Genomic DNA, 72,089 nt, shown 5'->3' on the forward strand with positions numbered 1-72,089 from the left:
GTAGTTAAGAAAGAAGTAGTGAAACTTTTGGATGCCAGAATCATCTACCCAATCTCCGATAGCAAATGGGTGAGTCCTACACAAGTAGTTCCCAAAAAGTCGGGAATTACCGTGGTTGAAAATGCTAAAGGTGAGGAAATCTCTAAGCGCACCGCCAACTCATGGCGTGTGTGCATTGATTACCGAAAATTAAATGCCGCCACTAGAAAGGATCATTTCCCTTTACCCTTCATTGATCAAATCTTAGAGTGATTGGCGGGGCAACAATACTATTGCTTTCTAGATGGATATTCCGGTTACAACCAAGTGGCCCTTGACCCATTAGACCAAGAGAAAACCACCTTTACATGTCCATTTGGCACATTTACTTATAGACGGATGCCTTTTGGTTTGTACAATGCTCCTGCTACATTCCAAAGGTGTATGATGTCCATCTTTTCGGATATGGTGGAAGAGTATCTTGAGGTCTTCATGGATGATTTTTCTGTTTTTGGGTCTTCCTTTGATGCTTACCTCAAAAATTTGGACTTAGTGCTTAAAAGATGCCGTGAAACAAACCTTGTTCTTAGTTGGGAAAAGAGCCATTTCATGGTTCAAGAGGGAATTGTTTTGGGTCACGTCATATCTAGAAGAGGAATTGAGGTAGATAGGGCGAAAGTTGAACTCATCTCTGAACTACCCCCACCTTCAACGGTGAGGGAAGTTCGCTCTTTTCTAGGTCATGCCGGCTTCTATCGCCGCTTCATCAAGGACTTTAGCAAAATCGCTAGACCTTTGTGCAATATTCTTGCCAAGGATACTCCTTTCGTCTTTGATCAAGCATGCCTAGACGCCTTTCATAAATTGCGCACTTCATTGTCATCTGCTCCTATCATGCAACCTCCTAATTGGTCTTTGCCCTTTGAAATTATGTGTGATGCTTCTGACTATGCCATGGGGGCAGTTTTGGGCCAACGAGTAGGTAAGCTCCCTTGTGCCATATACTATGCAAGCAAAACCTTCTCAGGAGCTCAATTGAATTACTCCACTACCGAGAAGGAATTACTTGCTACAGTATATGCTCTTGATAAGTTCCGCTCTTATTTGCTAGGATCTAAGGTTGTTGTTTACTCTGATCATGCTGCATTGAGACATCTTTTAACAAAGAGGGAAACAAAACCTAGATTGATTAGATGGATTTTACTCCTCTAGGAATTCGATTTTGAAATCAAGGACAAAAAGGGCACCGAAAATGTGGTTGCTGATCATCTTTCCAGATTACAAATAGAGCCTTTCCCTAGTCCTCCAATTCATGATTCCTTCCCGGATGAACAACTTTTTCAAGTCTCAAATGGAATAATGCCTTGGTTCGCTGATATTGTGAATTATTTGGCAATAGGCAAGCTTCCAACCTCTTGGTCAAAGAACGACAAAAATCGTTTCTTTGCCAACATCCGGAATTACTATTGGGAAGACCCTGTTTTATACCGTTATTGTCCCGATCAAATTGTGAGAAGATGCATTCCGGAGAGTGAAATCCCAAGTGTCCTAGTGTTTTGCCACACACTTGCATGTGGTGGGCATTTTAGTGCAAAGAAGACCGCCCTAAAGGTTCTTCAAAGTGGGCTCTTTTGGCCCACTATTCATAGAGATGCCTACAACTTTTGCAAGTCGTGTGAGAGGTGTCAAAAGATGGGAACAATGTCTAAAAGAGATATGATGCCATTAACCAATATATTGGTTGTTGAAATTTTTGATATTTGGGGCATTGATTTCATGGGTCCATTTCCTATGTCATATGGTTATCAATACATTCTTCTTGCCGTTGATTATGTTTCTAAGTGGGTTGAGGCTTGTGCTACCAAAACAAATGATCACTCCGTGGTCATTCAATTCATTAAATCCAATATCTTTGCTCGTTTTGGTATGCCAAGGGCTATGATAAGTGATGGAGGAAAACATTTTTGCAATCATTTCTTGAGGCAATTATTTCTTAAGTACTCCGTTACTCACAAAGTAGCCACTCCCTACCATCCTTAAACAAGTGGACAAGTTGAAGTGTCTAACCGGGAAATTAAGCATATCCTTGAGAAAACGGTTAACCCCACCCGGAAAGATTGGTCAAGAAAGCTAAATGATGCTTTGTGGGCTTATCGTACGGCATATAAGACTCCCATTGGCATGTCCCCTTATAGAATTGTTTATGGGAAGCCTTGCCATCTTCCAGTTGAGCTAGAACACAAAGCCTTTTAGGCAGTTAAAAAGCTCAATTTTGACCTAGCCAAAGCCGGAGAGAATAGGTTACTTCAATTGAGTGAATTGGAAGAGCTAAGGCACAATGCTTATGATAATGCCAAGCTCTACAAAGAAAGAACCAAAGCCTTCCATGATAAGCATATTGTGAAGAAGTCCTTAGAACCCGGTCAAAAAGCTTGGCTATTCAACTCTAGGTTAAAACTCTTTCCCGGCAAATTGAGAACCAAGTGGGAAGGTCCCTATGAAATTATCTCGGTTGCACCGCATGGAGCGGTAGAGATACAAGACTTCAAGAAGGGGAACATCTTCAAGGTGAATGGGCAAAGATTGAAACCATACATAGAGGGTCAAGTCTTTCAAAGACATTTAGAGGCTGCAAATCTTATTGACCCGGTGTATGAACATATTGATGAAGATTTTGATAAGAATTTAAAAACATCTTTTAAGTTAAATCCAACAAGTTCTTCCAAGAACCATTTATTGGGTGGAACTCAAAACATCTCTCATCCCAAAAAGGAGGGGATGCATTGCAAGATCTTTGATCCGGGTTAAAAGAGCCCTAGGTCTTGCTAGAGACGTTAAAGACTAGCACCGAAATTCGTAGGATGTCAAAACCCTATTCCTCCCTCATTTCTATCTTGCATTTTGATTCTTGCGAAGTCTAGATACTGTTTTTGTGGTTCATATATATTGGAAGGAATTGAGTAAGGGATTGCATGAGCATTCAAGTCATTTTGAGCATTTAGACATAATTTCGATCGATCCAAGTCTTGGTTCGATCGATCGAACTTTGGTTCGATCGATCCAACTATGGACTCGATCGATCCAGCTCTCATTTTGCACCCAACACTTAGAAAAATTTTGGACCTGCATCCAAACTCCAAAATGCATGCTCTCGGGATCTCCAAATTTTCAAAAGTTCGATCGATCGTAAACCAATTCGATCGATCGAACTACCTTTCGATCGATCCAACATGTGGTTCGATCGATCATGAGTCCCAACACTTAGAAAAATTTTGGACCTGCATCCAAACTCCAAAATGCATGCTCTCGGGACTTTTCAAAATTTTTCATGTTCGATTGATCGAATTCCAAGTTCGATCGATCCAAGGTTCCAGCACATATCAACTCTTGAACCCTTAAACTTGTACATTCTTTATCCTCTTCGATCGATCGAAATCTTCCTTCGATCGATCAAAATTTGCATCTCATTCAAAAAAAAAAAAAATTCATTAAGAGTGGAGACCTAAGTTCGATCGATCGAACTCCATCTTCGATCGATCGAACTCACAGCCGGCACCTCCAGCCACTGCAGATCTTCACGATCAGGCCTCCTGAGACTCCACTTCCAGTTGTTCTATGCTTTCATTTCTTTTATTCTGGATCTGTATTATACTGTCACTGTTACTGTATTATATTTTGCGGCCGGTCTGTCGGCTTTATTATATTATTGATGTACCTGCACTTTATATTCTCTATATATTGCTTCTTGATTATGGATGTCTCTTAGTATCTCATATTTGTATGTTTGACTCCATCAGGTACACCACAGTGACTTCAGTGAGAGAGTGCTGCTTAATTTTTCAGGACCACTCTAACACCTTTCTCTCTATTATCTATTTATCCCATCTTACACTTGCATGTCCACTGTGCACTGATTATCCTATCTTGTTATCTAATGAGTTTATCCGAGTGCAAACTTTTCAGGACCACAGTTTATCCCAAGTTTGGGGGGGGCCATGCCACCCACTTTGGATACTTCTATCCCGATCATTCATGTCTAAAGCACTGGTATACTCTTTCCTTTGTTCTCTTCACACATTGAGGACAATGTGTAGTTTAAGTTTGGGGGAATTGGTGTATATTTCAGTGTTACTTTAAAATTCAAATTTTGAGCATGTCTTGTGTATTTGAGGGATATTTCTATACTTGGTCCATTTTTAGCTATGATTTTGATCTTTTGAGGACTATATTGCTTAAAATTTAAAAATTGCTTGACTTGAGAGTCCAATACTCCTTGTATGCCTTAAGGATGCCATTTAGGAGTAAATTTTTCAAAAGATTGATATCTTGCTTGCATTTGTGGTCCACATCATCCTGATTTTGTGATTGTTTTGAGATTCATTCTAGGATTCTACACTAGCACCGGCGCACGCTAGCATTCAATTGTGGGGTACATGCTTTGTTGATTATTGAATTGGTTATATCCCAATTGGGCTAGTAGTGCATTGAAAGGTTTCATTCTTGATAAAGGTGGATAACAACCCCTTTTCATTGAGTAGCCGGGATTCTTGCCTCATTAAGCAGTGAACTTCTCGCGCCGAAAGGTGGAGGGCCCAAACTCTAGGTTAATAATTGAATTGAAAAAAAAAAAAAAAAGAAAAAAAAAAAGAAGAAAAAGAAGAAGTTGCAAAAAGCAATAAAAGTGAGGACTTCTCCCAAAAGGTGAGAAGTGGGAAATGATTAGATGGTTGTTGTCTTGATTTGTAGCCTAGTTAATTTGAGTTTGTAAGTCCGTAGGGGTGTCTTAACACCTAATGCCCTAAAGCCATCTGGTTTGGGAGTCATTGACCTAAAGCTCGCTACATGAATCTTCTAGAAAGCTTAAGAGATCAACACATTGCACAATACTTCCATCTTTGATCCTCAATAAAAAAAAAAAAAGAAATAGAGTGAAAAGAATAAGCGCACCTAGAACAATAAAGCTTTAATAAAAGGTCCACTCTCTTATCTTGATGATCGGTACTAGATTTGTGTGCTAGTTTGAGGGTAAGGATGTGATTACTTCTCTAGTTAGCTAAAATAGCAACACACTTGATGCCGGACCTCTCACATGGATTCTAGACTTGTTTTGATTTTCATGATCATTTTCTTGATGTGTGGAGGACCATACTTGCTTGCTTGATGTTGAGATTTTGGGAGATTGCTTGGAAATGGTTGAAAAATTGCATACTTGAGGTAGTTTTCTCCCAATGCTTGTTTGCAATATTGGTGCCTCTTTTGAAAGAATGAGCTTAATGTTTGTGGGTACCATTTCTGGAAACCCTCACGGGACTTTACTCGTCCACTAGGGGTAACCTAGGGGTTTAAAAGGCTTGTTGCATATGCTAAATGCAATCGTGTTCCCTACGAAAGTGGCGCTATCATTTTACTTGCTTTCCAGTTTATACTTGTTTAGTTGTTCATTTCATTCCTTTACTTCTTAGTTCATTGCTAGGGACTAGCAATATTTAAGTTTGGGGGTGTGATGAGCACTGAAAAGTGCGCATTTAAACCCGTTAAGCTTAACCATTCTAGTACCTTTATCTATCTTACTTTACCGTTTTAGACTTATTACGTGTTATTTATATTTTCAGGCACTAATCCCAAAATTGAGCTAACTCAGCCAAATAAGAGCTTAATTGAAGCAATCCTGAGATAAACCAAAGGAGGGAGCAAAGTGGAGAAAGCAAGGAGCAAAAAGGAATCAAAGTTGTGCAGCTGAAAAGTTCGATCGATCCAACTTAGAGTTCGATCGATCGAACATCTATAATCGATCACAGTACTTCTCGATAGATCCAACCTTGGCCTTTGCTGAAATTCCAAGTTCGATCGATCGAACATCACCTTCGATCGATCGAACCCTATTTTGTCCTATTCAAATGATTGATCTTATCCACAGCTGTACGCCTACCAACCACTTTTGTCCTTTTCCCCATAAATATCTTCGAAATATCTCAGCCTTGTTTTTATCCGGAGGAGTCAGACCACTTCGATCGATCCAAGATGCAGTTCGATCGATCGAACCCATCTTCGATCAATCCAAGTTAAGGTTCGATCGATCGAACTTCCTCCAGCGAGAAAAAATTAAAGCCCAGCTCATTTATTCCGTCCTTCACCTAATCATTGGAGAATATGCCTTGCACGACTACAACTCATCATAGGGTGTATTTGACCTACCTATATAAGGAATATGATACACTTTTTGGAGAGGAGTCTAGAGTCTCTTGTCACACATTGAAAATCATCTTGGAGGCTATTCTTGGAGAGGAAGAAGGGAGGAAGCTAGAGCAACCATTGGAGGAGGTCTTTATCTACAAGGAGCATCCATGGAGTTAGCCCTTGAGGGTTGGATCATCACTACCATGAGTGGCTAGACATCTTCTTGGGGCTAGAGTTTGCCCCAAACATGCTTTCTTTACCTAATCTTGTGTAATTTTGAGGGATTTGTGTTGTAATGCATATTTTGATTCTTGAACTTATGAAGATCTTGATTATTCATTGAGTTCTATGGATTAATGCTTCTAATTGATCATTTTCTCTATCTATATGTCTATGTATGCTAGAGTAGATGCTCACCTCTAGATTTAATGTTATTGATGCATGTCTATGTGTATTAATGCCTTTAATCTTGAGATTGCCAAAATATGAAGTTCTTAATGTAATGCTTTTGTTATGTCTCTAGATGGTTCATACTTATTCCTTGATGGATTGTGTTTCTCTTTTAAGTAGTGTAGTGTTAATTGGGGAAACAATTCATGCTTGTTCTTTGATGTTCCATACTTTTGAATGCAAGAAGCATATGCTCTAATTTTGTGGTGTAAAGGAATTTTGAGCTTAATGAATGATTAATGATTAGTTATGATATGTTGTATCTTTCACATGTGTTTAGACAATTTATTCCTCTCCCAATAGATATTTTGTACCTCTCACATGATGATTAGATAATGCATGTTTAACTAAGTCATCCTTATGGATTGCTTGGACTATGAGCTTAATGAAAGGTTCAATGACTTGAATTGTTGTTTTGTTATCTTCACATGATGTTTAGACAATATATTCCTCTACCAATAGATGTATTGTGGCCTCACACATGTTGATTGAGACAATTTGCACTTGTTGAGTCACCCTTACCAATTGAATGTCTTTTACACACACAACATTGTTGCAACACATTCATTTCCCTCATTAGTCACTTGATTATGGTTTGGAATAGTATTGTTTGGTGGTGATCTCTACACCCCAAGACCGTCCCTTCTTACTTACTCTTTATCTTATTGCATTGCTTTATTATAGTTTAGCTCATTTAGTATAATCAACCAACCAACCAATTGTGTGATCACCCGACCTACTAACCCTAATTACCATAGTTCACAATTCGATACACCATCAAATCCCTTGGGACGATCCCTGCTCGCCCTATCTATATTTTATATAGAGAAAGGTAGTAGTGGCTTTTTATAAATGTAAAACTTGGCCACCTCCTAAACACACACAACTCTTCAAGCTTGACTTGGTATCGCGACCCTTGTAAAAGAGGATCGGTCACATACAAGGAGTATTGGACTCTCAAGTCAAACAATTTTTAAATTTTAAGCAATATAGTCCTCAAAAGATCAAAATCATAGCTATATATGGACCAATCATAGAAATATCCTTCAAATACACAAGTCATGCTCAAAATTTTGAATTTTAAAACTAACACTGTAAAGCACCATTCCCCCCAAACTTAAATGGCACAATGTCCTCAATGTGCAAAGAGAACAAAGGAAAGAGTATACCAGTGCAATTAAGGCATAGAATGATCGGGACTGAAGTATCCGAAGTGGCTGGCATGGCCCCCCCAAACTTGGGATGAACTGTGGTCCTGAAAATTGGCACTTGGATAAACTCATCAGATAACAAAATGGGATAATTAGTGCACAGTGGACATGCAAGTGTAAATGGGATAAACAGATAAATAGATGATAGAGGTATAAGGGTGATCCTGAAAATCGGGAAGCACTCTCTCACTGAAGTCACTGTGATGCACTTGATGGAGTCAAACATACAGATATGAGAATATAATCATATGACATCCATAGCAAAAATAGATATATAAAATAGATAAAGTGCAGGTACAACAAAAATATCAAAGCCGACAGACCGGCTATAAAAATAATAGTACTGTACAGTGACAAAAATAAAGTATCAATAGTAGAGAGGGATCATGAGATAGAAGGAACTGAGAACTCAGGAGGATGAGATTGGACGGACAGGTCGGGCTCCGCGGATATCTCTGGATAGATCTCGGAATATAGTCGCGACATCCGTGCGGAAGGCAGCAAAATCAGCTCTGTGGGCTGTAAGATCAGCTCGTATGGCAACAATAGCATCCTCAAGAGTCTGCAGGCGTACTCCAAAGTCGGGGGTCAGATCTGGAGCCTCAGGCATAAAAGAGTCAGGAGAAAACTCCTGAGTCTGCTCCTGTTCGTGAATGGGTGACCTAGCTGGAGAGTACTGCTCTGTGTCATCTGCAGGGCACTCTAAGTCAATATCTATATGCTCAGTAGCTGGATCGACTGGTGTGTCATCCGCTGCTGGATCTGCTGCTGCCTGTGCCTCCTCCTTCTCTAGCTCCTCTGCAGCCACTACTGTGTGGTCCTGCAGTCTAGTGATAATGGCGTTGTAGCTCTTGGTCCAGTCCTTCTTTAGAAAGTGACAGGAACTTCTCTCGGGGTGCTCCCGAGGATGAATAGGGTAGCGTTGGTCTATAAGAATCTGGGTGATGAGGTGGCTGAATGGGAGAGACTTAGCCCTTCCGGGCGTCTCCTTGCTAATGTACTCGTCATATAGCTTCCTCATCACGTTCCAGATGAGCGCAGGAATGGACACCCAGTGCCCGGTGTAGAAGGCGTAGAGGGTTATCAAATAATCCCCCCTCCGCTGAATCTTATGCCCTTCCATATTTATAAAGTGTGTGTGTGAGATCTGTGAAGTTTGATCGATCAGAAAAAGAAGTGAGATCGATCACAAAAGTTGGATCGATCGAAAATAAGTGAGATCAATTACAAAAGTTGGATTGATCGAAAAAAAGTGAGATCAATCTCATAACTTTGATCGATCTGAGACATGAGTTCGATCGATCTCTCAAGATCGATCTGAGATACAAGTTCGATCAATCGAACTGTGCGACGAATGTAAACAGTCACAGATCTATGACTTTGGAAGCATGGGGCCCACACGAACATGTTCGTGGGCCCATCAACACGACAAATCAATCAATTCCATCACTTTGCGAAGCGCAAACTCCCAATTTAAATCGGAATACACAAATACATAAAAAGCATATATATATATAAATATGTACACAGTGTTTTAAAGCTTCAAAAATGGTGGTTTCATCATCTCAATATCATGGATCCAACAAGTGAAGCATGGATGCAACATCTAAGTCATGTATACATGAGGTTGAAGCTTCAATCATAGAAGATGGATTCGAATCTTACCCAAATTGATGAGAGAAGTGGAGATATGAACGAGTGAAGATGAATCCGAGAAAGGAGAGAGAGATTGGCACTTAGATCTTGCCGGAGAATTCGCCGGAGATGAGGGAGATGAGATTGTACAGTGGCGACGAAGATGGGTTAGGCTTTGGAAGGTTGGATCGATCTAAATGATCGATCTTGAGACCCTCCAGATCTATTTTAAAAACATTCCCGCCAGAGTTTGATCGATCGAACTTCAACTGAGATCGATCAAACTTTGATGAACTCTCTTCAAAGTATTTTTGGATTTTTGAAATTTTTTTTTGAAAAATGCAAAATTAAAATTAAAAATTGTAAAATAAAATAAAATAAAATAGAATAAAATATTTTTGGGTTTTTTTTTTTTTTTTTTAAAAAATTTTTTAATTGAATAATCAATAATAATTAAAAACTAAATAAATTAAAATATTTTTTTGAATTTTGGAAAACTTTTTTAAAAATAAAATAAAATGAAATGAAAATTAAACAAAATAAAAGAAAAATGAAAATATTTTGGAGTTTTTTTTAAAAAAATTCGAAAAGTCAAAACAAAGTCAAAATAATGAAATGAAGAACTGAGATCGATCAGAACAAGAGTTCGATCGATCAGAGAGAGAGCAAAAATATACAGGTTTTTGGCTCAATCGAACTTGGAAGTTGGATCGATCGAAGAACTTCCGATCGATCTTGGAATGTTTCGATCGATGAGACAGAGAGGTGAAATATGCAGGTTTATGCAGGCTCAAAATTTTTCTAAGTGTTGAATCATGAGATCGATCAAACTTTGAAGTTGGATCGATCGAAGGTCTCCTGATCGATTTAAGAATAAGTTCGAACGATGGGACAGAGAGGTGATTTGGATGCAGGTTGATGCAGGTCGAAAAATTTTCTAAGTGTTGGATGCAGAATAGAGTTTGATAGATCGAACTCAGGTTTGAGATCGATCGAACTATGCAGAATGCTCAATAATGACATGAAAACTCATGCAATCCTCACCAAAGTTCCTTTCAATGCATATGAGAACCAAAAACAAATATCTAGACTTCGCAAGAAATGAAATGAAAGATAGAAATGAGGGAGGAATAGGGTTTTGACACCCTACGAAATGTTTTTGCTAGTCTTTAACATCTTTAGCAAGACATTGGGCTCTTTTAGCCCGGATCAAAGATCTTGTAATGCATCCACTCCTTGTTGGGGTGAAAGATGCTTTGAACTCCATCCAACAAATGGTTCTTTGAAGAACTTATTGGATTAAGCTCAAAAGAAACTTTTTATTCTTTGTCTATGCAATCACAACTTTTGGGCTTCCATGCCCTTTCAAAGGAAGAATTTGAAACAACACTTTGAGAATGTAAGGTTGAAGATGATCCCTTTGAAGATTTAGTCTTAAACAAAAGCTCACTTCCTTGACATTGAAGATCATGACATTTATCTACAACATTAACCTCTCATTCATATTTGTCAAATGAATTGGGTGTGGGATTAAAGATATTCAACTTCACCTTTATATGGCCAAATGAGATCTTCATTATCCCCGTCCTACAATTGATGTTGGCATTAGCGGTTGCCAAGAAGGGACGGCCAAGGATAACGGGAATTTGACTCTTAGGGTTGGGGACTGGTTCCGTGTCTATGACAACGAAATCAACGGGAAAGAAGAATTTGTCAATCTTAATCAAAACATCCTCAATTATACCCCTAGGCTTCTTAATGGATCGATCGGCAAGTTACAAAACTACCGACATCGGTTTCAATTCACCTAGGCCTAATTTGACATAAACCGAGTATGGGAGAAGGTTAACACTTGCTCCTAAATCAAGAAGCGCCCGATTAATAATATGATCACCAATAATGCATGATGTAGTGGGTGAACCGGGGTCCTTAAACTTTGGAAGAGTGTTATGTTGCAAAATTGAGCTCACTTGCTCGGTCAAAACCACTTTTCTTGGTGTTTGGCTCTTGTTCTTCCGCTTTTGGGTGCACAAGTCTTTCAAGAATTTGGCATAAACCGAAATTTGCTTGATTGCATCCAATAGTGGAAGATTGACTTTCACTTGCCTAAACATTTCCATGATTTCATTGGTTTTTGCCTTTTGCTTATCTTTTGAAATGGATCATTTTAAGGCATCCGAAAATGGAACTTTTGGTTCAAACACTTTTTCAGAATTTTCTTTTGAACTTTCTTCAACACAAGAAGTTTTTAAATCATTTTGTTTCAAATCATTTTTCAACAAAACTTTTTCAACATTATTTTTCAAAACTTATTTTTCAAACACATTTTTCAAGACTTTCTCATTCACAAGATTATGTATATGCAATGAAGGAGGAATGGGATGTGAAACGGGACGGGTGACAACTTGAGGTTGCATCGGTTCACTCTCTTCATTGGACATTTCAACTTGATTGTCCATAATCCTACCACTCCGCAACATAGTCACCGCATTAACATGTTCAATGGTGTGGCCTTCCGATGAGGAATGGGTTTCCACAACACATTGTTGCTTGGGTGGGGCATTAATAGGCATCTTTCCCTTTTCTTTTGCATTGAGAGTGCTTGCTATTTGCCCTACTTGGGTTTCTAGCTTTGCAATAGATTGAGAGTGAGAATGAAGCAATTGAGTGTTAGCCTCTAAAGTGCCCAAAGCATTTAAAACTTTTTCTTCAAAGGCGGGACTTCTAGTATTTCCTTGGGAAATAAGATTGGTTGGGAAAATGAGAATTAACAAATTGATTCCATTGTGATTGATAAATCTATAACCTTGGGATCCTTGGTTTTGCAGTGGAGGTGGAATGTACTTCCCTTAAAAACCGCCTTGGGAAAGATTTGAGCCCTCTCCTTAGTTTTTTCAAGAGAAATTTGGATGATTCCTCCAACTTGGATTATAATCAGTATCATAAGGATTTTTCCTTTGGTTCACGAAAGCTGCATTGATGTGATACCCCCCGAATTTCCGAATGCGGGTTGACCAGGCCCACGCCCGAATACCCGAGGATATCAAAACAAATTGATAATAAACGAACACAGAGTACAAAAGAATAAAGAAGAATAAATAAAATGCTGACAAGAAACTAAAATGATAATCTAATAATAAACTTCAGAATATATTTTCATTAAATAATAAACTCTTCTGATACAACTGATCCTCCAAAATACAACTCGGGAATCCATACTGTGTGGACCCCTAGAAAATCCAAACTAAACAAATGACAGCAATAACTGTCTAAATCAGGAAACTGAATCATAAAGGAACTCCTATGTAGCATCGGAAGAATGAAGTACACTGATCCCTGCTCAGCACGAACAACCTCTACTCCTGACGAACACCTGAAAAATAATGGTGGGTCAGACCCACAAACAAGTTCTACTCTACTACAGTCCAAGCAGAGATCCGATACACGTATACATCCTAGTCAATCCAACAGTAACTAGTAGTCCGTATATATATATATATATATATATATACACACACTAAAGGAACCTCACTAGACGTTCCATCATTCCACAGATATGAAATACACATAATTTAAACATGTAAAAATTCACACTGGAAATCAAATCAAAATCATGAATTTATCAATTCATAATACAAGAACAGATATGAACCAAATTCATAAAACATATGTTCTAATCCATTTAAACATGCATAATTATTTAATTTTATGTGTTTAATAAATCCTGAAATTTCCTAGGCATGTATAGAAACACGAATCAAAGGGAAAGAAATAGAAGAAGAACTTGCCTTAAACTTTCGGACTGAAAGTTAAACATCTTCTTCCTTGATCTTCTCTCTAAAGGGTTTTCTCCTCATTCCTTCCTCTTTCTCCTTCACTCTCTAACTCTCTCTTTCTAGAATATATTACGTGATATATTGTCACTCCTTTTTCAACTTATAGTTGTGTATTTATAGGCTAAATAATAACCCTATTCCTTTTTCCAATCAAAGTCAACTTAATAAAGAAAAATAAAAAAAAAAAATAAAAATATTAAAAAGGTAACTTAAAATATGTTACGTATATAATTTATGTATATCCTTATTAATTAAATAAAATATATACATTAGATTATTTATTAATGCTAAAGTTATCATAATATTAAAAGGTAACTTAAAACATGTTACGTATATAATCTATCTATATTCTCATTAAATAAATAAAATATATACATCAGATTATTTATTTATACTAAAGTTACCATAATATGAAAAAAGTAACTTAAAATATGTTACGTATATAATCTATCTGTATCCTCATTAAATAAATAAAATATATACATCAGATTATTTATTTATACTAAAGTTACCATAATATTAAAAAGGTAACTTAAAACATATTACGTATAAAATATATGTATATCCTTATTATATAAATATATAAAATATATACATCAGATTATTTATTAATACTAAAGTTACTATAAAATTAATAAATTACTTTCCTTTTTATATATATGTATATACATATATATCTATATATATACATATACAACTATCCATGGGTAATTATCCATACCCATCCAACTTCCTATCCAAGTAGTTCATGGGACCCAATTAGTTAGCCCATTACCACTAACCATAACCATAAAATAAAATAAAATAAAACATTTAATCATTTAATTTACAATTAATTACAATTAATCAAATACATCATTTAAGCACACAATCTAATTAAACAAATAATATAAATAACACCTAGACAAAATACAAATAACACATAGATAAGTAGCCAATTAATCAAGTAACACTTAATTCAATTAAACACATAAACAATTAGTCAAATAATCAATTAAACAATTAAAAAAAATACAATAAAAATAAATAAATAAATACCGAGACTATCCTTTTAAAATTAGGGGTATTACAATTGACTTGTTCATTAGGTTCATTTTGCACTTGTCCGTAAGGACAATGAGAAGTATAATGAAGAACACTAGCACAAGTCATATATGTTTCATTTGATGCACGATGAGAATGGTTAGGGAAGGAAGATACTTGGTTCGCCGAGTTCTGGTTAATCAAAAATTGATCAAACCTTTGAGATAAGGACTTCATTTCGGCGGCTATTTCATTTGAATGGTCGACTTGGTCTGCCGCACTACCGTCAAGCTTAAGAGAGTGTGTGCATTTTAAGGCGAAGGCCAAGAGTTTTACATTTATAGAAGCCACTACTACCTTTCGCTATAAATATAGTTAGGGCGAGAAGGGATCGTCCCAAGGGATTATGAGGATCGAACAAGGTCGTGGAATCGCTATTAGGGCTAGTTGGTTGGTTGATTAGAGAGCAACTAAATTAAACTAAGTGATCGCAAAAGAAAGCAGCTAAGAGTAAATAAGAGAGAGAGAAGAGTCGTGGGGTTTAGAGATTACCACCAAGCAATGCATTTCTATACCATTGACAAGTGACTAATGAAGGCAAATGGTGTGTTGCAATATTGGTGTGTGTGTGTGTGTTTGGTTGATTCAACAAGTAAGGATGACTAGTTAAACATGTATGGTCTAAATATCATGTGAAAGATACAATATATCTAAGCAATGAAGCATATATTGTCTAAACAACATGTGAAAGGTACAATAGATCAAAACAAGTCATTAATCCTTTCATTAAGCTCACAATCCGAATATAACACAAGGTTAGAGACATATGTTACTTGCATTCAAAAGCTTGGATCATCAAACAACAAGCATGGATTGTCCTCCCATTTAACACTACACTACAACTACACTACTAGCATGAAAATAAACTAGGGGAGAGGCACAATCCATCAAGGAATAAGTATGAACCATCAAGAGAATCACAAGAGCATTCCATTAAGCACTATGTTTTGACAATCTCTAAATCTATAGCATCAATACACATAGATATGCATCAATAACACAAAATCTAGAGACAAGCACATGAATATCTATTCTAGCATACATAGACATATGGATAGAATGAAATGATCAATTGAAAGCATTTAACCACATAAATCATTGAACAATCAAGATCTATATATATCGAAGTATCAAAATATTAATTACAACACTAATCCCTCAATAATACACAAGATTAAGATATAGAAAGCATGCTTAGGGCTAACTCTAGCCCCAAGAGGATGTCTAGCCACTCATGGTTATGTTGCTCCAACCCTCAAGGGCTAACTCCATGGAAGAAAACTGCTCCTTGTTGATGAAGAACTCCAATGGTGTCTCTAGCCTCCTCCTCCTCTAAGCTTGCTCTCCAAGAGATGATATGAAAAATGATATTAGCTCCCCTTGTAAAAAGCAATCCTTATCCTTATATAGGTAGGTCAAATGATACCCAAAATGAGCTGGGGTCGTGCACACAATATTCCCTAAAGATTGGATAAAAGTCAACTTTCAATGAGATGGAAATTTAACTTTTTCGCACTAGAGGAAGTTCGATCGATCAAACCTTGGACTTGGATCGATCGAACTGGCTGAGATCCATCGAACTTAAGTTGAATCGATCTAACTGGTTGAGTTTTTTGGGAAAAGACAAATCCGAGATATTTTGGGAGATATTTTTGGGAAAAGGACAAAAGTGGTTAGTAGGTGGTACAGCTGTGGATAGGATCAATCATTTGAATAAGGACAAAAGTGTTCGATCGATCGAAGGGTGGTGTTCGATCGATCGAAGGGTGGTGTTGGATCGATCGAATTTTGGACTTTTTGTTTTTGGGCCAAGGCTTGGATCTATCTTGAAGTGCTGAGATCGATCAGTGTTTGATCGATCGAACCTTGAAATTGGATCGATCGAACTTTACTACTTTCCACCTTTGGCTTCATTTGCTTCCTTCTTTCTCCACTTTGCTCCTTTCTTTGTTTAATCCCATAATTGCTTCAATTAAGCTCTTATTTGGCTGAGTTAGCTTATTTTAGGGATAAGTGCCTGAAAATGGAAATAATACAAAATTAATCTAAAACGGTAAAGTAAGATAGATAAAGGTACTAGAATGTCTAAGTTTAAGGGGTTTAAATACGCACTTTTCAGCGCTCATCAATATACACGATGATATGTACGTTGATGCACAATTTGCTGATTTTGGAAACTTGGGATGTCGTCTGTTTCGAATATGATTAGAGTATAGCTCAAGGGTGGGAGATTAGCTCTCCCCACACGTGCGCACTAGGGTAGTTCTAAGCGGGCTAGTAACCCGAATGAAATTGTTATTGTTCGGTTAAAATCCGACGTGATGTCTAAGTTTTCCACTATTAGATTTCGCATTTTAAATTCCAAATTGATAACTTTGTGAGTTTAAATCTTATTGCGTTGTGTTGGAAGTTCCAATGCCAGCTAAATATTATGGATATTGTGATTTGTGTTTTATTGTTCTAATGTAGCCTAAGATGATCCCTTAGACTCATTTGGAACATAGATGTTAGGTGGCATGTACCACATAGATTGATTTATATTAATTTGCAAAGTTTGTAAAACTTTAGGTTATACGCATATCCACTTTTTACGAGTAACTCGTTTACTCACCCTAGTGATTTAGGTTGTTTTTCAGGTAAAGAAACGTTGTTTTGGGATGCATCACATCCCTGGATCATTTTGAATGCTTGGAATATTTTGTAGTACTTTGTTCATGCCCTTGTTAGTATGAAATGCCTTACTTTTGGTTTTATATGTCAAAACATGTATACTTTGTTTTAAATATGTAATGTGTACATAAGTTCACCTTTTGAGATGTATTTGACATGTTTGTAATAAGGCCAAGGGTTTGAGTACTTTGGATTCCATGTATAACTAAGTAAAATAGAGAAGTTAGACGCTTTAGGATGATACTCCCTCTATCCTAAAAGAGATGTCTTGTTTGGGGAACCGTGACTCACAAATTAGTTCCCCAAACAGGACATCTAATTTGGGATGAAGGTAGTATCTTTTATTTGGGATGTGTAAAGTGTGCAATAGCACACCCTTAGGGTCTCTTTATATATGTATGAAGTGTGGCCAAGTGTCAAACTGTCTTTTGAAAGCATCCATGGGTTTTGGTTTCAAACTTTTGTTTTAAAAGTCAATTTAGGCAAATTTGAGGTTTAATAGGTCATTTTATGCTTGGGGAATATTTGGGGGCCGTAGACCATTCCCGCACGTCTCAAAACACTTATTGCGTTTGCGTGCACAAATTTTTTAGCACACAGTATCATATTTGTCGAAATGAATACTTGAAGCAAAATTGCATTTTTTTTTTTTTTTTTTTTGACATAGTCAGCTAGAAAACTTGATTTTAAGGGAGGTTTCTTCTTTGTATTTTTTCAAAAAAATCCATTTAAGGGTCCAAAATAGTACACTATTTGCAAAAACACTATTCAGTGCTGTTCAGTCCTTGCCGTGCATGGGGGGCTGCCTTGGTGCCCCTTGGCCGCGTCAACGTCCTTTTTTTGTTCTGCTATTTCTCTTCCATCTAGACTCCAAATCAAGTGATTTTTGAGTTTAATTCGTTAATTTTTCGTTGTCTATCCAATGGTATGCACGGTTGCACCTCGATCTTTTTTAAAATGACTATTTTGCCCCTAGGACTAAACTTGTCCTTTTTAAAACGTCACTCCATACTTTGTCTTTTTGAGTTCTGTGACTTCATGTGAAGTCATGCTTTTGTCTTAGGGATGACGTACATCTCTCGAGACTTTATTTCCGTATGAAAAGACCATTTTGCCCTTGGGGGGTATACTTGGTCTATTTTTGAGTTTTTTCTTCCGAGTCTGTTCTCGTTGAGTTCCGTGGCCTCATGGAAGGTCACTTTTTGTGTTTTAGAGATGTATTGTATCTCTAGAAGCTTAGTTTCTATTTTCGCTTTCGCATTCGGGATCCGTTATCGAGTCAAACTTTCATTCATCGCAGGACGCGCTGGTTTGAAAAACCAGGGCCATCATAGGTGTTGTAGCAAAATTGATTTCATTCAAGGCATATTAGCATGAAATACTCCTATTCGATCTAGGGGTGCAACTTGGGTGGGCCAATCAAGCTCAGCCCAATTTTTTTGGAACTTGGGCTTTTAAATTAATAAATCAGGACTAAATCCAGTTGGAATTTTTCAAAGCGCAAACGTCTTCGGGTTGGGCTCGGGCTCGACCCGAACCCAACCCAAAACCCAAAATTTTAAAAAATTTCCGGGTTTTTTTTTTTTTTTTTTTTTGGGCATCCAAATCTTTGATATATATGTATCTATTTATGTGAAGTGTCTGTATCATTTACTGAAAACCCTAATTGGTCATTGATATATATTTGTGATTGGAGAGGGAGATAACCCAAATGCAAACAGGTATCAAGCAATCGCCAACTCGAATAATTTTAAAATAAAAATTTATTTAATAACAAATAAAAAGAATATTTTATTTTATTTTTATATTTAAAATAAAATAAGGTAAGTTTTATTTTTTTGTATTAATAAAAATAAAATTAGAGTTGAAAAAATACAAAAATTAATAATTGAATACTTCAGTCACAATACTAATAGTCTGATCAGATTAAAAGAAATTATTAATGAATTAAAATTTTGTGAAAAAATTGATGTTTCAAACAGGGAAAATAAAGAAATGTAATTTGCATATTTATTGGTAAGGGGAAAAAAATAAAAAAAGAAAAAAAAAAGTGGGTTTAATGGGTCAGCCCGTCCAAAGCCCAACATTATAGTGTATTTTGGCCCTGCCAACTGTTCAGTGGATATAGAATCCTCCATCCTACTCTAGATAACTGCAGAAGACTCCATAAATTTATCTCATCATGAAGCGTCCTACTCAGTACTTACGTGTTGCTTGCGTGGCATAAGCTCCATCGGCGGGGCGTGATAATAAGCTACCAAAATCATAAGTTACCAAACTGGAAAGTAAGCTAGCAATCTGGTTGCTCAAAAATTATGCGAGAATTTATGAAATACACTATATGTTTATGCCAAGCTTATAACACAGGCTAAAAAATCTAACCACCATCACATGTCTCAGCCTTCAATTTGTTTGTTATTTCAAACGAGTGTCAAACAAGCACCATCTGATGGGGCTACTCTATAAGAATTGTCACTGCACTACCAGGGCCTGAGTTGACCATATTTGAAACAACAGCAGACAAGGAAAGCTAAAAAAATAACAAAACAGAAGTATATATATATATATGTGTGTGTGTGTGTAAGAAATAACAAATTCATCATATAATCATTCAAGCAATGCTGAAAGAACATGACACTTCCATTTCTTTAAAAACTGAAACATGCATATTCTGAATTGTATTTGAGAAAATAAAATCTATTTACATAAAAAAAAAAAATAGATATCTAATTCTTTTTTATACACCTCTGACTGGCATCATATATGGCATCCTCCCTCATTCTCAAGAGTTCACGAAGGCGTTGGTAGTATTCCATCTCAATACCATTAAGCTTCAGCTTCAACCGATCATCGTCTGCTTCAGATGGTGAAAAGAGACTTAACAAACTCATCTCCTTAGACAGTGCACTGGATGAAGCAGCAGAGGGTATCTCTGAATCCTTCATTGGTTGACTCGATATGACATTCCCCCGAACACTACCTTTTTTGTGTTGATCAGTATTTTCATCATCGGATCTCAAAACAGACAAACTTTGTGAGTTTTGATCATGTTGAAGTACAGCAGAATTCCCGTATGAATCTGTTAATCCATTTCCTGATGAATTTTTCCAGTTGGGTACAAGTTTGTCAATCAACCTGTCCATTAACTTCACTAATGATGGCTTATCATCCTTCGACAAAAAATTGAGTTGTTCAACCATCTCACCAGCTATTGAGGGTACAGTATCAGTATCAAGATCAAACTTAAACTCAATTGTGTTCACCTGACCACACAAGTTAGCAACACGCAAGGTCAATGAAACAGAGATATCATCAACTTTCTCACCTCTTATCCGAACCACTGAAACTCTGGAGCTGAAAGGTTTGTTGCTAGTGTCTATGTCCGTCGGAATAGAACCGGACTTTGGCACCTTTATTGGTACAAGAGGATCACAAATAAGCCCCTTTCAATTTGGAGACGATAGGAAGGGATCTTTCAACAGCTCTGCCGCGGACAAACCCAGTGATGTTGGAACCAAACACTTTTCTATAAACAGCCTCACTTGGGGATCATTCACCCTCTCAAGAGCAGTTGGCTTCATCAATCCAGACATAACCTTATATATTTGTGCTTGACTTTTGCATTCACCATATAGGTTTTCACAAGAAACCAACTCTAGCATGCACATTCCAAAGGAATGTATATCAAACAGTTGGTAAACCAATTCAGGAGTGCCAACACCACTACTTGGAGAATGCATAACAGAAGCCAACGCAAGACCCCCAATTTTTAACTCTGCACTATTGCCATTCACAAAAAAATTCTCACACTCGAGATCTTCATGAATAATGGTGTGACTGTGGAGATAGTGTAGACCTCGGAGATCAGACCTTGCATCGTGTTCAACAAGATTTCTATTGGCCAAATATGCGCGAATTTCTTGTGAGGAGATGCCTTTCGGCCTCACAAATGCCCCATCAACATTTCAGAGCCTCATGAACGAGGTCTTTCGTCCGTTCCGACAATGTTTTCATGTTTCAATGACTGAAGAAGGTGAGCCTTGCTGCTCTGCATAATGTTGCCTCACTTGGCTCCAAGCAACTTCTACTCCATTAATTGATTAATTGAATGCTCCTCTCCAACAACTCAGTCAAACCTTCCTTGGAGTTAAATAATCAATCCCAAATCACAAAACAACAATTTCGATACAAACCCACAAAAGGAAAATCTATTCAGAAAAGGCCTCAGAAACAACCAAATAAGAATCAATAGCCGATTCAAACAAAACCGGACGACACCTAATAAAAATCACACTAATCCCTTCAAAAACCATCGGTTATATCCATATACCGGGTGTGCATATATATATATAAAGATAGATTTTAAACAGGAAGAAAATAAAATCTGGAAAAAAGATGTATAGAAAGAGAAAATACAAAACCCTAGAAGTCTTCTTCTTCTTCTTCTTTGGATGCAAAGAGAGGCAGTGATCAAACAGATTGAAAACTATGAACCCTAATTTTTGATGTAGTAATATAAAAAAACGCGTGTATATATATGTATAGCAAAAGAAGAGATCAAATAGGTGTTTAAGTTGTGTAGTTGATAACTACAACTCCTATTGTGGAACTATCTGGAAAATACAGAGTATTAGTTGATAACTAGAACTCCTATTGTGGTCCCGCCACTACTATCTGGTAATTGGTTGTGGCAATGGGTCGGGTTGGTTGAATCATATGAGCTCAAACTCGATCCAATACCGACCAATTAGAATAACATGGGCCCTATATTTAATTTATTTACCGAACCCGTGGAAATGGTATCATGGTATCAACCGGAACCCAACCAACTCGTTTGTTTAGTTTTTTTCGTATTTTTGGAATTTTTTTTTTAAACCATTTATAATGATTTAATTAACATGTTACAACACTATTAAGTATTAATGTAAAACAATGAGTAAGGAAAATATTAGAAATATATTACAAATTTACAATTTATTAAAATTGGAGGAAAAATAGCTCTCATCAATTATTAAACACTCAAAGGTTGTATCTAGGGGTGACAAAATGGGTCAGGAACTATTAACCCGTCCATATTCGCCCGCTTTTTAATGGTTATGGATGAACTATATTTAATTGAGGGTCAAGATGGGTTGGGTAATTTTTAACCATTTAATTTGAGGGTCAAAATGGGTTGAATATGGTTAACCACATTCAACCCATATTTCACCCATCACATAATAAACACACAACACACATCTATTCCATATTCTACTCAACTCATTTCTCTCTCTAAAATTCTCTCACCCACAATCCCCTTTCTCTAAATTTGTCTCTCTAAAAATTTCTTCTAAAAAAATAAATAATTAAAAATAATTTTAAAAAATTAAATAATAATTTTAAATAATTAAAAAACTAATAAATTTAAAAATAAAAAAATTTAAAACCTTCCAAAAAAATAATTTAAAAATAAAAATAATTAATTTTTTTTTAAAATTATAAAAATTTTAAAAAATTAAAAAAATTTAAAAAATAATAAAAATTTAAAATAAATAAAAAAATTTAAAAATAAATTTAAAAAATTAAATAATTTTTTTAATTTACTTGGCTCCTGAGCGTGACCGTGATCCCAATTAAGTAGGACTAATAATTTCAGACAGATTAAAAATTAGTCCCATAGTTCACAGTAATTAGGGCTCTGCATATATAAAAATGACATTTGTTCATTACAGGAACATATATATATATATATATGTATGTATGTATGTATGTATGACTCTGCATACATATATCATACAATATACAGTAATAGTTTATGGAATAGAAAAACATAAAAGGAGTTTATTCGTATAGGGCGGAGGGAGTGGTGACAAACGCCGTTGTGTCTTTGTGACATTGATTGGGGCGACCAAGAGTGAGAAAATGAACGAAAATTTCTAAAATATTCTTTTCATTTTAAATTTCTAAAAATATTCTTCACTTTCCTTTTTTCTTTTTTTTAATCCTCTTTTAATATTTTCACTTGATTTAGTTATAATTTTCTTAACAAAATTATTAAATTTGGGCGTGTTTAGTAAAACTGGTACTATTATTTCTGTCAAAACTAAAACATGCTTGGTAATTTTAAATGTGAAAATAAAGCTAAAACAATTATTTGGATATGGAAGGCTCAAGTATTTTCCTTCTGACTTAACTTCTTTCTCTTTTTTTTTTTTTATTTTAAATAAGGTTACGTCTAATAATTTAGTAATGGTCATATTCTGTTTTTTCAGGAAAAAAATTTCACAAATTGCAAAATATGACTGTTAAATAATACCTTCCTTTCTTTCTCCGCTATTCTCTCTCCAGACACATTTTTCACTCCAACTCCCTGTGCCTCACAAATTACAACCAAAGTGGGTTCAGTCAAATATATATATAGCTATATAACTCAATGGGAGATAGATATATAATATTTGCACTTGAAAAAAAACAACTCTCAACCACAGATTTATTTTGTTAGATCCGTTTGTATAAATTAAAATTTTTTAAAAAATAATAAATAATAAAAAAATTTAAAAATAATTAAAAATTTAAAAATTTAAAAAATATAAAATAATTAAAAATAATAATTAATGGATCCACATGTCATAATGGGTTGACTCGCCTATTTTTAACCCTTTTTAAACGGGTTGAATATGGATCTTGACCCATATTGACCCGTCCAAATTCAACCCAATCCAAATTCAACCCAACTCGTTCATTTTTAACCCAACCCAAATCCAACCCAACCCGTCCATTTGCCACCCTAGTTGTATCCCATAAAAATTCGTGTGTCTGTTTTAGTTTAATAAAAATAAAGTTAAAAATTAGTAAGAAAAAAATTCATTGTCTTCCATTTCTCAAATAAAGGTAGTTCAAAACATTCTAGAAATTCGACACTACAATTTGTCAACACCAAAATTAAGTGGCATGAATCATTGACCTAACATCCATCAACACCATTCTTCCGATCTTCCACCTAGCAAGGAAAATTACTAACAGTATAAACTTTTTGGAAATAAAATCATTCAAACACGGACAATTAATTCTGTTGCTAGAACAAAGAACAGAACCAAAAAGTAGAATAGTTAAGACAATAGCTATTATCCTTCCACAACATGTAGATATTATTCGCTTTGCATACTTTTTTTTCACTATTTTACTTGAAACGCATCTATATAGTTAGGATGTCCACGCACACACAAATATCAATCACTTTTTCTCCAGATCTTGGACGCCACAATAAATTGCATTAACAAATAGTATCAATTTGGTGCAAACTTACAGTCCAAACACTTGGCCAAATTTCCAACTCCTGCTAGTTTGAACACTTCAAAATAATATTAGCTTTAGAAGCAAAGAGTCCTCACACCACTCCATGTATTCCTGTACCTAGAGTGTGCATTCTCCACTATCAAAGCTTTAAATTTCTGCATTTGAACCACAAAATCATGAACTTTGAAGCTTTTCAAACACATCACAAGGACTCAAAAACAAAGATTACAACTCAATTATATTTTGAACACCAAATATTCCAACACAGTATAGTTTTTAACCATATATTTTCTAAATACAGTAGGAAAAAAAGAGAAGATAGCAGACACAGGCAAAGTCTGCTCCAACATTTCACCAACAGTCTCCCATCCAAATGATTGGTGCATTTTCAACAAAAAGTGGGGAATCAATCTTTGACCTGGCATCCATCAACACCATTCTTTCAATAAGCACACCATCTCCTTGTGGGATAGAGCATATACAGGCAAGTTGAATGAATCACTTGTGCTTCACTGACTAATTTCTTCAACTCACATCATTTACGCATCAAAACAAGAAATAGTTTGGCTTTAATAGTGTTTGTCGACTCCAGCACACAAGATAACTCTGCAGTTTTTTTAAAAGCCTGCTCAAACATTTTATCAACTATATCATGTCCAAAGTGTTTGGTGAAAATCCCTTCCATGCTAGCTCGTAGGTGCAGTATCAATGTCTGCCCATCAACTGGGGCATTAATCTTGGAACTGTGCTCCATCAACTCCATTCTCTGAATACTGAAACGCCCATCTTTTTCAACCAGCTGCGCCATCTCCTTGGGGGTGGGAAAATACATTGGCAAGTTGAATGAATCCACTTGATCATCACACACTAATCCCTGTAATAAAGGTTTGCGTTATCGGGTTACACAGAAGATCTGACACAAGGTTCAAATGTAACAGACTCATCAAAGTTGACAAGATAAAGGATGATATGTGTAATAGTAATGATAGGGAGTCCAACAGTTGAGCAAATCCTACTAATTTTATGAGTATGTGCTGATGTCATCATGACGTCAAGAATATTAATGACATCAGCCCCCACTCCCATAAATCAGCCGGAGTTGTCTGACTATTGGACTCCAAATCATTATCCTAAACGGAATACAAACTGCAGCTAAATTAATGCAGCTAGTATAGTTCGAACAAGTTTTTCTGGTCATAAAATTGAATTTAAATGTGATTGTATCGCCTGATAGTTTTCAACTAGTAAGTTTCATTGCTTTTCTGGCACTAATTTGAATAGCTGAACATTGACTTACCTCATTGACCATATACATGAGGCAGGATCCAAGAAAATCAAGTGTGAGACCTGATAAGAGCTGAGAATGATGGATATCATTCGGGAGACCTGGCATGATAAGTACCATCATCCCTCCAATTACAGTCTCTTTAGCTCTAGCATTCAGAAAGATCTCCATGTCTTTTGCAAATTGAGCTCCATAGCTCTTGGCAACTTCTTCAGAGGCCCTTGTGTAGTGAATGTTACCCTTGTTCCACGCAGGAGAGTTTTTGTCCAGCAATTCTTCAGGAACCTTAGAGAGCCAGTGGAGCGCATAACAGGAAAACAAAAAATGGAGAGAGGAGTCGGGGAATAACCGGCCATAGAAAGAACCTGGCACTCCTGCAGCAAAGTATTGCCTATCAAATGGGAGAGAAGCGAAAAGGGTATTGAAATCATTGGAAGCGTGATCATTGAAGAACACTTGGAATTCGAGCATTTTAGGTGCGAGGCCTTGGGAATGGTACTTCTTTTCCATGGCTTGCAGTACGTTTTGCATAGCAAAGAAGGTATTTGGCCCGACTGAACATCCCAAATCTGCTACGCGCAATGTGCTTGAAGTAGAAGTGAGGCTTTTTATGTCAAGCTTCTCTGATATTGCTTCATTGATCAATTCCTTCGTAGAATCTGAACCTTCTCTTTGTAAAATAGGCCAGTCATTGCTATCATAGCACTGATATCAACAATAACAAGTCCTGTCTGTGCTTGTCATAGTAAAAAACTCGATTCAACTTAGAAAGAGTGTCAAATAGAGTTATATTCATGACTAGATCTGTCATAGTGAATAGTTTTAGTACTATAGCCCAAATATAATACAAGTGAACTAACACAAACAAGGTGAGGTAAACATGTGATGAATGGGGTTCTAAGCTAATGATGGACGAACTAATAGAATATTGAGCTCTCTTTGTACTCTAGTTTTTGAAATATGCAATTCATATTAAGAAATGTGGTTCTGGCAAAATTACTACCATAGAGCACATTCAGAGAAAAACAGAGCACCAATGATACCTCCCATTTGAAAAAAATTGAATAAGCTAAAAAATTTTGCTCTCATAAAAGCATGAAATACCTGTGCAAAACACAAAACAACCGACTATGTTCAACATATTTAATTGGGTGCTTACCTAGCAAGAATATTTTCATAATTTAAGTTTATGGTATGATTATACATAAAACTCTTATTTTTTTTCTCTCACATTATGGTATGTACTTAGATTTTTGTATTTAGGGTTACACTATAAAGTTTGTGTTATAGGGTTACACTAAGGATTTGATGCAACTGTGGTTCAAATTAATGCAACCCACCCCGTGCAGATATTGTCCATTTTTCCCTGGTAGAGGAGAAGTTGTCTTTAGTTATGTGTGGATGCCTTTTAAATATGTAGACGTGTTTTAAAAACCGTGAATACGAAGAATGTGCAAAACGGACAAAATCTACATAGCGTGAGGTAGGTCATCACATTTTGGGATGTAAGTATTTTGGTGCATTTGTGCAACAAGCAAGATTGAATAGTAACCAATGGTTATTACTCTAAAGGAGAGGTTGAATATTTGAGTTTGCCAGAGGCAATATTGTGAGTATGCTTGTGTGCGTGTACTTGAACTTTCGGAAAGAATATATATATATATATATATAGAGTATAGTATATAAGAAATTTTTTGGGCGCCTTTAACTTGAATAAGAATAGTTGGTTTCCTTTTTGGCTTTAATTTGTATAGCTGATTGTGGGGACTCACCATATTGACCAAATCCATGAGGCAGGAACTGAGAAAATCATATGGCTCACCAAGGAAGAGCTTAGAATGATGGATGTCATCTGGGAAACCCATAATGATGACTACCATCATAGCTCCAACAATCATCTCTTTAGCTCTGGCACCCAGAAAGATCTCCATGTCCTTTGCATATTAATCTTGCATCTTCTTAATTTGTAAATTCTAATTTATTAAATATTTGTGTAAATTAATTTCTGAAAAAATATTTATGTCAATTTAAATTTTCTCTAACTAATTATTTAATAATTTTACATAGTTTAGTACCATCCTGTCAAAATTAATTATAATCGTTACCACCATTGGTTTTAAAGTAGGTACTTGACATCCATCAATATAAGCAGCTACTCAGATCAAAACTTTCGTATTATTTAAACATTAGTCAAAACTATTAATCTAAATTTAATGTATGCTTCTTAAATCTTAAGTCGATATAAATCTCCTTCAATCTAAAGGAAGCCTAAAACTTAATCAGAGAGTTGAATACCTATTCAGGCAAAATAGCAACATGTTGTCTATAGATATAATACAGGGTAAAGTACATTAAACCCCCTCAACTATACCTCAAATGCAACTAACCCCTCAACTACCAAAAAACTCTCTCAACCCTGAAGTTGGTTAAGTTTTAGGACAGAGGAGGTTTTTGCGATCCATTGCTGTTGATGGAAAAGTTAAATGACTCTTTTGCCCCTTTAATAAAACTACCTCGTTTTATATGCTATCTAATGAGAGTTGTTCACGTGGCTAACATAATCTCCATTCCTAATAAATAATTGACAACTCATCCTATCACTCCATTTCACACGTTAATAACCAATAAATTAAAAGGTAAATATAATCATGAAAATAGTTTTCAAGGTGGACTCTGTTTTCTTCTTGCTGTTGTAATTGACCTTTGGTGATAAGCTTCAATGTTGATAAAATTATGATTGTTTTCCTCTACCAAACACCGTCAAACCCAATTGAAACCACAAACCCACACACCACAAACCATCAAACCCAATTGAAACCAACCCACTGCCACAACCACCGTTATCGTCGATCTCAGATGCAGTTTGATAAGAGTATTGATCTGTGGGGTTGACATCGTTTTATTTTTCCCATTTGCAGTTTGAATAGAGATGCTATACACTCTTATATTGAAGGAACACCACCACAGATCGATGAAGGAGGAAGGGCAATGAGTGAATTAGGGGAACTTATGCGTTAGGGCTTTTTTGGTTAGTAACAGTCTTTCAATGGCACATTTGATTAGGGTTGTATAGTCATTTAGATGAATATGGGCTCTCACGTGCAAGGCAGGTGTTAAAAACTGATTGACCGATCGTCGGATTAGGTAAACTGCAACCAAACAACATAGTTTGGGGAGGTTTTCTGTTACTTTAGAAATTCAGGGAGGTTTTGTGCTCATTGGATATAGTTGAGGTAGGGTTTATTGCACTTTATCCTATAATATATATCTATACACACACATATTAAACATGTAATTTACTTACTTGATAAATGGAGTTATTGGAGTAGCTGTAAGTGCCATCACCACTAGTCATCGGATATGATTCCGGCCTGGCTGCAGTTTTGGTGTTGCTCATCTCTCTCTCTCTCTCTCTCTCTCTCTCCTCTGAAGCTGAAATGAGAATTCAGAGCCCTTAACTTAATATAGACAAATTTATTTTATTTTATTGCCCTTAACTTAATATAGACAATTTTCTTTTATTTTTATTTTTATTTTTATTTTTTTGGTAAAATATTTACACATTGTTTATTTGCATTATTAGACGGGAAGGTGAGTAGGTTTTGATTAGTCTCATTTGGATGCTGCTTTTCATTTTGTCCAAATATTCGCTTCTGTGAATATTTTTTCTTATTATTATTGACTTATTGCTTTCCCAGAAGACAAAAAGCTAAAGACAAATGCGTCCATTTAGAATGGAAAGATTGACTAGAATTTTTATTATTTATTATTTTTTATTTTTAGCACTGATACTACAACAGAATACTTTTAGTGAATTACATAATTGAATGTTCTAATTAAAAGGGTAGATTTAATAATTCACTACAATTATTCTAGGTCTATAAATTAATATTTATTTTTTATTTTTTTGAGCATTCTATTCAAAATAACTATTTATTAGGATTTTTTTTTTTTTTTTAAATTGTTAGCAATGACTTTGAATATCCTATGCACTTCGTTTGGTCACTCACTGTAGCGGTATCAGACCTTACTTTTCAAAGAGATGTGAGATTTCAAGTCTCAACGAAGATGTGTGTGTGTAAATACCAACTAAAAAAAAGAGATAAAAAACAATTGGAGTCAATTCCAACTATGGGGTTTGCATTAATTAATTGTTTCAGTTTGACACCTTCCATTTGAAAAAAAATTAAATAAGCTAAAAAAATTTGCTCTCATGAGCGCATGAAATACCTGTGCAAAACACAAAACAACCGACTATGTTCAACATATTTAATTGGGTGCTTACCTAGCAAGAATATTTTTCATAATTCAAGTTTATGGTATGATTATACATAAAACTCTTATTTTTTTCTCTCACATTATGGTATGTTCTTCGATTTTTGTATTTAGATGCACATACATGTCCTACCCGATTTCATATAACATAGGCTTTAACATAACATAGGGCCAACAAATTGCCCTTTATTTAACTTCATATTGAGTGAACTAAAAACATGGGGAAGTTATTATGGTTTAATAAGTTAATACACGGATTGCCCTAATAGTCCCATTTCGATATTTTAAAATTACTAAGCTTTCTTTTCAATCTCGAATACATATATTATCAAGTTAGAAATTTTAAAAACTTAATTTACCGAAAAAAAAAAAATACATTTATCTTATTTGACTTTTTAAATGAGACAAGTATTTTGAAATAACACAAAGAACTAAATTGATACAGAGGAGTAACAATTATGATATTAGAGGTCACAGAGAACAAAGAAGTCACATACTCCAGGATTTTTATTTTTTTATTTTTTTTTGTGAATATCTAACTTTTTATGGAGCATACTAGGGGTGCATATGGTCCGGTTTGGACCGGATTGGGAGTATTTTGGGACCAAACCATTTATAACGGTTCCACTATTTTTGAAATTAGATCAAACCATAATGTCCATGGAACCAAACCAAACCAAACCGTGAAAAACCGGTTTGGTTTAATTAGGTTTGTCGTTTCAATTGATTTTATTTTTATTTTATTTTAATTTAGAGGGGCCAAAGTTTTAAAAAAAAAAAAAAATTTAAGAAGAAATAAATGAAAGAAAATTGACATATATTTGAAAGGAAAAAAAATTGAAATATATTTGAAAAGGGAAATTTGACTTTTTTTTTTTAAAAGAAATTTAAGAAATTTAAAGAACAAAAGAAAGAAAGGGAGCACGTGAGAACTTTACTTGATTTATATATATATATATATATATATATATATAACATAGTAACAATTCGGTCCGGTCCAGCACGACCCTAAACTAGGACCGGACTGAAAAATTACGATTCCATAAATTTGGGCTCTGGACCGGACCAAACCACTATACAACTAGCTTAAATCGCCTAATTCAGTATGATCCGGTCCGATTTTTTAATTTACCGGATTTTTTTAACACCCCTAGAGCATACTGGCAGGGGCATAACCATATATATTATGTCAAAGGGGGGAACTAAAAACTTTCAAAATTCTTATTTATGGCTCCCAAAAAATAGTGAATGTAATAAACCTAACTTATGGTCCACCAAAACATAGAAAATTATAATTGCCCCCCTAAAATTTTTCAAAACACTTATTAAATGGCTCCACAAACACCGAGTTTAGAAATTAAAAAAACTTGTATCCACTAAAACGTAATAGAAAATTTCAATTTGGATCTTTGTAGCCTTAATTTTAAAAGCCAGATCTTGTATTAAAAAAAATACATAAGTTCATTATTATTGTATTCCTTATGGCAACATGTCAATACTTCATTTATAATTACATCCATACATATATAAGAGCATCTCCAATAGTACGTTAAAAAACTATTATGTGTAAAATATACACTGTCATATATGATTTGTAATTTTTTTTCATCTCCAGCAATCTGTTAAGATATACTGCCACATCACCAATGTGTAAAAAGATTGTGTATTTTACACCGCCCTTTTACACAGCCACGTAAGCATATTTTCTCTTTCCTCCCCCTTTTCCACTTGCGGTTCTCTTTCTTCTCTCTCAATCCTTTACGCCTCTTTGTTTCCCACTTTTCTAGAGCACTATAGAGAAGAATCTACAACTTGCAACAAAGTAAGAACTACTCGACCATCTTTTATTTTATTTTTATTTTTTTTAATAAACATAGTTTGATTTATCACTTTCGTTTGATCTTATCTTCTGCAATTATCGCCGTAGATTCTAAGGTTTTTTTTAGATTTTTTTATCATTTTACATTTTATTCTAATAAGATAAATATGTACTAGCTAGCCAAAAATGAGATATATATTTTAACCATGTTTTTATATAATTGTTAATATAAAACCTTTGATTATGTAGTTTCTACATACTTGAATCTTATTTTATTATTTGTTATTAAGTTAAAATTCTAGTGGCGGCATGAAAGGTTTTCTATTAGCGAGATGAGAGAGTGAAATATAGGGGGAAATTATTAAGATTGGGACGTGAGATTTAATCGCAAAAAAGGTAGAATGAATCAAGTAAGTTGGTAAAAGTTATGTAGGGCCTTGGGTATGACATGCGATTAGTTATTATTGAGGAAATTTTTTTTTTTTTTTTTTTTAACAAAAGGTATAAAATAACCGCTGGAGATAAAAATAGGTACTACAAATTTTTTATGTAAACACAAATCAGATTTACACAAAAGAGATGCTCTAATATTCGTATATATGAATTCAAGAAGGGAAAAAAAAAAAAAAAAGAGGGTAAATTACACTATTGTCCCATCGCAAGAGAAGGCGTACCTTAGAAGTATAACCGTCGCGGGTTTGAATCAAGTACGTAGTAAATAACTAATGAATCAGCCTACACTCATCTACTTTCATCTTTATGTTAATATTTGCGACTATATATAGGATTTGTTCAGTTATAAGGGTAAATAGTTGCATTAATATTCCATCAAGGATGCTTCTTTCCTAAATGTGGAATCATACTCAAAGATCCAGAAATTAAAGTTTCAAATATGGAAAGAATTTCTAAGGAAAATTAATTCTTATCAATGCTTCAAATCTACCGCTTCTCTTTTGACATGTAACCCTATGTTTTTTTTTCCTTCTCATATTTATTCTGTGGGTTTGTTTGGTTAGAGTCAAGTAACCAGAAAGGAAAAGAAAACGAAAATATTTTAATTTTTAAGAAGTTTGGTTAGAGGGAGAGGGAAAGTGAAAGTTTTGGGGAAAATACGATTCTGGCATCTGAAAATTTTTCCCAAAAATTTTTCGTGCATAAAACACAATAAAATTAACTTTCTCGCAAAAGTTGTGTACTTTACCTATTACTTTCCTATTATACCAATGTCAGTTGTCTCTCTTCATTCTTCTTCTCTGAATATCATTGAAAATATGAGTTTCATTCTTATATTATTTGTTTATACAATCATGTATTACTAATTTAATTATTTGATTTAATTATTTGTATTTTTATGTCATCCAAATTTAATTTATTTTTTCCTTTCGTTATTAATTTAATTTTTTTTTTTCCGCCCGAAATGATTAAGAGTTGTTATATACGGAGTATATACATGTTGGGATTTATATGCCCTGGCATAGCAAATTCCTGTTTGGATTAAAGTGACATATGTTCCTGACGTTTATGAAATATTTATGTTTTATACAATTGGTGAATTCAATGTATTATATTTCAATTCATTATAGAATTGATAGTGTCCATTTGATTACAAGAGATATTTATATATATGTTTGTAATGGCAATCAATGCATGATATATAAATAGTAATCATAAATGGTTCATAGTCGGTAAGTATGGATGGACTCATAATTAATTAAGATTTGAACTTGATCCGCGTTAGGTTGAGATATATTGTGAGAGCCGTCGTATGCAATTACTCCCTATCACTGTCATGGCATTTGACTCTTAAGTATGAGAAAATTATAGACTCTTTTATTAATTAATAATTACTTTGATTTGTTCGGCGGATTCTTCGGAATCCCTAGACCGACACTTTGGGTAGTTATGTAATTAATAGTTAGAGGGTTATATTTTCAATATTTGCATCATTATTACTTGTATTTATTTTGTATTGATTATGGTTGATCACAAAGTAAATTCGAAGGCCTTCGTGTATTTTTAGACAAAATGATTTATTATATATTTATTTATTTAAATTATTATTTTTGTTAAACAAATATTTTACTATGATCAAGCCAGAAATAATCAGAGGTATCAAAATAAATATATTAATTAAGTAGTCGGATTGATGGCTTAATTTATCCGATAACTAATTATGCATAGAGGGGTCAAAGTACAATATTGACTTAGAGGTTATTTATTATTTAATTGGAGTTCAATTAATTTCTTTTAGTGGAGTAGAAATTAATTTATGAATTAATTGAATTGGGTCCATGGACCGGGCCAATTATTAATTCATTGTAGCCAATAAAATAATAGGCCCAATGGATTCTCACTCATAGCCCAACTTGATATTGGAATCATATTAGATTTGAGACATGTGAATTAGAGATTGAGAAGGATTAGTTGTTTCCTTTTCTTTACCTTTATGTTGCCTATAAATATACATGGTCTATGTATATTTTAGGTGTGATTTTTAGTAGAAGGAAAAAGGAATATATTTTCTCTCTCTAGAAAATTAGGGTTTATGTTCTCATCTAATGGAGGCTCCCACAAGCCTAATTTTCCAAGGTCATTCATGGAGGCATATGAGTGATTCCTAAAGGCAAAACAATTACCAAGAAGATGGAGATCCAAGGAGAATGCATCTTGCTAAGGGATCTATAATAAGTGAGAACATTCACTTTAGAGGAGAGATCTAAGGCTTACTCAAACCTTGATGTAAGTATTTAATCTTTTAATTGAATGATACATCATGTTTTATTTTTGCATAAAACTTGTCTCTATGTAATGAATCAAGATCTATGAATTTAAATCCCTCGAAAAGTTTTTAAAACTAGCACGTTTCCCAACAGTGGTATCAGAGCATGGTTTGATTCATTACTAGAGATCATGATTTTATGAAAATCATCATTCATGGATCCAAAATTATATTCATATATATTTTTATTGATGTATGTTGATGTATGATTTAATATGTTGATATATATTGATACATGATGATGTATGAATAATTGTGAATGAATGATGATATATGGTTGGGCCATGGATGAAGCTTATAGGTTAAATTAATGTAATTTTATCTTTGGATGAATGTAATTAAGGCTTTGATTTAGCCGTTTGAAAGTTCAATGATGTAATTTAATTTTTTCCATTGTATTTCAAATTGTAAATATTTTTAAAGCCATGTAATCTTCTGGAATTTTCTGGGATTTTTTAGAAATTTTCCGGAATTTTTCTAGAATTTTTTAAGGCCTAATTTAATTTCTGAAATTTTTTCGTCGATTTTCCGGCGACCAGAGAGTTGTTGGCGGCAACGTTTTGGCCGGAGATCAAGTGGGATTGATGGGAAATAATCCCATGTGACGCGGCTAATGATAGACCCTCACGCATTACTTAGAGCATATAAATGTTAAAAAGCTGAATCCATTGGCCATTTAAATTGCTTCTGTCTGTTATTTATTTATTTATTTAACTGATACATGAAATAATTAATTGTTTATTATTATTATTCATGCATTGGATCCATGATATTTAATTAAATGACTTGATTTATATTAATTAAATTATGAAAATTAATTGGATTTGATTACTAATTAATTTGAGAGCATTTATTGGGAAACGAAAAAATTATTTTTGTAAATTATTTAAAAAAGTGTGCCTCAAATTAAATATTAGTGAATCATTTAAAATCCAAATATTTTCTAAATTTAATTGGATTAAAATCAATACGTTTTGCATGCATTATATCATGTAAATGAATAAAATGAAAACCCTAATTATGAATGATTAAAAATTGAGTGGGAGCGGGGATTTTTATACATTGCCCCATGGCCTTCGTTATTAACACCATTGTAATTAGGTCTTCAAAAATAAGGCCCCACGCATGATTTGAAGAGTCTTAATATTACAAGAATGGTTATCTCATGAAAATAATAATATTAAATGTTCATTATAATTAGATATTTAAAAATAAGGCCCTACGCATGATTTAAAGAGTCTAGATTATAATGACAAGATATTTAATATTTTATTTTTCATTAGAGCTTTAATAACGTTATACACTCAATCTAAAATCAATAGTGTTAGCTCCCCAACGGAGTGGTCTATACTAGGTGATTTTAGAAAGGCTAAACATAATCGGGAATCATTTCATATAGATAGACAAGGCATTGTCTTAAGAGATATGGAAATGATGGGATTTGCCTGCCAATAGCAATAATGAACTTCGCCAACCGAATAAGTTATTGGCGTATTGGTTATTCGATTGTTCATGCAGTGGTTAAGGGACCCACATACTATTTTAATGGAAGTGCTCGCTTAATAGTAAATGAATCTCAACAATAGTAATAATGAACTCCTCCAACATGATAAGTTATTGACATATTGATTGGTTGATTTATTATGCTACAGAGTTGAGGGACCCGCATTAATTAAAAGGGATTGTTCACCAATAATGATAATGATCTCTTGTTCGATTGAGATTTATTGTATTATGTGGTTAACAAGCTCATTTTAATTTTAAATATGCATGACAGTATTAATAATTCACCTTGCATATTGTATTAATGCATTTATATTCAGATTAATTATGTCTAATCCAGTTTATCTGCTTGCTTACATATTCAATGTAACTGGATCTCATTAATATTGACTGAGAAAGGAACTTAGATATTTTATTCACAATGTAAGGGTATAAATGTATTTACTACTCCTAAACCTAATCATTTTACTTTAAGATACCCAAGAGAACATTAATGCTTTGAATAAGTGAAATAAGGCAAATGAGATGATTTGGTGCAATATTCTAGAGTTTACCTCGAATACGCTCCAAAGCTAACATTTACATTATTTTATTTTCTTCAAGCATCATGTTAAAATTTAATAAGATGTTTTGGTGAGATTAGATAGAGAGTATGCCAAAGTACTATGTCAGACTTGAATAGCATCAAGATAGCCTAAGGAACTCCAGTATGAAATCGAATTTTGAAAAATGATTGTTTATTATTTAAAAATTAGCTGGAGATCAATAGGGCTGACTTGGGTGGTAAGTTTCAAGTTGACATGATTATTGCCTTGTTACCAAACTCGTTCGACTCTGTTAGAGTGAACTAAATAAGGAATCAGTTTGAGTTCACACTCGCTGATATTCTTATAGAATTGGTAACAGATGAAGGGATAATCAAGAGTATGGGCGTTCCTATCAATCTAACCTAGTCTATACCATCTTCTTCTAGGCCCAAGTGGACGGGCAAAACAAAGAAGAAGGATGATAATAGGACTAGGCTAGCACAAAACATAGGTATCTAAAAGGTTAAAGGGAATAAGGCAGTGTATGTTGAGGGCGAATGAAACTGTTTATTTTGCTGTTAACTAAAACACTATAGGACGAACTGTCTAAGCAATGACGTGGCATAGGAAAATATATATTTAATCATTGAGCCATGTTATGTGGTTGCATCTATTAATTCCCGATGGATAGATTCTGGAGCCACTAAACATGTTTGCAATTCATTGTAAGGATTTCAGGAATCCAGAAGCCTTGATGATATGGATATATATTTATCTTTTGACCTGATGCCAAGGTTGTAGTTAGGTCAGTGGGAGTATTACATCTGAAATTAGAGAGTATGAGGATATTAGTATTAGAGAACTATCTTTATGCACAGAAGTTAGACGCAATCTAATTTTTGTTTCACTTGTGGTTTATAAAAACTGTGTTGTTATTTTGTAAAACTGGTTTTATAAAATTGAATAGATATGCTATTACTTCTGATGCATTGAAAGATGGTTAATGTACTATAATAAAAAACTCTTAAGATTTGCAGGATGTAAAAACTAATGTTGCATCTTCTAGATTGAATGTTAAGAGAAAAATTGTTATTCCTGACTCATTGTATTTTTAGTGTCAATTTTTGGATTGTAATCAATCAAAATGAGATTCAAAGATTGGTCAAAGAAGGTTTATTACCTAGTGAGGCAGATGAGCCTAAACCAAACTTGTGAATCCTGTTTTGAATGATAGATAACTCTAAGGGCTTAATCAGCCAGATGAAATAGACATAAAGGACAATTGGAGTCGGTACAGATTGACACGTGTGGTCTTATGAACATCCAAGCAAGATTACTCACGTTTTGGATAAGTTTATCTGATGCAACACAAGTCTTAAACTCTTGGTATATTCTGAGAAGGTTAAGACTGATGTGGAGCACATATTAGGTAAACTTATCAAGACACTTCGATCTGATCGAGGATATGAGTATTTCTTAGGATAGTGCAAAGACTATATGGTCAATGAGGGTATTATGTACCAGTTTTCCGCAATTGACGCTAAATGCATTTAGGTGTCAAATAGGAATAACAGAATTCCACTTAACATGGTTAGATCTATAATCAGTTATGCCACATTATCTCTTTCATTTAAGAGTTTAGCGTTAATGACATCGATACGCATTATGAACTGCATTCCATTTTAATCTGTCTCAAGGATACCGTTGAGCTGTGTTTTAGACTAAATCTTAGTTTGAATCACATGCACGTATGGGGTAGTCTTGCACATGTGCGTTTGATATGGACAAGTAAGTTGGAAGCAGATCATAGGCATGCTAGATTTGATAGCTACTCTTAAGTCACTAGAATGGATTATTTTATGATCTCAAAGATAAAAATTGATTGTTTACACTCATTGTTTATCTATAGGAGAATCATATTATGAATCACATACCTAGTAGCATAATGTTAGAGAATATGGTATGAATACCAGATGTACCACATGTGAACACACTTATTATAGAGATTGAGAATAATATATGAATTCCATATTGATGCGTCAGCATCATCTAGTACACAGATTCCTGCATCGGTACATTAATGTAGTGGGAGGATTATCATCCAACCGACAGAATCATGTTTTTAGGTGAGACAATTATGGATATCCCTGTTAAACATGAGTTGGACCCAGTAAGCTACACGGAAGCGTGAACCGATATGGATACAGATCGTTTTGGCGAGTTACTATGAAATCAGAGTTGGAATCTATGTATTCTAATAAATTCTGGGATCTTGTAGAACTTTCTAGTAGGGTGATTCCTATGGAAGGCAAGTTAATCTACAAAAAGGTACCAGAAGATTTCTTAGTGAATAAATTATGAGTGTACAAGGGAATGTCATTATTTTTCTGATTTTATATATATTGATGACATCCTACTCATATAGAATGATATGGAAGGTTTATCATCAATAAAGATGTAGTTGTTCAATTACTTTTAAATGAAGGTTTTTTCAAGATGTAAGCTATATTTCTAGGATCAAGCTTTTGCAAGATCAGGTTAAAAGGAAAATAGGCTTATCTTAATAATCCTACATTGATAAAGTTTTGACCAGGTTTGGTATGCATAACTCAAAGAATGAGTTCTTGCTTTATTGATATGGATTGCTCTCTCTAGTAAGTAGTTTTTCAAGACTATCAAAGGAGATTGAGCAAATGAGACTGGAACAATATACTTCGGCATATGAGAGTCTCATATATGCCATGGTCTATACCAAACAGGACATCCGCTACATAGTAGGGATAGTCAGTAAAAATCAGTCCAATACTGGACTTGACAATTAGTCTGTTGTGAAAAATATCATTAAGTACCTAACGAGAATCAATGATATCATACTTATTTATGGATGTGATGATATGGTCCTAGTCAGGTATGCTAGTTTTGATTTTCAATCAGAAGTAGATACTATGAGGTTCATGACTTAGTGTATGTTCACTTAATGGAAGGGAAATCAGTTGGTAGATTGTTAAGCAGATTTCAACTGCTGACTCAAACCTGCAGGTGGAATATATTGCAGCCATAAAGGCGGCAAAAGAAGCCTATTGGTTTGATCTCAATGATTTAGAGGTTGTGGAGCATACTAGCCTGCCTATTGAGCTATATTGCGACAATAGTGCAGAAGTAGTCCAAACCAATGACCCAAGGTTCCATAGATGAACAAAATACACTGATAGGAAGTATCATGTTCTACATGATATTGTCCGGCAAGAAAATGTACTTGTGGCTAGAACATTGCATTGGAACACAACTTTGTTGATCCATTAACAAAGGTGTCGTCGATCAATAGTTTTGATCAACACCTGGATAACATTGGAGTTAGATGCAATTTGAATTGGCTATGAGGAAAATGTACTTGTGGCTAGAACATTGCATTAGAACACAACTTTGTTGATCCATTATCAAAGTTGTTATTGATCAATAATTTTGATCATCATCTGGATAACATTGGAATTAGGTGCAATTTGAATTGGCTATGAGGGCAAGTGGGAGCTGTTGGGATTTATATGCCCTGGCATAGCAAATTCCTGTTTGGATTAAAGTGACATATGTTCCTGACGTTTATGAAATATTTATATTTTATACAATTGGTGAATTCAATGTATTATATTTCGATTCATTATAGAATTGATAGTGTCCATTTGATTACAAGAGATATTTATATATATGTTTGTAATGGCAATCAATGCATGATATATAAATAGTAATCATAAATGGTTCATAGTCGGTAATTATGGATGGACTCATAATTAATTAAGATTTGAACTTGATCCGCGTTAGGTTGAGATATATTGCGAGAGCCATCGTATGCAATTGCTCCCTATCACCGTCATGGCATTTGACTCTTAAGTATGAGAAAATTATAGACTCTTTTATTAATTAATAATTACTTTGATTTGTTCGGCGGATTCTTCGGAATCCCTAGACCGACACTTTGGGTAGTTATGTAATTAATAGTTAGAGGGTTATATTTTCAATATTTGCATCATTGTTACTTGTATTTATTTTGTATTGATTATGGTTGATCACAAAGTAAATTCGAAGGCCTTTGTGTATTTTTAGACAAAATGATTTATTATATATTTATTTATTTAAATTATTATTTTTATTAAACAAATGTTTTATTGTGATCGAGCCAGAAATAATCAGAGGTACCAAAATAAATATATTAATTAAGTAGTCGGATTGATGGCTTAATTTATCCGATAACTAATTATGCATAGAGGGGTCAAAGTGCAATATTGACTTAGAGGTTATTTATTATTTAATTGGAGTTCAATTAATTTCTTTTAGTGGAGTAGAAATTAATTTATGAATTAATTGAATTGGATCCATGGACCGGGCCAATTATTAATTCATTGTAGCCAATAAAATAATAGGCCCAATGGATTCTCACTCATAGCCCAACTTGATATTGGAATTATATTAGATTTGAGACATGTGAATTAGAGATTGAGAAGGATTAGTTGTTTCCTTTTCTTTACCTTTATGTTGCCTATAAATATACATGGTCTATGTATATTTTAGGTGTGATTTTTAGTAGAAGGAAAAAGGAATATATTTTCTCTCTTTAGAAAATTAGGGTTTATGTTCTCATCTAATGGAGGCTCCCACAAGCCTAGTTTTCCAAGGTCATTCATGGAGGCATATGAGTGATTCCTAAAGGCAAAACAATTACCAAGAAGATGGAGATCCAAGGAGAATGCATCTTGCTAAGGGATCTATAATAAGTGAGAACATTCACTTTAGATGAGAGATCTAAGGTTTACTCAAACCTTGATGTAAGTATTTAATCTTTTAATTGAATGATACATCATGTTTTATTTTTGCATAAAACTTGTCTCTATGTAATGAATCAAGATTTATGAATTTAAATCCCTCGAAAAGTTTTTAAAACTAGCACGTTTCCCAACAATACATAACTATTTGTTGATAATAGTGTTGGGTGAAAATTTAGTTAGTGATGGAAATTTTGGTCAACGATTTGAAACTCACTTAAAATCAATCTCTCACTTCGATTTATTTCCTATTCATGTAGGTAATATCATAGTCGTCTGTGTGTGTTCGAACTAGAGCCAAAACTCTAACTTTACAAATACTCCAAAGCTCACTTCTTCATTTTTTTTTTTTTTTTGGTACCAGCAGAAGCTATAGTTCTGCCCTTTTAAGAATATGTGTTAGTTTTCATATTGATGAATTATTTTTAGAAGTAAAAGCTATATAAGAATTTAAACAAATAACTTTGTGTGAATTTTCTTTATCTTCTACTTTTTTGGTCCATAGACTCGTGACATAAAAAGTTCTGTTTATCAAAAATTTTATTTTTCTCAATTTCAAAATAATAATAATAATAATAATTAATAAAAATAAAACTAACATAAGGTGAAAACGAATATTTGAATCCACAAGTGAATATATATATATATATTATTCTATTCCATATTTCACTATTTCCTTACTAAAATAAATAATTAAGTATAAATAATATTTATCTAGCATAAATTTATTTATTTATTTTACTATTTGAATTTATAAGGATATTTTTGGTAAGTAGAATCATTTTCTTTTCCTGTTCATGCTATTTAAATTAACAAAATAAAATTTTTCCACAATTTTCTTCAAAAATTTTCTTGTTAACCAAATGCATGATGGAACTTGATTTTCCTTTCTTTCACTTCACTTTATTTCACTTTCACTTTCACTTTCCATAAAGTTTTCCATCTAACCAAACGGAACCTATGTATTTAAGTTGCATTTTTCTCTTTTTTTGAATGGTATATATGTCAATATATATACTTTGAATACAAATATAACGAGAATTATTTTACAATTGCTTTACGAGTTCTTCAAATTTTAGTTTTAGTTAAATGATACTAGTTGGCACCCCATATGAAAAAATTTGAGTTTGCCCCTGTGCATACTACCACTATGCATACAAAATTTTGTAAATTATGTATTTATTTTTTATGGAAATTTGAATATTTTTAAGTTAATTAGATAAAGACTAATGAATATTAGCACGCCATAAAAGTATGATTGTTGTCTTGAAATCTGACCTAAATTTTGAAAGTTAAGATCCAAGCCGGACATGGGTAGATTGGTTAAGTACTTTACCAGTGTGTTTTTATTTTTTCTTTTTTTGATTAGCCTTACACTTGACTAGTGTTCACTTCTACTTATACATTTCACTTTTGGCAACTGTTGCTTCAAACATGAGGTATATTTTGAGTGGGAAATTATGTTATTTTATTAAGAAAAGTAGAGTGCTAGAATACTTTTTCCTAGTACAAATATCACATCCAAAACGAAATCGTTATAAAATTTATCTAATTTATTTACTTATTTCGGTGTAATAAACCACCCAATTGAGTTAAAAATGGATGGTTGCCTCATTCAACAATAAACTCATGCTTTTTAGTGATTGGTCAGCATTTTGTTAATCTAGACTAGAAATTTATTATGCGTTTATAGTTGATCCATTAAAAGTTAATGCATATCCTGTAATACAATCACGATGCATATTATTATAGATTTCATCAAAATGGATTTCAACTTTTCTCACAGCGGCATATGAATTTCTGAGTTTCTTAATAGAAAATTTAAAAATATATAAATAAAAATGAGGTAATTCCAACTTATCATAAGTATTCAATGGTTATGGATCAGATATACTACTTCCGTCCCACAGTAGATGGATACTTTGGGAACTGTTACATTGGGACGAAGGGAGTAGCCAAATAAATTGGCGCACAATGTTTTATAATAAATAGGCATAAATAAATAAATTTAAAGTCACAGTTCCCAAAGTTCCATCTATTATAGGACGGAGGGAGTAACCAAATAAATTGGCGCACAATGTTTTACGATAAATGGGCATAAATAAATGAATTTAAATTTTCGTTCCTTGTTGTATTTAGTAAGAGAAGGATTCAAGTTATTCACTCATACATCAATTCGACTTTGAGGATGCAGCAAGTGGCATGGGCCGGATATAGTTCGCTGGAACGGGATCGGGTCGAACAATTGAAGTATGGCCCATGCCAAAGCACCCCGGAATGGGCTGAACCTAGAGGATCCACCGAGGAAGATCAAGCCCATTGGAAGATCAGGCCTAGAAGGAAGAAAACTTTTGAATATAGGCCCAATGTAATCAGTTAACAATAATAATTGTAATGGAGGGGGGAATTTTTTGGATTCTATTGAAGGGTAAAAATTCTAGAGAGAGAAAAAAGAAACGAAGTCTTGCATCTTCAATTGGCGCCGTCTGTGGGAACGAAGAAGAAGATCAATTCGAGCCCGATCAGTACCATATTATTTCAATCAAGTTTGTGAGTACACAGTGTGATTTCTGGAAGTTGAATCCAGATCAGTGAGATTGTAGTTTGTTTAGAGAGAATTCTTGCTTATTGTGGATTTTGAGGCATTTGCTTCGGAATGACGCAATTGTGATTTGCTCAATTGCAGTCGGATCCGGTGAGTTCAAAGCTAGAAAAGTTCAGATCTAGCAAACAGTGATCACGATTCGGTGAAGTTGAGCCCAGATCTAACGGAGTTTGCATCGGTGACGCTTAGATCTGTTTCGGAGTTCGTAATTCATGTCTTTGCTTCGATCCGGAATCATAATAGGGGGTGAAAACTCCAATACAGTTGAGAACGTCCAGCAAGTGAAACTTGATGAGTTGATGAACATGATCGAAGCTCTCCAGAGAGAAAATGCGGATCTAAGGACTGAAATGCAGCGTCAAGAAGCTCCAGTAATTCCACGACCACTACTGGTAGGAGAAGAAGGTGCACGTATCGATGCAGCACATCACGGTGAGGAGATCGGAAATAATCTAGTAGATCTTCACCGCGAGGAAATCCGGCGAGACAGTTTGCCGCTAAATCTTCGTCCTATTGATGATCGTGAATGATCAACTCACATGGATCCACGGCATGAGCAGATCAGGCGAAACGAAGCAATGACTTTTGATCCACATCAAGAAACGCTCAGCTGAGGTGAAGCAACATAGTTGAATCGTCACAAAGCTATGCCTCCATGGTGCAAAGACTTTGTTGAGGATAGGTCATTCGATCCGACCTATCGGCCTTCCATGACGACGTTCGACTATCACAGCTCAGAGAGGAGATCAGTAGACCAGAGAGTAACCGCGGGGTTCCAGAGGGAAAATGAAGCACTCCGTTCAGCAGCTCGAACGGTTGATTCACCATTCACTGATGAGATTCTGAATGCTCCGAGTCCGAGGAAATTTTCCATGCCCGTTTTCATTCTGTTCGACTGAACGACCGATCCGATCGATCACGTGTATCACATCCAGTTGAAAATGGCTCTAAACACTAAGAATGACTCTTTGATGTGCAAGTGCTTTCCTACGAGTCTAGCCGGACCAGCTCTGAATTGGTTCAAGAACCTGCCGAGGGGTTCAGTGGATAGTTTTCGAAGCTTGTGTGATCGGTTCATAAGCCAATACTATGGAAACAAGCGTCCAGCGAAAGATATTTCGAGCCTATTCACAATGAAGCAACATGCTGATGAGCGTCTCCAGGCTTTCCTAACCAGGTTTAACCTTACCAAGAGCATGGTTATTGAATGTCACCCTTCAATGGCAGTTCAAGTATTCATACTGGCCATGAATTGTGGCACCCCATTCTACACAAGTTTGGTGGTGAACACGCCGAAGACTATGGATGAACTTAACGAAAGAGCCGATGGATTTGTGCGCTTGGAAGAAGAAGAGGCGGCAAACGCTCGGAAGACATCCGTCATATACACGGAAGAAAATACTAAAGCAAACATCAGGCAAAAACAGGTTCAGCCGCAACGCTCCTCGTGGAAATCTGAGAAGAGGCCCAGAAAGGAAGAGCTGGTTACTCCATTGAAAGTTACCTTAGCAAAACTGTACCAAGAAAATAAAGATAAGTTCCGACCTCCTTTACCAATCAGACAACCTCTCGAACAGAGGGATCAGTCTAAGCACTGTGCATTTCATTCTGATTTTGGCCACTAGACTAACGAATGCAGGAACCTAAGGAGACAGGTAGAGATGCTGATAGCCAGAGGGGAGTTCGCAAGTTATATTCAAGGACCAGCGGTGGAACAGAACCTACCAATGGAGCACGTGAAGAAGAATCAGAAGTCGAATTCTCACAACACGCAACCAGTTCGAGTAATCAATGCAATTCACGGTCGGCCAGAACTTGCCGAGGAGTCAGATGAACTGCTTCGAACACGCCTTCGCTAGGCATGGATGAAGAGAAGGATAGGCAGTGTAAACACTCTGCACCAACAGAGCGCATCAACGCAGATAAAGTTTGATGTAACAGACTTGTTGCATGTTCAGATCCCTCATGAGGACCCGCTGGTTGTAAGTTTGATAGTGGCAAAATGCTTGGTGCGCAGAGTTCTAATTGACCCTAGAAGTAGTGCGAACATCATGCCAAGAGATACATTCGATCGACTCGAGATCAAACAGGATCGGTTGAAATCCACCGATAATCCATTACTAGGGTTTGATGGAAAGCGAGTGGAGCCCGTCGGTATAGTGGAGGTAGCGGTACATGCTGCCGAGAGGATTTTGATGGAAACCTTTGTGGTTGTTGAAATTCATCCCTCTTACAATCTTCTGATGGGCAGAGGGTGGATCCACAGAGTTCAAGGTGTTCCTTCCACTCTGCATCAGGTAATGAGATGCCTGGGGCCAGACGGAACCAAAGTGATTGACATTCATGGAAACCAAGTTGCAACTAAAGAATGTTATTCTGTAACACTGAAACATGCCGGAAAGGGGAAAGCTCCCATACGTTAACCCCAATGCAAACCTGTAAAGCAGAAGCAGCGACGGTTTACCCCCGAGCGCAACCGAATTATTGCCGAGGAGGTTGACAAGCTGCTTGATGCGGGGTTTGTAAGAGAAGTGTACTACCCTGACTGGTTATCGAATGTGGTCGTTGTGCAGAAGAAAAATGGGAAATGGCACGTATGCATTGATTTTACCAATTTAAACAAAGCCTGTCTGAAGGATAGCTTTCCGCTGCCAAAGATTGATCAGATGGTGGATGCAACTACTGGATATGAACGCTTGACCTTTTTAGATGCTTATTCAGGTTATAATCAGATCCCTATGGACCCCGCTGATGAAGAAAAAACTTCTTTCGTTACCGAACGCGGGACGTATTGCTACAAAGTTATGCCATTCGGACTGAAGAACGCCGGAGCAACTTACCAAAGACTTATTAGCAAAATTTTTAAGGAACAAATAGTGAAGACAGTGGAAGCTTACATTGATGACATAGTGGTAAAAAGTAAGAAGAAAGCTGATCATGTGAAGCATCTGCGAGACGTGTTTGATGTGTTGAGGCGATATGGAATGAAGCTCAATCCGACCAAGTGCTCATTCGGTGTACGTTCAGGCCAATTCCTAGGGCATGTGGTTAATCTCAGAGGCATCGAGGCAAGCCCTGCCTAAGCAGATGCTCTGACTAAGAATGCCGAGCTGACGATAGTCAAAGAAGTGCAAACACTTACGGGACGGATTGCTGCACTGAGCCGGTTCATTTTCAAATTGGCAGATTGATGCAAACCATTTTTTGACACAATACGAAGCCACGACAGGCAGGTTTGGGGGGATGAACAACACATAGCGTTAACTGCTCTGAAAAAGTATATGCAGAACCTTCCGGTACTGTCAGCTCCAGAATCGGGCGAAAAGCTGTTTTTATATCTCGGAGTATCTAGCATCGCGACAAGTGGCGTTCTGATCCACTACGCAGAAGGGAAGCAATATCCAGTGTTCTATGTTAGCAAGACAATGACTGAGGCCGAAAGACGTTATTCAAAGGCAGAGCGGGTGATACTCTCGCTAGTGCATGCGAAAAGAAAACTCAGGCATTATTTTGAATCCCATCCTATCATCGTTCTAACCACTTTCCCTATCAGAATAATCCTGCACAAACCAGATCTCTCAGGAAGAATGACAAAGTGGGCCATAGAGTTAAGCTCATTTGATATCACATACGAACCTAGAACAGTAGTCAAAGGGCAAGCGGTGGCAGATTTTTTATTAGAATGTGATTCAGAGGATGTGGAGGAGGATCTTCGTGGTTGCTTATGGAAACTCTTCGCTGATGTATCCTCAAATCAGATGGGTGCAGGCATTGGGATCAAATTGCAAACGCCAGAAGGTACAGCCTTAAGCCAAGCGCTTTGGCTTGAATTTGGAGCCACGAACAATGAGGCAGAGTATGAAGCGTTGCTGGCAGGAATTAAGCTTGCCAAGGAGCTTAAGGTCAGGAATTTGAATGTTTTTAGTGACTCACAGTTAATTGTTCGGCAAGTGAGGGGTGAGTATGAAACCAAGGATGAAATGATGGAAGCATATCGTTCTGCTGTTATGCGGGAGGCCAAAAACTTTGAAAAAATTGAATTCATTCAAATTCCAAGGGAGTATAATGAAGATGCCGACTGGCTAGCATGTAGTGCCTCGGGTTCTGGAGAAACATTGGCAAGGGTGATTCCAGTGGGAATATTAAACCAGCCATCCATTTTCGAAGAACCTTCAGGCTCGGATCCTTGGCAAGTGAATGTTATTCCATATGAGCCAAGTTGGATTGATCCGATCATAACTTACATCCGATATGGTACTCTGCCTGAGCAAAGAGATGAGGCTAGGAAAATCAAAGCGAATGCTGCGAAGTACGCCGTAGTGCATAACCAGTTGTACAGAAGATCTTTTTTCGGACCATACTTAAAGTGTGTTACCCCTACAGAGGCTCGGCAAATACTACGAGCTATTCATGAAGGTGTATGTGGAAACCACTCAGGGGGGAGATCTTTAGCGCATAAAGCAATGGCGCAAGGGTACTTCTGGCCGAACATGTCGCGAGACTCGGAAGAATTGTCCAGAAGGTGCGATAAGTGCTAAAGGTTCGGACCACTGATTCACCAACAACTTGAAGACTTGCACATAATGGCCACACCATGGCCTTTCGCACAGTGGAGGATGGATGTAGTTGGTCCTCTACCAACTGCCAGAGCTCAGAACAAGTATGTGCTGCTGGCTACAGATTACTTTACTAAGTGGGTGGAAGTAGAGCCATATCCGAGCGTTACTCAAACTCATGTGAGACGATTCATTTGGAGTAATATTATTTGCCGGTTTGGTATTCCGAGGTCAATCGTCATGGATAATGGGACTAACCTTGACAGTAAGCAAGTAAGAGAGCTGTAGGAGGAATATGGAATTAATCTAAAGCTGGCGGCAGTAAGTCACCCATAGGCCAATGGACAGGCGAAAATTACAAATAGAATAATCTTTACTTGTATCAAGAAGAAGCTAGAAGAAAAGAAAAGAAGGTGGTTAGATGAACTGCCGAACGTCCTATGGGCCTACAGAACGACCCCAAGACGACCGACCGGAGAAAGCCCATTCACCATGGCGTATGGTACCGAGGCAGTTATACCAGTCGAGCACTTAGTTCCGACTGTTCGAAGCTTGGCATGGAACCGTGAGCATAATGACAGTATGTTAAGGTTTAACCTCGATTTGCTAGAAGAAAAAAGAGATGCAGCAGCGGTAAGGCTCGCATCCTACCAGCAGACGCTTGCGAACAGCCATAACAAGAAAGTAAAGCACAGAGACTTTAGACCAGGTGATCTGGTTCTGAAAAAGAAGGTGGGGATAGTAAAAAAGATTATGCCACCATGGGAAGGCCCATACAGAATTGTAGAAGCCATAGGAAATGGGGCGTATACCTTAGAAACCATGGCCGGAAGGCTGGTTAACAAGCCTTGGAATGCTACTTCTCTGAAGAGGTATTATCAATAAAAAGTTGAGATTCAATACTAAATTTTGTTCATTTTCAATTGAACACAGTCGAATGTACAAGTTTTTGAGATTTATAAAGATTATACTCCTCTTTAAAAGGTTAAGCAAAGTAAGTGGCAGCTGGCACTATGAGCCGAATGCCAAACACTTGCTAAGAAAAAAAAAAGAGTGCCAAGTGGCAAGTGGCATTCTAGCCGAGCGCCAGGCGCCTGAGCAAAATAAGTGGCAGCTGGCACTATGAGCCGAACGCCAAACACTTGCTAAGAAAAAAAAAGAGAGGGCCAAGTGGCAAGTGGCATTCTAGCCGAGCGTCAGACGCCTGAGCAAAGTAAGTGGCAGCTGGCACTATGAGCCGAACGCCAAACACTTGCTAAGAAAAAAAAAAGAGGGCCAAGTGGTAAGTGGCATTCTAGCCGAGCGCCAGACGCCTGAGCAAAGTAAGTGGCAGCTGGCACTATAAGCCGAACGCCAAACACTTGCTAAGAAAAAAAAAGAGGGCCAAGTGGTAAGTGGCATTCTAGCCGAGCGCCAGGCGCATGAGCAAAGTAAGTGGTAGCTGGCACTATGAGCCGAACGCCAAACATTTGCTAAGAAAAAAAAAAGGGGGCCAAGTGGCAAGTGGCATTTTAGCCAAGCGCCAGGCGCCTGAGCAAAGTAAGTGGCAGCTAGCACTATGAGCCGAACGCCAAACACTTGCTAAGAAAAAAAAAAGAGGGCCAAGTGGCAAGTGGCATTCTAATCGAGCGCCAGGCGCCTGAGCAAAGTAAGTGGCAGCTGGCACTATGAGCTGAACGCCAAACACTTGCTAAGAAAAAAAAAGAGGGCCAAGTGGCAAGTGGCATTCTAGCCGAGCGCCAGGCGCCTGAGCAAAGTAAGTGGCAGCTGGCACTATGAGTTGAATGCCAAACCCTTGCTAAGAAAAAAAAAACAGAGGGTCAAGTAGCAAGTGACATTCTAGTCAAGCGCCAGGCGCCTGAGCAAAGTAAGTGGCAGCTGGCATTATGAGCCGAACGCCAAACACTTGTTAAAAAAAAAGAAAAAAGAAAAAGAAAGAAGAGAGGGCCAAGTGGCAAGTGGCATTCTAGCCGAGCACCAGGCGCCTGAGCATATTAAGTGGCAGCTGGCACTATAAGCCGATCAGAAGTCGGCCATCTCATTAATAAAGTTCAAAGAGTTACAAAAAAGATGAGGTGTAAAGATGGCAAATATACAAAAGTCATTACATTAAAAAAAAAAAAAGAGTTCTAACTAAGAGGCGTTTGCCTCGTCAGCCTCTTGATGGTGCTGGGCTGTCTCCTTATTATTGTTGGTATCACCATCCTCACGAGATAGAGAGTCGAGGTGAATGACAGAATCGTTCTGTTGAGTCCTACCCTCAATAGCGTTGGAAGAATCATTCTGCTGAGGGTTATCTTCAGCAGTAATAACAGATGGAGTCAAGGTGGACAGAGGAAGAATATCCAAAGTCAGAGTAGCAGAAGGAGTAGGAGTGATCCGAGAAGAGGCAATCTCTTGGCATTCATCAAATATGCCCTCAGCAGCGGTGGAGTCTGGATCGGCATAAACACCAGGAGGGTCAATATCCAGTTCCTTGTCAACATTATCAGGGGTAGAACCGGTCTGATCATCATCCGGAACACAATCGGCATAACCCTCTCGGAACCCCTGAGCATATCTGAGGGCTCCAACTCTAGAAAACCGAGCATACAGAGCTAGCATACCACCATTTACCCTACTGATGGTATCGAGTAAAGCGTTGCGCTCGTCCAAGGCCCTTTTCTCAAAGGCCATCCGAGCGGATTGCTCATCACTCAGAAGGCGTAGCAGTTCTTCCTTTTCAGCCTTAAGGGATTCCCGCTCGGTATGCCAGACACTCTTTTCGAGCTGCAATGCATTCCTCTCATCCTAAAGAGAGTCAGTCTCCTTCCTCAACGAATCCCTCTCCTTTTCAATCTTACCAAGCTGAACCATCAACCCGGTCTTCTGAGCAGCCAAATCATCGTTCTCCTTGTTTGCTGCATTAAGGCTGTCAGAAAGCGCACGGACCTTGGCATTCACAAGCTCAACTTGTTTCTGCATAGCTATCATCCTGTACAGGGTCTGTAGAGATATACATGACAACTGGTTAAGCCGAGCAGATGGTTAGAAGAAAATAAGTGTAAAGACTGTGTAAAGACTTATTGACTAAGGGGCAGAAGTTACCTCCATGGCGGATAAGGGAAATCGGCTGAATACTTCCCTCTAAGACAGACCTTTGGCTACCTCAATGTCCTTGGGAGTCCACATGCTCCTGTAGTAAGCCATTGTGGTCTGACCATCTTTGAACATGGTCTCGGTCGGTTTAACAGACGATCCGTCTGTTCGAATAGAGCGAGGGTTCCATGGCGCCGTTCCTGAAGCGGAGGCATGCCCAGAAGGGGTAGGGGGCCTAGTCTGAGGAGGTCTCGCTAGGGATATCACGTTCGGCCCAGAGGGTCTAACCCTCTGAGACAAAGGAACATCATCGATGCTGAGGGCACTATTAGGTTGGTGCCTTTTTCCTCTTGCCTTTTCCCGTGCGGAAGCAGTAGTAGAACCAGGAGGATTGCTGCAGAAGGGGTAACGTTCGGACTGGCGGTCCCTGTGTTAGCGACCGGGTCAGCAGCCGTCACGGATGGATTGGTGGAAGGAGTGGTATCAGAAAGGGTAGCAGAGGAAGATGCTGAAGCTGGTGAAGAATTTGATGCAGGGGTGATAATAGGCCTGGGGGCAGTTTTCTTCCTGCCGAAGGAAGGGATCTGGAGTTGGCTCATTGTCTTGCCGAGGACTGAGATATCGAGGAGATTGTCTGAGGTGAGGAGGTTCGAGCAGGAGGGAACGTTGGTCAGAACGTACTGCTTCAGGTAGTTATCCCTATCCCTGCACACACCGTAGCTCAAATCATCACAAGGAATGCCTAAGGAATGGCACAAGAAAGTACAAAAACGAGGAATGCAAATCTCGCAAGGACAGTCACTCTTATGGTTTTTATATTTCTTGTAAAAAGAGACAGAGCACTCTCCAAAAGTGCTCGGGATAGGGAAATCCTCTGCAGCTGGAGAGAACCAAGCCCCCCTAACCCCAATTATATTTTTCCTCCAACCCTTCTTGGATTTGATTTTATCCGTGTAGATGGACCTCTTCTCAATGGGGAAAAAGTAGTAAAATCGTTCATCAGTTCTGATCTTGCTAACCTTGTAACAGAGGAGAAGATTTACGAGGTCCAGATCCAGACCTCTGTCACGAATCAGGAGTAGCATAACAGACAAAATCCTAAGGAAATTTGGGTTTACTTGCAAAGGGGAAAGATTTAGCTTGTTGAAAACATAGCAAAAGAAGGGATGCAAAGGAAACCTAAGGAGATTAAGATGGAGGAGTGAAAACAGGACCTCGCCGGGAAGAAGGCCAGCATCGGTTCTAATATTCACCTCTCGGGGGCAATTTCTAATTTCTACATCGTCAGGGAGGTGAAGTTTCATGCGAAGAACGTCTAGATCTACTGTCATGGTGAGAATGAATGACGATTTCGAGGAGGAGAAAGAAGTCTTCCAAAAGAAAAATGCAAATGAAACTAACCTCAGAGAGTGAGAACGGCAAAAAGTACTGCAAGGCCACTGGAAGGAGGATCTTTTGCAAGAGATCGCCGGAGAGGATTTGAACAACAGAAAGTGAGATGGAGACGGTAAAGAGGATCGATGGAACATCTATGAAGCTTATAAAGACAAGGTGAGCTCAAGGGCCGAGGAGTCAGGAAAGTGATGAGTTTTTTGAATCTCGAAACGCCGACCCCTAAATCTAACCGTCCATTCCCCCACGCGATCTTTTCGAGCCATCAGGTTATCATTAGCAGCCTCTAATAATTACCCCCTAATCAATAAGGGGTAATTATGTGGGCAGTTGAGGATGCAACAAGTGGCATGGGCTGGATATAGTTCGCTGGAACGGGATCGGGTCGAACAATTGAAGTATGGCCCATACCAAAGCACCCCGGAATGGGCCAAACCTAGAGGATCCACCGAGGAAGATCAAGCCCATTGGAAGATTAGGCCCAGAAGGAAGAAAACTTTTGAATATAGGCCCAATGTAATCAGTTAACAATAATAATTGTAATGGTCTGGTGGATAAGAAGGGGGGAATTTTTTGGATTCTATTGAAGGGTAAGAATTCTAGAGAGAAAAAAGAAACGAAGTCTTGCATCTTCAGACTTTGTCCCTTTAAATGAACTTTCACCATTCACTTTTGAAAATACAAAAGATGTATTTATACTACACGGTCTCGTTGGTAACAAAATAAGTACATGAATTTCTTGTTATTATATATATATATTTAATATATATTTTTTGAAAGATAAAAAAACTTTTAAATCTAAAATTTAAGCCGTACTTCTAAGTAAAAAGTTGGACCTATATATTCCTTATTTATTATAAATCCGTCCATCCCAATCGAGCCTAGAAGTCCACAAACTCTTCAACTAAATACCCAGATGCTAATTATATAGACACATAAATCTATATCAGCATATATGCGCACACGTGTGTGTATATATATTATGAAGCATGTAATTATATACTTGATAGATAGAGTTCTTGGTGTAGCTATTAATGCCATCTCCACCGTTCATCGGACACGATTCTGGAACTGCGCTTGCGTAACTGCGCTTGCGTCGGCTTTGCTCATTTCTATCCTTTTACCCTCTCTCTCTCTCTTCCCTATCTCAAACTGTGATGAGACTTTAGACCCTACACTGTTACTAGTATCCATTGGCGGATTCATGTGACGTGTAACGTTGACGATTGTTCGAAGTACTAAAATTTTGTCAATCGGTAGGGCCACATTTAAGAAAATGAAAACGCTTTGTTAAGGATTGTATATCATGTAAATTTCCAAGTTAGTTGGCCGCAGTTGACTTTGTTATTTTAGGATTAATTTTAGTTATATTGCGTTTAGGTTTGGTCCATTTTTCACTTATCCTTTTTTTTTTTTTTAATTATGTCATATTATTTTTTATATGTAAAAAGATATTATTATCATTTCACTTTATCAAAATCCCTTTAACCTAAAGAATTAATTAAGAGACGAAAATACCCATGCCTTTTTCCAAACAATATAATGACCCAATTCAATTATATACGAAGATATATAGAAAATGACAGCAAAACTATGTGAGACTTTACATGAAAATTACTTACCATAATAATTGACGATGCAAGATTCTGTCACGACCCAAAATGACGTCGTAACTTACAAAGAAGCTACAAAGAAGAGAAAAAGTTATCAGAAAGGCACTGGTGCGATATTATCCAAGAGTCTTCGACGATCAAGTTAGTACAAGAAGATGAATGAACTTTGCTAAGAATTTTTGTCTACCTTTTGGATTGGCTGACTACCCTTTTTATAGGGTAGGTTGTAATATTTATTCATATCACCCTAAATAAATAATCGTGCTGTGGACATTATTTTTTTGAAAATTTAGTATTTTCCAAAAAAGTATCCTTCCTTAAAAATAATATTTTCTAAATAAATACCCATCTTAAATCATATTTTCTTAAAAAAAAAATAAGACTAGTATTCTCTAGATAATTCAAGTTTTACCCAAAAGAAATAAATTTCTTTTCTTTTAATATCTTTAAAACAATTTAAGTGGCTTATTTAGTTTTCTTAAAACCATGAAATTATATCTGTTTTACTCACTTTGGTTCTCTTAGGAACCACTTATAATGAAATAAATATCTATTTTTACTTTGCTTTGGTTTTCTTAAAAACCATCTTTATGAAATAAAATATGCTTTCGTAAAAGTCGCCTCTATGAAATAAAATATATATAATTTTACTTACATTGATTTTCTTAAAAATCATTTTTATGAAATAAAAATCAGTTTTTATTTACTCTATTATTATCACCATTCTTGTGTTTGGTGTCTAATTTTAAACTTAGAATGTCATTCTTTACCATTTTGGTTATTCCATCAAAATCATTCCACCTTTTGACAAAAAGAATGTCTATTCCATTCCTACTTAAAAAAAATACAAACTAAAAAAAATATTAAAAAATAAAACCTAATAAATTACAAACCCACCACAACAATCTAGCCTTCTTTCTTGCTGCCACCATCATCTCCTTTATCAACAGTGAAACATACAAGAACACACAACCCAACCCAACTCATTGTTGAATAGAAATTTGGTCACCGTTGTGGAGCTCTCTGGCTGCCGTCCTTGTCCATTGTCGGCATTCTCCAAGCATACTTAAAAGCTTCACCGTCGACAATACAACTGTCAGAGCTGCTGTCCTTTCTGCTCGCCATCAGTCTCATCAACCCGTCCTTTATGCTCACCATCAGTTCACCGCCATCTTGCTGACAATTCAAAAGGGGTTCAATTCCCACCGATAGCGTTTCCATTTTTTTACCGTTCTATGGTATCTTTTTAATTTAATGGCTTCACCCAATCTCTTTTTCTCTCTCTCTGCCCCACCAGTTTTCTCTCTTGAATGCTCTACCCGGTATCCAAACTACAGTCTACAGAACCTTTAACCCAATGGTATTACGGAGGACTTTCCTCTGCCCGGCCGGTTCTCCCATGTATTCCAGGCCTCTTTCTTATCACTGGATTGGAAAAAATTTCTTTAGGATGTTAACTTTTTAGTTAAGTTTTTATTTATTTATTTATTTTTCTATCATAAAGTTAATTTGAAGAAAACAATATAAATTCATTTCATTTTAATTTTTTGTCCAACCAAATAAGGAAATGGAAATCATCATTTTATTTTTACACATTCCATATTTGCAATTTGCAACCAAATAAGAGAACGAGAATCATCATTCCCATTCCATTCCCTTCTCATTCCATTCCTAGCTTCATTCCTATTCCATTCCATTTCATTATTGCACACCAAACAAGCCCTAAATGGAATAACAGAAAAAAGAAATATTACTACATAAATTAGAGTAGATGTCCAAAACATTTGTTCATGGAAGATATATGGGGCTCCAAGGAAACATTCTGAGACACTCCACTGCTTAAATCCAAATATCATAGTCAGTGCCTAAGACTCCTCTTGGAGTGCCAATATCAGTTCCTTTTCCTAGATAGGCTTATTTTACATATCTATTAGGTCTTCAAGTCCCATAATCTATATAAAAAAGGCAGGATGTAACTGCTGAGAAAGCAAATATGATTTATCTTGGTGATGCTTGTCACTGCAGAAGTACATCACAGTGTATTCAATTAATCAGTCAGCATAACATAACATTGTCCAAGCAAAAGGGTTCTTGCAGAGCCTTTGGGAAATTATGTAATAGGGTAAATAGTTATCTTCTTGTCAGAATCAAATTCAAAATCTGTCAATTTCTGGATTTCAGCACAAAATCTAAATTTCTTATTGATTGTTGACAATAAATAAGTCCCACGCTTGAGTTTAAACCATTTTCTTATTGATTATTCCTTTTTTTTTTTTTTTAATTATTATTATTATTATTATTTTTTATTTTTTAATTTTTTCTTGAATAACATTATATTATTTATCCAAGTACAATAAAAAAAAAAAAAAGAAAAAAAAGAAGAAGAGGGGAATAAGATAGCAACGACATGTAAATTACCCTTATAATGAGGCCAATACCATCCCAACTCACATCATTTATGCTTCAAAACAAAAAATACTTGATTTCTTTCTCTTTCATTGTAGCCTTTGTCCAGCAGGCAGGAAACCTCTGCACTTTTTTGAGAAACTCTGTCAAACATTTCGCCAACAATCTCGCTTCCAAAATGTTTGGTGAAAACTCCTTCCATGGCAGCTCTTAGGTGCATTATAAATGTGTGCGCATCAACAAGTGGGGCATTCCTCTTTGACCTTGAATCCATCATCTGCATTCTCTCAATGCTGAAACACCCGTTTTCTTCTACAAGCCGTGCAATCTCCTTGGGGGAGGGACAATACACAGGAATGTTAAATGAATCCACTTGAGCTTCACTGACTAATCCCTATAAGAGTGGTACGCATTAAGGTGTACACAGAATTACAATGGAAATATGATTCAAGTGCAACATAGATTTATCAAAATGTAATGCAGAATGCATATTCCTGCTGTATCAGTGCAACACTGAATAGAACAAAACCTGTCGTTTTATGATTTTAATGTGATTGTATATTCAGTAATTTCAAAATCATTGACGAGTTAATTGCCAATAATCCCCACCATTAGTTAGCAAAGGTTTTCCCATTATTTTAGATGTCAATTGGTAGATATTATTTTTTTGGACTTCAATTTGAAAAGCTAAACATTGACTCACCTCATTCACCATATCCATGAGTGTAGACCCAATGAAATCAATCAGCAGACCTGCTGACCGCTGAGAATAATGGATATCATCCGAAAGACCAGGCATGAGCACCACCATCATCCCTCCAGCCACAATCTCTTTAGCTCTAGCATTCAGAAAGTTCTTCATGTCTTTTGTAAATTGAGCTGCATAAGCATTTGCTACTTCTTCCGACGCACTTGTGTAGTAAATTCTCCCCTTGTTCCATGCTCGTGAGTTTTTGTCGAGCAACTCTTCAGGCAACTTAGAAAGCCATTGGAGTGCAGTGGAGGAATACACAAAATGGAGAGAGGACTCCGGGAATAAGCGGCCATGAAAAGAACCTGGCACTCCAGCAGCAAAGTATTGCCTATCATGAGGGAGGGATGCAAAAAGTGCATTGAAATCATTGGCTGCATGATCGTTGAAGAACACTTGGAATTTGGGTGCTTTAGAAGCATTGCTTTGGGAAAGACACTTTTTTTCCATGGCTTCAAGTACATTTTGCATGGCAATGAAGGTATTTGGCCCGACAGAACATCCCAAATCTGCTATGCACAATGTGCTTGAATTAGAAATGAGGCTTTTTATGTCGAGCTTCTTTGCAATTGCTTCATCGATCATTTCTTGAGCATAATTTGCAGATTCTTGCTGTAAAATCGAAAAAAGATGTTACTGCTCTTGTTGCTATAATCATCATTGTCATTGCTATCAGATTCGGAATGCTTTGATCATCATTAACAAATCCAATTAGTGCATGGACTAGTAAAAACTACTTGATTCCACTTCAAAGATGGCGAAACCTAGTTATATGTCATGACTGAATCTGTTGTACCGGATGGTATTACCATATTGAAAAATCTATGATTCATTAAAAAAAATTCCCCCCCTTTCAATATACGAGCTCATTTCTGCTATAGTTCTTGAAATATGCTATTCAAATTGGGAGAAGGGCATCCATAATAGAACTATTTTAAAATGAGGATGAAAACCTGGGTATAATATTGAACATGTCTTTGACATATCTGTTGGACATCCACCTCACATATATATCTAAAATTCACGTTCTCTTTATAATTATTCATAAAACCATTCTGTTATGTTTGTTTTAATATGGATTATCCAAAAACAAAGGAAATACTCATCTTGGACTATGTATGATAGAATATCATCGTATCCTAGGAAATAATAGATTAGTATGAAAAATTGTGAATATTTAGTTGCTTTCCAATATCTATAGGTTAGTGTATCTGATGGCTGAACATACCAATATAGCCTTTAACATGATAGAGAACCAACTAATTTGCAAATTACTGAAATTTGCAAATTATGGTTGAATTGATTCTGTAATGTATGTATACCTCATGTTTGAAGCAACAGTTGCCATTTTTATGGCCTATTCAAGTATCTTCCCCAGAAGATGGAAAATAAAGGATAATGCATGTTCAAGTATCCTATTGTCAGATTAATGGGTTAGTGGCCTAGCAGTACTAGGCTCTTATCTCTCAAAAAAAAAAAAAAAAAGGTCAAAGGTTCAAGCTTAAATGGAGGGACGTGTGTGGGAGTACCAACTAAAAAAAAAAAACCACCAAAGTATTCCATTGCCAGGTTTAGCAAAACATGAACTGATAGACAACAAAGAACAGTACTAACTCACAAACTGATTTAGTAATTTCAACAACCAAGTACAAAATGAGCTTCAACACAACCACCACACACTAATCATAAAAGAAAAGAAAAAAAGAAAACCCAAATTCAAGATTTATACTTCAGCCATCAGTTTATTTGGTTTATCAGTATCTGTTTTACATTTTCCATTTAGGGAGCAAAATGTATGGATACAGATTTCTGAATATTTTTTTTTTCCTGTTTTTGGAATTTGAATACTTCTATGTCAAAAAATATAAGATTCTTTTCCGTTACGAATTACTGAAAGAATTATGTTTATTGGGGTGAATAAGTCACCCAATTGAGTGAAATGTTAAATTCATCACCACCATAAGCCTTGGCAAATCTAATAATTTATAGAACAAGAGTACCTATTCAACAAAATAATCAGATGCTGATATACACACATAATTTAGTACCTGATAGGTGGAGTTCTTGGTGTAGCTGTAAGTGCCATCTCCACCTTTCATCGGATATGACTCTGTCATTGCGACTGCTTCCTTGTTGCTCATCTTTCTCTCTCCGCCAAATTATTTGTGTGACAGTTCAGAGCTCTTTGCTATATTATAAGAAGTACTATATATATTTATACACACACGCAGAGGCAAAATAGATAGATGCATAACGTTAAGACACTAATGGCTTTGATAGTCTCTTACAATTGCTAGGTATGAACGTGGGGTCCACAGAACGCTGTTACTATATATATATATATATATATATATATATATATATGTAGTCTACATTGGCGGCTCCTTCGTGCCGTGTGACACTGACGATTATAGTACCATTTTCTCACTTTGTTGGACCAAATAAGAATTGACGATTCTATTACCATTTTGTCACTTTGTAAATTTTCAACAAAATTGTCTATCATTCGTTACGAGTGACGTAGTAAGACCCGGACAAACATGTTACTTGTTGGGGATTGTCAATGGTTCAAGTGGGAATTGGAAAGCTTTTCCACTGACCAAATTGTAGATCTTTTGTCAACATTTTTGGTGTTGAATCTAAAATGGATTCCTAAGATCTGATCTTAATTTGATGTAAATCGGTGTGTCAGAATTAAATATATGGTTCAATTGTAAATTATCAACTATAGTCCATTTGAGAAAGTTGACTTTTAGGTGATTGCGAGGAAAAAAGGGAACAATAAAAATTCCTCTTTGAGTTTAGAATTGTCTTAGTTAAAAGGACTTTTCAATGAACAAATTATAGTAACGTTAAGAGAATAGAAAAATGGAGAAACAGATATAGAAAGAAATAGAAAGAAAGATTGAGAAGAGAGAGATAGAGATCGAGAGATTGAGATAGATATAGAGATAGAGAGATAGAAAGAAGAAATAATAAGGATGCTATTCTCGGAAAAGCTTGAGAAGGCAAACAAATAATAATAATGATTCTGAAGGTGCTGAACCTTTATCTCAGCATGTCTTTTTGTTTATTTATAGAAATTATTAGAAACAAACTCCTACTAATAAGTATTCTAATTACAATAAAACTTTATCTCATCACTGAATTTAAATTCAAAATAAACTAATCCTAGAGATAATTATCACCATTTAACTAACATAAACTAATTGATATATATTAAAATTATATAACTAAACTTATCTAAAAGATAAATACTAGCTTTTGACCTTGTCCACTAATCAATTCAAAGGCTTCTCCAACCTTAGCATGCATTTTAATCCACGTAAACAATATAAACCCATTTCAGCCCAAATTATAGCCACGTCACTGCTAAGTAATTTTGTCGAGAATGTTCCATTTCAAACCAACGCTTATTGCCATGTTAATGCCTATGTAATTACCAAAATGGGTGTCAACAATGCCCCCCAATTTTGATAGCCGTTTTAACCCTTCGGCTTCCAAAATTTAACTACACCCATTGTAACAAAATTATTATGCACTATAGTGCCGCTCAACACATTTGCAAACAACTAAAATAGATGGCTTAAACTAAACACTGACCCTCTACATTTGACTTCTTAGAGGCTTTCTTGTCCTCCACAAGTTCAAAAATAGTGGGTTGATATTTTTTCAGATATCTTCCATTTATTGGCCTTTCATGCACCTCACCATCCAAATCCTTCAATTTATAAGCACCTCCATGTAATACTTGATGGACTATATATGGTCCTTTCCAAGTAGGTGACCATTTGCCATAAGTTCTATCTATCTTTCCAGGTGGAGGAATTGTTTGCCAAACCATGTCACCCTTTGCATATGATTTGAACTTCACCCTTTTATTATAAGCCTTCATTACCTTTGCTTTATGGATCATAAGGTGGTCTAAAGCAAATTTCTGAACTTCATCCAAGTCTTCCAACTCGGCAAGCATAGCTTCATTGTAATCGGCAGGTATTAGATTGTGTTATAAAGCTACTTTTGCCGATTTTACATTTAACTCCATCGGCAGCACGACATCATGACCAAATGTAAGCCGATAAGGAGGTGTCCCAGTACTTGTCCGCTTCGAATTTCTATAAGCCCACAAAGCTTCTGAAAGGGTTTTATGCCAACGCCTCAGCTTGTCTTTTATCATTTTCTCAATAATTTCAATAACAACTTTATTTGAAGCCTCTGCTTGGCCATTCCCTTGAGCATAATATGGTGTGGAAGTTACCATTTTTACTTGCAGATCAATGCCGAGTTGTAATACTTCATTTGCTCGAAACACAGATCCATTATCGGCAACAATTGTTTCTGGTAAGCCAAATCGGTGAAAGATATGTCGCTCTAGAAACTGTATCACCGTGTTATGAGTTACTAAAACATATTCCTCGGCTTCAACCCACTTAGTAAAATAATCGGTAGCTAAAATAATCCAATGATGACCTTTTGATGAAGGAGGATTAATCTTACCGATTAGATCCATGGCCCAACCTCTGAAAGGCCATGGTTTAACTAATAATTGCATTTCTATTGCTGGAACCCACTGCATTGGACCATGCTTTTGACAGTCTATACAACCTTTTGCATAAGTCATACAATCTTTTCTCATTCCAGGCCAATAATATCCATATCGGCGTATCAACCATCTCATCTTTATGCCGGCTTGGTGAGCTCCACATATGTAATACTCCTAATTTTAAAAAGGATAGTCTCGGCATTTTTAATATTTATTGTATTGCATTTTTATTTATTGTATTGCATTTTTATTTATTTTATTGTCTTTATCGCATTTTTTATTTCTTTAATTGTTTTTCATTTGTTTAATTGGTTATTTGAAATTAAATTGGTTTTAAATTGTTGTGTCTATTTTTGTAAATTATTAATTGTATTATTTGTAATTCACTGTTTTAAACTTAGGTAATTAACTTATTATAATTGTTAAAATTAAGTTACGTGATTTTTTAATTTAATCATAGGTTTTGTTTATGGGTCGACTAGGATTAAGATTAGGGCCCTGCCTCTAAAATTACAAGGATTAGGGTTTGAGAGCTAAACCTATAAATACAACCATTATGCTTTAGCCTATGGTTTACAACCATAAATCAGATTACATAAACATGAAGTAAGTTCTTAGCACAGAGGGTTGTGAATGGAGGCCCTGTAAAAATTGTCAAGGAGAAGAACAGTGAGTACCAAGGGAGGATTTTGGTGGATTAGACCAGAACCAGAGAAGGCTAGAAGGTAGTCTGTGGTTGCCGGAAGTTAGGACGACGACGACAAATTTTGAGTCGAAAACTACAGGCAAGTTCTTCTCTTTCTCCTTCTCTTTGGCTCGTGTTCTGTGCACCTAGATAGTCTCTAGGGATTAACTAATTAGTAAATGAAACTTATGTGTTTAATGTATGTTTGTTGATGATTTGTTTGCATTGATTTCAAATCTATTTACAGTTCGTGTATTGTTGCTCCCAGTTCTGTTCATTTAAGCATATTAAAATCTGTTGAGATTTTAGTTACGATTCTTGCTTCTATCTTCTGTAAACAAACCCTGGGGATGTTAATGGGATGATATAAGACTCCTAAGATCAGTTTTGTGAAGAGAAACAGAGAGGTTGGAATAGAATTATAGTTTCAGTTTTGTTCCTAACGCGGGTTAGTTCGGTAGCAAATTTAACCTCTGTAATTGATTTTAATTGTTGTTATCAAGCCATTGGGATGCTACTGGGTATTAATATGACACCTAAGTTTGGTTTTAAAAACTAACAGAGTGTTAGGAATAAGCCGGAGAAGGAGCACAAGAGCTGAAACGACGCACCGGGGACGAAGGCTCTCAAAGGAGGTGAGGGCCGGCTCCATAGAAGTGGGAGCCGGCTCCCACAACAAAGTAGAGCCGGCTCTAAGGAGTCCTAGAGCCGGCTCTAGGCTGGAAAAAGAGCCTGCTCCAAATTTTGGAGCAGGCTCCCTTTTTATTTTTGATTTATTTTAAGTTTTTTTTTTTTAATTTTCTACGTACTATGTTCACTGTTGGAGCATGGAGACTATTTGAGTGAATTTGGAACTTTACAGAGGGATTAAGGAATGAATTTTAAGTGTTATTCAGATCCTAAATTGATTAAAGTTTAATTCTAAATTGTCGGGACAAACAGTGTAAAAATTATGGCACTTAACAAATGGAAGTTGACTTAATTGTTGAATTTAATTTCAGCAATTTGATGGAATATAATGTGTTTATAAAACTTGTTTTAGAATGCATTCAAGTGCATGATAAGGTCATTTAATTATTAATTTTGATCTATGCATGCTTAGGAGGCTAGTTGCTGAATTATTAAATCGTTTCCTGCAACTATATGGTTAATGCTTGGATTTAAATTGCCGAAATATTAAACAATCTTTTGAAATTGTTTTAGCAATTTATTGGATAATAATAGGATTATTTAACCTATTCACATGCATGATGGAGTCCCTGACATATTAAATTTGGTTTATGCATGCTCTGGATGTTAGTTGTTGATTTGTTAAATCGTCTCCTGCAACTATATGGTTAAATGCTTGGATTTAAATTGCTGAAGCTTTAAATATTTTTCTGCAATTGTTTGGATGGTGGTTTTTGGGTCTGTAAATTATTAAACTGTTATATATGTTGTAATTTACCTGGATATGGAGGATTGTATGTACCGGTATGGGACGGTGACATACTAGGGACGGTTTAGCTCAAAACGTATAAACCTAACCTAATGGATTAATGGAATGGATTGAAAGATATCGAATCCTAATTGTGACTAAGTCAGATCAGCTGTAACCAAGTTGGATGACTTCTTGGATTAACGGATGGTAGTTAAGTCATATCAACTGAATAAGTTGAGTGACTAACTAGGTGGTTTATTGTATGTTAGTTTAATAAATAGTTGAACTGCTTACCCTGGATTTGGACGGACTTTATATATATGTTTATGGTACCACAAGTTGAGCTTGAGTCTCAGTCTCATTGGTTAGGGTGCGTATATGCAGTGGATGCGTAGCTGGTTATAATAGGTTGAGGTGTACTCTGTTAGGTCTAGGTACTCATGCCCACCTTTGGGTGCGTATTCGCATGTTGCCTTCTATTCAGGTTGAGACCCCTATTATAGACTAGTGAATGTCCCTTAGTGTGGATATATTTATACGTATGGACTAGATAGATATTATGAGGTGTCTACGGTGTATCTGCGTATCGGGTCACTGTATGGATTGCAGTTAGATTAGAATTTGCTCGTGGGCCTGACCCACTCCTTCATTATTCTTTTCAGGTACAGGACGGTTCCAGCTTTAGAGCTTGATCGTGCTTGTCGAGGACAGTCTCACCTTCATCTGATTACGTAGGACTTCTCTCGATATTTCTAGCATTATCTATTTTCAGTTTTCAGTTTCAGTTGAACTTTTGGTTAGGGGTCCATCAGTGGATTCCCAAGTTGTAACCTTGAAGTTTTGGAGGATTGGAGTTTCAATTTTCAGTTATACATGGAGGATTTTATAATTAATGTTTCTTTCAGTTTTATTCTATCTTTATTGTTCTTTTTGTCATCTGTGTTCGTTTTAAAATACTTTAATTGTTTGATATTCCCTCGGGTTTGGGCCTGGGCCTAATCAACCCGTGTCTCGGATCCGAGGGGTATCACAGTTGGTATCAGAGCACTCCAGGTTCAAGTGTCTCTAGGACGTTTCGTATTAAGACTTCCGCGTAACGTTTTTTTTTATATAGAGCTTATGTTTAGGATTCGTTGAATTCTTTTACGGTTCGTTTAAACTCGTACTGATGTTTGTCTTTCTATGTTAACAACATGGTTAACACTGGAAGAGGACAGAATATGAACAATCGACAGAGGAGAGCGGCACGTAGACAGCAGGAACGTCTAGAACGTCGGCAAATGGAAGAAGAGCAGCAAATGCCAGGGTTTCAGGAGGAGCAGGAGGAAGTTCAATAGACTCAGGGTTGGGACAGAGATCCAGAGATTCCTCCACACCTTAATGACCTCATTGCTTGGGTTATAGAAGCTGGGGTAACAGTTGCACTTCGGAATCAGCCTCAGGTACAGCTGGCACCGCTACCAGTACCAGTGGTTCAGACGGATTCTTGGGGAAAGGCTAGGAGCTCTTTCACAAAGGGGAGTCCACCTGTGTTCTCAGGCTCAACTGATGCGAGAACAGCTCACCAGTGGAAACAGGACATTGAGCATCATCTTTGTTTGGTTCAGTGCACGGAGGTTCAAAAGCAGATGCTTGCTACTTTCAAGCTAGTTGGGGATGCACTACAGTGGTGGGAGTCAGTTACCACCTCAGAGGAGAGGATGACATTGTCTTATGATGAGTTCAGTGCTCACTTTGATGAGAAATATTTTCCCTATGCGGTCAGGACAGCTATGAAGACCGAGTTTCTAAATCTACAGCAGAGAAACTTGACAGTGGCGGAGTATGAGCAGCAGTTCACACGCTTGTCTCTCTTTGCACCGGAGGAGGTGGATATAGAGGAGAAGAAGCATAACAGTTTCGTTAAGGGACTGATGTGGTCTATCAAAAGAGCTATTATAGGTAGTCCAGCCTATACTACCTATGCTCAGGTGGTAGACGCCGCTCTACAACAGTATCAGTTGACTGTGGACATCAGACAGGCTCGTGGTGAGAAGTGGGGTGATAAAGACTCTACTAACCAGTCAGCTAAAAAGGGGAATGGCAATGGTCACCGGCAGAATGACAAAGGCAAGTTCCAGGGCCAACAGCCTTGGAAGAAGCACAAGGGTGGTTCAGATGCTCATCGGAATGGGGCACCTATTCAGAGGCAACAGAATGGGGGACCACAGGCAAGACAGGGTCAGCCACAGGCTAACCGACAGAGGAGGCCATTTGGTATTTTCCAGGGTAGTTGTTACACTTGTGGAGAGTATGGTCATACCACCAGGCAGTGTCCTAAAGCAGGACAGGGACAGGGACAGTATGTGCAGCAGGGACAAAGGGCACCAGTGCCTCTACCAGCTCCACAGGTTCCACGGATTCAGGGACAGACACATCTGGCTTTACCGGCACCGCCGCATACTAAGGGACATGCATCACAGCAGTTGCATTATGGCAGGGTGTATAACCCCATGCCACAGGATGTTCAAGCACCTCAGATTATTGAGGGTAAGTTTCCTATTCATGGTTTGCATGGACGTGTTTTATTTGATACAGGTGCTACACACTCATTTGTAGCTAGGACTTTTGTTGCTTTATCTGGGATAAAGACGAGGGTATGCGCTAGACCTCAGGGTATTTCTACACCATTAGGTGATACAACTATTATATATGAGAGTGATGGGCCTGTGACACTAGATATTGGCAGACTCAGATTTCTAGCCAATCTATTGGTCCTGGACATGCACACTTATGATGTGATACTTGGGATGGATTGGTTGTCTTACTACCATGCCCAAGTTGATTGTTTTGATAGATCTATTATTTTTACCATACCTGGTCAGGATATGCATGTAGTAGCTATGCCACGTTCTAAAGGAGGCAGTAGCACCTATTTGTTCCATGTGGAGGAGAAAAAGGATGAGGGGATTACTGTGTCATTGGATAACATACCAATTGTATATGATTTCCCGGATGTATTTCAGGAGATTCCAGGGTTGCCACCTAGTCGCGAGATCGATTTTGTGATAGACTTAGCTCCAGGCATTGCTCCTATTGCTAGGGCACCCTATAGAATGGCACCGGTAGAGATGAGAGAGCTGAGGGATCAGATTCAGCAGTTACTCAGCCAGGGTTTTATTCATAGGAGTACATCACCTTGGGGAGCACCGGTTCTATTTGTAAAGAAAAAGGATGGTTCGCTTCGTCTATGTATAGATTACAGGGAGTTGAACAAGGTTACGATTCGTAACAAGTATCCTTTGCCCAGGATTGATGACTTGTTTGATCAGTTAAGGGGAGCCACATACTTCTCCAAGATTGATCTGCGTTCTGGGTATCATCAGCTGAGGGTTAGGGAGCAGGATATTCCTAAGATAGCATTTCTCACGAGATATGGTTCTTATGAGTTTCGTGTTATGCCGTTTGGGACAACTAATGCACCTGCAGTGTTCATGGACTTCATGAATAGAGTCTTCCGGGCTTATTTGGATCAGTTTGTTATTGTCTTTATTGATGACATCTTGATCTATTCTCGGTCGGAGGACGATCATGCTAGACATCTTCGCATAGTCTTGCAGACGCTTCGTGAGCACCAGTTATATGCCAAGTTCGAGAAGTGTGAATTTTGGCAGCGGGAGGTGAAATTTCTGGGTCACGTGGTGTCAGAAAAGGGGATAGCAGTGGATCCGGCCAAGGTTTCAGCGGTGGTTGAGTGGGGACAGCCTACATCACCTACTGAGATTCGAAGTTTTCTCGGTCTGGCAGGATATTACAGGAGATTCATCCAGGGGTTCTCCAAGATAGCAGGACCACCCACTCATCTGACCAGGAAGGGTGTACAGTTCGTGTGGGATGAACACTGTCAGCGAGCTTTTGATGAGCTGAAAAGGAAGCTGACTTCTGCACCGGTTCTGGCTACTCCGCAGAGCGGGATAGAGTATCTTGTTTACACGGATGCTTCGTTACAGGGTCTTGGATGTGTATTGATGCAGGAGGAGTGACTGATTTCTTATGGATCTCGGAAACTTAAGCCTCATGAGTTTAATTATCCAACACATGATTTGGAGTTGGCAGCAGTGGTTTTTGCCTTGCGTATTTGGAGGCATTATCTGTTAGGTGAGTCCTTCAGATTATTCAGTGATCACAAGAGTCTGCAGTACTTGTTCACTCAGCGGGAGCTGAATATGAGACAGCCAGATGGTTGGAGTTTGTAAAAGACTATCATTTTTCTATACAGTACCATCCAGGGAAAGCGAATGTGGTGGCGGATGCACTTAGTCGCCGACCTGTTGGTAGTCTTTATGCTCCATTCACTACTGAGTGGAATACTTTGAAGAATGTAGATGAGTTGTTAGACGCTTTTATGGCTTGCATGGTGGTTACACCTTCCATCATTCGCAAGGTTTTACAAGCACAACTCACCGATCAATAGTGTGTCGACAAGGTCGCAGAGATAGCTTCCGGAGAGGTTCCATTCTACTATGTTGGGGCTGATGGAGGTTTAAGGTACAAGGGACGGTTAGTGGTACCTTCTGCTGATGGTTTGAGGAAGGATGTGATGACTAAGACTCATCACTCTGAGTTCTCTGTTCATCCAGGAGGCGATAAGATGTATCAAGATATGAAGTGGCAGTTTTGGTGGGCAGGTATGAAGAGGGTGATCGGTTGGTCAATTAACATCAACCTTTGCAATAGCACGAATCATTGTAAAATAGGGCTATTGGTTGGGTAAGTCGAACCACTGGGACTGCGCTAGTCTAAGGCAACCTAAGTGTCTAGAGTCATTCTTAGGATGATGAAGGGGTGTTCATAGAGGTTTTGTTTGTTGTCACTTAAATTAGGAATTCAAAGTGCATAAAACACTAATTTGCAAGGAATTTAGGATGAAAAGATTAAGAAGAGGAGACTAGGGAAGTGAATCAGCCTCCATCCCTATACATATGCTAGATTAGACCTAAATTGGGGGAAAAACAACATATGATGGTCAAGACTTACATAGCAACACATGGTTGCCATGTAAGTAATCAAGAGGTACATTAGGTCTCAAACAAGTATAATCCATCAAAAGATAAACATGCTTAGACTACCTAACTAAGGTGTAGCTTATACACATTTACTTAAATGAGAGACTATCAAGTTCTTGACAAAATGATAAAGCACATGGAGTTAGAAATTAAGCATACACCATCAAAGGATTTCCTAAGCAATGGTCTATTAAAGTCACCTATCAATATGCCATGAAACCATTTCATAACCTTGCTTCCACTCTCACCATGAAAACTTAAGCAATATGATTACTCTAAGACATCATCTAAAACAAGATAATCAACTTAAAGAAATCATCCATACATGTATCAACATTCATTACAACAAATGAGGTGCTCTTGGTTATGAAAAGACCATAAAATATACATGGCAAATCCCCAAAATAGACTATCCTAGGACATGCTTACAAGGGAGGGACTTCATCACCTCCCTAGAGAAAGAGTTAGTTACCCATTGCTAAGCTAGAAGAAGGAAGAAGCTCCATCCAAGACTCCATTTTCGTGCTCCTTCCTTTGCTTGAAGAACTCCCCTCTTTGCCCTCTTCTCTCTCCTCTATCTTGCTAGAATATAGGATAATTTTTGTGTGGTCCTCCCTTTCTCTTATCAAGCTCAAGTCAAGGCTCTCTTTCCTCCAAGGAACACCTCCAACCACTTCATATAGAAGGAAGATGGCATTGAGGAAACCAATGTGCAAGTGGCTGAAATTGAGCCATTTCCGAATGCAATCTGCCAGAATTTCGAGCACTCAAAGGGTGGTCTCGAACACTCTAAATTAGTGTAATGAGCAACATGCAATTCTTGCCCATCTCTGACCCACTGTGGAAGAATAACTATAACTTTATGCTCCGAACTCCGAATGATGATCTGTTTGAAGATTTGGAGAGCTGATTCAGAGCTTTAAAGACTTCATGTTTTGATGAAAACCCAATTCTCAATTTTGGTTGGTCGAAAATGGGGAGAAAGGCAGTACTTCAGTGCTGCCAGGCAGTTCTGCGCACCTCTGTTAAGAAGATCATAACTCTCTGATCCAAACTCCGAATGATGAACCGCTTGAAGATTTGGAAAGCTGATTCAGAGATCTAAATCTTTCATGTTATGATGGAAGTCCAGTTCTTGAGTTTGCTAGGTCGAAAATGGTGACAAAAGTCAGGTTCTACTGCTGCCAGAATTTCAGAATTGGCACCCTTTTTGTTCAAAATTCCACAAGGCATCATTTTTGCTTCCTTTTTGCAATTTAACCCGAAAATATACAAAAACATGCAAATGGAGATAATCTACATAAAGTAATCAATTAATGGACTTTGTTAATGTAATTTAGGGAGCTTGAATATACAGTATTCGGCGCTTATCGCACCCCCAAACTTACATTTTGCTAGTCCCTTAACAAAACCAAAATGCAAAGCTCAATGGAATGAAAAACATGGGAATGCTATTACAAAAATATCCACCATGGCAAAAATAAACATAAACATAGCTCAAATATAACTTGAAACAGATAAAGAGCTGGAGACGGGATCATTGGGAAGACTACCTTGCATATATGTAGCATTGATACAAAAATTGGCAAAAACCATTTGAACATGCATGCATCAACATCATAGTCCATATAAATAATTCAATTATCATCTCTTAAATGGAAATAACTCAAACTCCAGTGAAAGTGAATTGAATTCTCAACATGCGGCTTTTACTTTCTTTTCCAATTCCAAGGTACAAGTTTTCAAATCAATGAATTCCCCTTTACATGAAGTCTCTAAGGCATGATTTTATTTTCAAGACAACTTTTGTTGCCTGTTAAGAATTTATTATAACTCAAAAGTGAAACATAAAATGGTTGTGCAGTGTTGAAATCCTCTAAGCTTTCTAACCAACCCATGTAGCGAGCGTTAGGCCAACAACTCCCAAACCAGACGGCTTTAGGGTGCTAAGTGTAAAGACACTCCTAGGGCTTAATAGCTCAAGTTGGAAAGGCTACGAATTCCAACAAACCATGTTTATTACACACATTTTTTTGAATGACCGTGCAATGTTTAAGTCCTTTAAGCTTTCTAACCAACCCATGTAGCAAGCGTTAGGCCAACAACTCCCAAACCAGACGGCTTTAGGGTGTTAAGTGTAGAGATACTCCATAGGGCTTAATAACTCGAGTTGGAAAGGCTACGACCTTCAACTAGTCACTATTTTCTTTCTTTCTCATCTTCATTTTTTTTTTTTTTTTTTTAGACAAAGAACTTATATCATGCCAAAGATATTCATCTATCAGGTTCATCAAATCAGATTAACTATGTTAAGGTCAAGGTCAATCAAGTTGCATGCCTCACAGTTAAGTTTCCAATGTGCATCTGTGCATTGTGAAGCTTATAAGAGTGTAAATCCAGCAAGAATCTAATTGAGGCATTTATACAGACTACATTGTATTTTGCATGATTACTTCAAATTCAAATTTCTTTATTTTCAAAAATTCTCAATTGCTTCTATACACAAGGTATTAAACATATGCTTTGTCTCCGACAAGTTTCAAGCTATACTATCATTGCTTTACAAAATAGTGATACCAAAACTATGCCAAAAATACAATATTGCACCCCCAAACTTAAACTACACAGTGTCCTCAATGTGGACATGGATGTAAGTTAAAGACAAAAATGACAGAGT

General features: G+C 36.6%; 3 protein-coding genes across 4 annotated transcripts; all 3 read right to left on the reverse strand.

Annotated features, from left to right (window-relative positions):
• Positions 1 to 19,767: 19,767 nt before the first annotated feature.
• Positions 19,768 to 24,754, reverse strand: LOC132296313 (probable serine/threonine-protein kinase WNK9). Its single transcript, XM_059794525.1, has 3 exons — positions 24,676 to 24,754; positions 20,584 to 20,975; positions 19,768 to 20,484 (listed from the first exon to the last, which is right to left on the reverse strand). The coding sequence occupies exons 1-3, from the start codon at positions 24,752 to 24,754 to the stop codon at positions 19,768 to 19,770; spliced, it is 1,188 nt and encodes a 395-aa protein (XP_059650508.1).
• Positions 24,526 to 27,532, reverse strand: LOC132296314 (loganic acid O-methyltransferase-like). The gene is made up of 3 exons (XM_059794526.1): positions 27,374 to 27,532; positions 25,614 to 26,306; positions 24,526 to 25,190 (listed from the first exon to the last, which is right to left on the reverse strand). Exons 1-3 carry the CDS (start codon positions 27,530 to 27,532, stop codon positions 24,852 to 24,854), a joined length of 1,191 nt encoding a protein of 396 aa, XP_059650509.1. The 3' UTR covers positions 24,526 to 24,851.
• A 29,422-nt stretch (positions 27,533 to 56,954) lies between these two features.
• Positions 56,955 to 59,947, reverse strand: LOC132295130 (loganic acid O-methyltransferase-like). 2 transcript variants are annotated; one of them, XM_059793249.1, is made up of 3 exons: positions 59,768 to 59,947; positions 57,672 to 58,331; positions 56,955 to 57,299 (listed from the first exon to the last, which is right to left on the reverse strand). In XM_059793249.1, exons 1-3 carry the CDS (start codon positions 59,858 to 59,860, stop codon positions 57,015 to 57,017), a joined length of 1,038 nt encoding a protein of 345 aa, XP_059649232.1. In that variant the 5' UTR covers positions 59,861 to 59,947; the 3' UTR covers positions 56,955 to 57,014. The 2 variants fall into 2 exon arrangements, with proteins under 2 accessions (XP_059649232.1, XP_059649231.1); XM_059793248.1 differs by having other exon boundaries at positions 56,955 to 57,362.
• Positions 59,948 to 72,089: the final 12,142 nt, after the last annotated feature.

This window comes from Cornus florida, unplaced genomic scaffold (genome assembly GCF_030987335.1).
Source record: "Cornus florida cultivar Cherokee Brave unplaced genomic scaffold, ASM3098733v1 CherokeeBrave_3.0.0_Hap2_Chr02, whole genome shotgun sequence".
In the NCBI taxonomy this organism is placed as follows: domain Eukaryota; kingdom Viridiplantae; phylum Streptophyta; class Magnoliopsida; order Cornales; family Cornaceae; genus Cornus; species Cornus florida.

What these genes read in the sequence shown, in the direction of transcription:
- LOC132296313 (XM_059794525.1), bottom strand. Translation starts at nt 24,754, where the DNA reads ATGGTGTTGATGGATGCCAGGTCAAAGATTGATTCCCCACTTTTTGTT. An exon ending in AATCATTTGGATGGGAGACT is followed by an intron (nt 20,976 to 24,675) that starts GTTGGTGAAATG and finishes TGAGGCCGAAAG; the next exon opens with GCATCTCCTCACAAGAAATT. An exon ending in AGAGGGTGAATGATCCCCAA is followed by an intron (nt 20,485 to 20,583) that starts GTGAGGCTGTTT and finishes CCAAATTGAAAG; the next exon opens with GGGCTTATTTGTGATCCTCT.
- LOC132296314 (XM_059794526.1), bottom strand. Translation starts at nt 27,532, where the DNA reads ATGGAGATCTTTCTGGGTGCCAGAGCTAAAGAGATGATTGTTGGAGCT. An exon ending in TCATGGATTTGGTCAATATG is followed by an intron (nt 26,307 to 27,373) that starts GTGAGTCCCCAC and finishes TGTTGATATCAG; the next exon opens with TGCTATGATAGCAATGACTG. An exon ending in TCATGTATATGGTCAATGAG is followed by an intron (nt 25,191 to 25,613) that starts GTAAGTCAATGT and finishes CCTTTATTACAG; the next exon opens with GGATTAGTGTGTGATGATCA.
- LOC132295130 (XM_059793248.1), bottom strand. Translation starts at nt 59,860, where the DNA reads ATGAGCAACAAGGAAGCAGTCGCAATGACAGAGTCATATCCGATGAAA. An exon ending in CCAAGAACTCCACCTATCAG is followed by an intron (nt 58,332 to 59,767) that starts GTACTAAATTAT and finishes TCGATTTTACAG; the next exon opens with CAAGAATCTGCAAATTATGC. An exon ending in TCATGGATATGGTGAATGAG is followed by an intron (nt 57,363 to 57,671) that starts GTGAGTCAATGT and finishes CCACTCTTATAG; the next exon opens with GGATTAGTCAGTGAAGCTCA.